A 72,089-nucleotide genomic window follows, 5' to 3' on the forward strand; every position below is an offset into this window, starting at 1 on the left:
TGTACAAAAGTGCCGAATCTAAAGACTACTATAATTAAAATCTAATTTATTCTTCAAATAATAATAATAATAATAATAACGGATTAATATGAAATATACCTATAATTAAGTTGTCATTATTGTCACGTGAATTCATGAAAACTGTGAATTCAAAGTCACATGCTTTCACTAATTTCTAAGAGATGAGACCATTTACTTTATTAATTTACTTCTATGCTCCCACATTCCTTTATTCCCCTCTCTGTTTAACTGGTAAATTTCTGACAAACTTCTTCACACGATTTTTTTAAATGTCTTATTTATCAATGTTATCAACTAATTATTGTTCTTAGTTTATACAAATTTAGGACCAAAATTTTATATTGGAATCCTAGTTTTAAAAAAACAGTGGAAAAAAATCTCTTAAGATGGATTTGGGAGATGAAAGAGATTTCCTTTTCCAAAGTTAATTTGGGACACTCATCAGAAATAAAAATGTCACGTCCCTTTCATTATTTTAAACTCATTTGGATAATAATGATTTTATGGACTATTTTTTAATATATTAAAATTAGTCAAATTATTTAAAAATCTAACAAAATGTTAATGTCTATCTATATCTATCACTAATCGATAATGACATTTTGCTACATTTAAAAATATTTCTAACATTTTTGTCATTTACAATAATTATTCTAACTTTATATATATATATATAATGAGAATAAAAGCTTCTATTTAATGGGTATGCTCTCATAGTTGTATTAATTCTCCATCCATATACTCTCTCTTTTTTTTCTCTCTCTTTTGAAGTCTCAATTTCGTCTAAGCACTCTTTAATATATTTGATAGCTATTTATTTAAATTTTTTTGGAAATTTTAACGGTAGTTGGTACGAAATTCTTACAAACCATAATGATGAGACAAATTGATAAGCTCCTAATATGCTGGATTTATGTAAAGTTAGGGATCCATTTAGGATCTTTGTAAATACTCACGAATAAGACTAATTTATCGAACGATTCCAATCAAAGAGCTTAGTTAGAAGAATGAATAACTCTTAGATCAAACTTAAAATCTATGATGATCACTCTTAGATTCTAAAACAATCACTCTAGAATTAGCTTCATCAAAATTAAAGGGATTGAAAAAACACAAAATTTTAATGCCATTAATCTGAGTTTTTAAGAGAATTACAATTCATTTTAAAGACCAAATGGATGTTCATGAATTCATGAACTCAAAAGGCATTTGGAAGGTAGTAAACGAAAATTGTAGAAAACAAGATTTAGGAAATTGAAACTCAATTGCACATTACTTGAGAAGTCAAAATCTAAAACTAAAAATGTAGAATTACTTCAATGGTCTTAATTATCTTCTTTAGAAGGCGGCAAGTTTGAGGTACACATTTGGCAATGTTTGACATTACGAATTCTAATGCAATCAGTGTATGTTTGACAACACTTAGCTTCACAATTTATGCAGAGTTTTCTTATCCTCTGTGCTATCTTTCAAAATATACGACTTTTCTTATGCCATCTTCATTTCATTCTCTTCTAGAGTCATTGAACTAACATTATACATAAACTTGGGCAAAAAAACTCTCTCTTCTTATTCATTAGCTAGCCTTTGAAGATATAATATGGAAGTCTTTTAAATCTTTATCTTGCTTAAATTTTTGACAATGCCTACAAATATATATAATGGATCAGTGGTTGGATTCACATCATAAACATCTTTCCTTTTAATTTCTATCGTCTCTTGGTTGTTAAAAAATGGTTAAATACATGCAATAGAGTACGTTTATAATTAGCCATTTTTAAAAACCATTTTAATCCGCTCTAATTTGTTTGAATTTCCTTCTCTTTATTTGTAATGTAGTATGCTTCTTTTAAAAAAAAATAACATGAAATGAATGAAAAATAATATCATGTTTATTTAAAAAGAATCATACTACATTTTCTAATAATTAAACCGAGGAAATTAGTTTTAATAACATAATTGCTTGCCCAAAAATGTAGATACCCCTTTTCTGTCTGTATCTATTTGTTGAATCAAATTACTGTGGTCCTTTTTTTTATTTTTTTATTTTTTAGTTTTCACATCATCATCTAATAATATAAGGGAAAATTGCATAAACCACCACTGAATTATTAGGTTTGTTACCATCACACCCCTTACCTTTTAATTTGATCAATGAACCCTCTCTAATGTACTAAGTGTTACAATCAAACCCTTTAACCAATTAAAGTTAAACTAGGGAAGGTCAAACCTGTCTATTCACAAATATTCAAAAGAAAACAAAATATATGCTAAAAATTAGAAGGGTTCGATGACCGCTCAAGGACGGCGGTAGTGTCGACCACTTGGAGAAGCTTCAGGTTCCTGATGGATTTGGCCGGAAAAATCATTAAAAAGTTGGATAAAAATTAGGAAGATCGAGAAGTCAGAGCACCCATTGCTGAGATAAAGAGACAAAATTATAAAAATCCAAAACAGATGAAAAAAATGGGAAGAGAAGTGAGAAAGAGTCCAGAATATCAAATAGTTTAATTTTTAAATAATTTTTTAAAACATGGGATTGTTAAAATGGTTTTCTTGACTTTGGTCGCCAAATCTCGCAAGTGAACAACACCGCATGACCTTGATCATCATCTCCCTAGGAAAAAAGGAATCAAAAGAGATAGAAAGATGAAGATGGATGGAGAGAGAAATTGGTACGATAAAATTCAAAGAGGGGAAAGGTCACGAAATGACGATCAGCAGAGTGGCGTGGGTGAACATTGGAAAGTGGCGTTGAGTTGTTGTGGTTGTTGACTATCGAGAGAGAAGAGAGAACGGGGAGGAGGAGCTTATTAGCATCGAAAGATGGTTGGACGGAAGACGGCCGAACACCAATGCGAACTGACAAAAGCTGGCTGACAACTGGTTGGTGCTAGCTGTGGCGTGGCCTGTGTGAGAGAGATGATGAACGAGAAAGAGGGCATGAGTGGCCTGCATTATGGTTTCATCTAACTTCGCTGCCAATGCTTAGAGGTCTTTTTTTGCTTCTTTTCAAGTAATTTTCTTTTTGTTTTTCCTTGTATAGATATGTAAATTGACAACTTTGTCCTTCCTTAATTTTATTTCAAGTTATCAACTAACATAAGGGTTTGATTGCAACTATTAGTAAACTAGAGGGGGTTGAATGATCAAATTAAAGGTTAAGGGGTGTGATTGTGACAAATCTTATAATTCAGGGGCGGTTTGTGCAATTTTTTCTAAATATACAAAAATCAAATAATATGGTATTCTCCACCCACTACAAAATACAAGTTTTTTCCGATGCAAAATATATAGTATCGAAAAGGTAAAAAATTTGTCAACAAAGACTCTTCCGACGAAAAAATACGTTGGAAAGATTTGTCTCAAGTGACTTGGTTGATAGACCCTTTATTGATACCAAAACACATGGCATCAATAGATTTCTATCTTTGTCGATGCCAAAACTCCTAGCGTGTCAAGTATTTTCTTAGATAATTATCAATAAAAAGTATTACGAAACTCACTCATTTATAGAAATTTTAATTTGACTAACTATTCCTCAAATTTAGATCATCATTATCATGGCAAACACAAGGATATCTCAATGTAACATATTTTCTTATATTTAAAATTAGAAGTTGAAATCTATATACCTATTTGTTGTATTAAACACAAGGGTCATGGATGAATAATTTCTCAATTCGGAAATGGAATTGAAATTCACAGGTGGCATTTTTTGTACTTTCCTATGAAATTTATTTGAATTTGAATAGAAGCTTAAATGGACCCATTTATTATATTGAAAATGACAAGTTTTTAATTGTCAAGGAAAATATTAATTACACTAAATTAAAAAAATATATATTTTTTAAAGCATAAAATTACTAAAAAATTATTTTCAAATATAATAAAATGTCACAGTTTATCAATAATAGACACCAATAGATATTTATCAATGTTTATCAACGATAAATTATAGTAATTTATCATTGTCTTTCACTGATAGATAATGACATTTTGCTATATTTGTAAATATTTTGATTCATTTTTTATATTCGAAAACAACCCTAAATAAAAAATTATTATTCCTATTTAATATGTCCTATCATTTTCGAAACTATCTAATAGGTCAGTAAATTTTAATTTTATGTCTAATAGACATTTCAAATATATTCAACATTTAAAAAAAACAATATAAAACTTTCAATTAATTTTTCATTTAATAGGTTTTAACTTTTTTTAAAAAAAAAAATATCAAATAAGTTAAGGACATATTATACACAAAATTGAAAAGATAATCAACCAATCAAACATTTTATAAAGCTCAAAGAACATAAATAAACAAAAACAAACTAATTAAATATCTTGAAAATGTTAAAAAAACAAAAATAGTTCTAATTTCTGACTTTTTAAAAAAAGAAAAAAAAAAGAAAAAAAGAAAATACATATAATATAGGATTGGATTTTATTGGGAAGACATAATAGAGTTGAGTGAGCATAAAACTGTAAAGCTATGGAGAGAGAAAAGTGGTAGAGGAATCTGATAGCAACCTCACATCTTCAAAACTGCCAAATCTTTTCCCATAAAATATCCAAAACCACACATGGTTTTTGTTTTTTATTTGTCCTTTTCCCCCTTCTTATTATTTCCCTATCTACATGCCTTTATTACCTTTGCTTTCTATATTTTAAGCCAAAAAATGGAGAGGGTCTTCTATTGAGAAATATTCTTTTTTTTTTTTTTTAATTATAACTTTTTCCTTTCAATTAAATTACCAAAAGTATCATGATTATGTCTAATAATTTTGAAAACTTTTCATTCCAATAAACATTGTTTTTAAAAAAAAAAAAAAAAATTTAATGTGACTTGTTTCTTTTAGTATAACTATAATAGGGATGAATTAATAACCTCTAGTTTTAAGAGATTGACTGCATGTCAATTACCGTCAAGTTAAGTTTACTTTTATCATTAATGTGACATGTTAATTGAACTAACCAATGATGATTTAAATGATGTGTCACGACGTTACCAATAGTTACACAGGAAAATAAATTAACTAAATAAAATAACGGTGGAATGAGAAAAATAATATTGCTTTAAAATGTAATTTAGTTGCTCACCTATCAAATTCTTTATCTCGTGCATTCTATATCAATAATTAAATTCTTTGGTCCACTCGCTTTCTTTATTTTATCCCATACCCTACTTTCATGTCCTATGTACCAAATACTAATATTTAGTTCGATTAGTTTGTCAAAAACTTACTAGATAATAAAAAGTTAATTTTTAAGGTAATTATGATGGATAGAATTTTTAGAGATAATAATTAAATTTATAATAACATTTTTAAAAATTTGTAAATATAGATTCCTATTAATAATATAGTTCATTATTGATAGACTTCGAGATGTGAATTTTGTAAATTCTTTTACATTGTGCTATATCCACTAATAATCTTGACATGATTGCTACTTTTGCAAATGCTAAAGGATCTAATTTAACATTTCATTTTTATATCAATTTAATACCAGTGCTATTAATTTAACTTGTGAATATTAATGTTATGTACATTAGTAGTTATAAGCTTGTTGTTTTTAATAATAATAATAAAAAAAATATTAATCACTCTAGCCTTTCATTATCACCTATCTAATTTACGTTTGTCTTTATCATGTAATACATAATTAACATGCCACCTCATTATTTAGTTAATATAAACTACCATTCTAGTTCATAAGATGCAATCAAAACTTTTTCAAATTAAGAACCATAACTTTAATTATAACCTCCTAATCTTTGTGTAGTATAATAAAGGTACGGATAAAATTTTAAATTTTGTTAGATGATATAATATTAAATTTAATTTCATCTATTAACTTACGTTTTAGATTAATCGATGATTTAATAAATTTGTTGATTAAAAAAATTCATATACTAAATAATTATCTTAGTTTTGATGTTCTTATTGGTCATACATTTGTCAGGAGATATATCATCAAAATTGATGAATAAATTAAAGGTTAAAATTTTCATTATGCATGTTGGTTGAATAAAGAATAAAAAATAAAAAATAAAAATCCAGTGGTAGCTAACAAAGTTTAAAACTTGATTTCAATAAACATATTGAGGTTATAATTTTACAAAAATTTCGATGAAAATAAAGATAAAATGTTGATTTCGATGGATATTTCTCAACAAATTATAAAAATAATAGATTCAAAAGATTAAATTAAATTTATAAATAAATATTTTATGATTTTTAAACAAGTTAGTATGTCTTTTATTTATATTATATTTACATTAATGACTTTTTGTTACTTATTTTTTATATTTTATGAACTTTTTTACGATATATTAAAAATATCGATTCATCTCTCATATTGATATCAAACCCATAAAAACGTAGAAATATCGATGAAAATATAGACACATTGATAGCTAATAAAGTTAAAGGCGAGCAATTTATTATTTTACACCACTCCGTGGCTTTTAACGAGTGGAAATGATAAAATAAATAAAGAAAATAAAACAAAAAATAGTGGAATGTTAAAACTTAAAAAGCTAAAGATTCTGTGAAGCGAAAAAAAGGGAAGAAATAGAAAACTAATTTCTTCACGGTCAATAATTTATACAATGGAAAAGGAGTATTTATATTTAGGTCATCGGTTTCTCTATAGTGTTTTTGTGCGGTTTTGATATGGATAAGGGTGGGCCCCATAAGATTCTCTCTTTCCATCTGTTTGTGGGCCCCAATCTCATAGCCCCAATCATATATCACACCATGAAATGATAGCCATCACCAGCCTCTCAATCGTATCATGTTGATGGAATTGCATCTGACGGCTGAGATTTGATGGACGTTGCGGTTTGGTGCGTCTGAATAATTGTACCCAATCATTTTTAGGGGCATTTTTAAATATAAAAAAAATATTTAAAAATATTTACTAGCAAAAAGTTCTAAAATTATAAAATACTTTTTAAATTATTTTTTTTATAAAATTTAAATATTTTTTTTTTTTTTCTATTTATAAGAATTCTCCTCATTTTTATTTTCCTTTGATTCCCAAAGAGGGATTATTTATTTATGGTTAGCCAGTTTAGAGCTCGCATCTTTTAGACTCCTCTCTTTGATGTTTTTAGGACGGTTAACCTAATTTATCGACAATAGGTTTTGAGTGCAATCTTAGGTCACGTTTACCAAATCGTAGTGAAAATTAGTGTAATCGAAAGAGATTCCACTGATAGATGAATCGTAAGACTTGAATCACAAACATAATTAGATTGCTTTTGATCGTGTATACAAAAAATTATAAATCTGTCACATTTTACTGTTACCATTATCATTGTCATTATTGTTCGACTCTAACGATTACAGTAACGATAATGGTAACAGTAAAAGTAACAATAAATATTAAAAATTCATAATTTTCATACTATTACGGTAACAATATCTATAACGGTAAAGATAATGGTAATGGTAAAGGTAGTAGATCTCACGTAAGTTTCAACTACAATTAGATTGAACACATTTTATTTCTCAATTAGATTACATGATTTGATTACAAATTTAAGGCGGACCCTGCATCTCATTACAATTACGGAAAACAGGTAAACAAAAATAAAAGGAATTAACTAAGGCCCATTTTTGCATTAACATTGATAGATTAGATTAACCGACCCTTCTAGAAATTTACCCAATGGTGGTTAGAGATGGTGAAAGCTAGGGGTGTACATAGTCCGGATTGGGCCGGGTTGGAAGATTTTTGTGGACCAATCCAAAAATTCGGGTTGGCTAATAATGAACCTTATTAATTCTTTTTTGGAGGGTCAACCTAACCCAACCTAATCCAAAATTTTCGGATTGGTCCAGGTTGGGTCACCGATTCTGTTTTTTTTTTTTTTTTTTTTTTAATTTGACTGTTTTTTTTAACTTTTATATATATATATATATATATTCGGGTCGAGTCGGGTTGACCCGACCCTGAAATGGGTAACCCCAGACCCAACCCAATTTAATATTTTTTAACATTTTTAACTCAACCCAACACAACCCTTGCAGTTTGGGTTGGGTAGTCCGGGTTGGTCGGGTTACCGGGTTTTTTGAACACCCCTAGTGAAAGCCAAAAATATGTGAACAAAGGAAAATGCCCTAAACCAGGTGGTCGAACAATTTTTGCGATGTGGGTCCACGTAATTAAGGAATGGTAATTAGATTAAAACCTCCATTATGAGATTGGTAGTAATTAAAAATTATGAGACCCACATCTCAGTCCCATTGTAGATTTTAATCAGGTGGATCTCTACAATCTTCCATTCCATTATTTTTTTAATACATTTATGGATAAATAAAGACACCCTCAATTCATTTCAACTATTTTATAGAATAATTTTTTTTTTTTACTCTAAGCTTGTCTCTTAGAGGAAGAAACTTTGTAGCAGAAAGAGGTTTGGTAAGAATATCTGCAATCTGAGCATAGGCTGAAAGATGTTGCACTCGAACTCGCTTCTAATGAACTAGATCCCTCACAAAATAAATGTCAATTTTAACATGTTTTGTATGAGTATGAATAATTGGATTGACACTTAAATGTACAACACATAGATTGGCACACGACCATATTATGGGAGATTGACATAACTGATATATAAATCAGTGAACAAAGAGTGTAACCAAATAGGTTCTGACGAAACAAGAGCTTGAAAGAGTACGTGAATACTCGCACCAGAAAATATCGTGTCCCAATTTTAATTTTACAGAACATTAATAATTCACAGGACATAAAATAAGATAAACTACAATCTATTAAGCATGCTTTTCAAACAATTGGAGAGGAAGAAGGGATCAAAAGATCACTTACCCTTGAAGACTTAGTTCTTCACAAATCCATTCCAATCATGAACAATTCGAATCCTTCCCTCAAACTCGCAACACAACAATGGAACTCCAAAAACCCGGATGCTACCATGAGTTTTTCCTCGTTATTCCTAAGGTAGAGAACCGTTGAGAGGTGTGGACTTCAACGATTAATTTTGGGTGAAGGGAGAATAATTTTTTTAGAGAGAAAATGTGCAGAGAACTTCACCAAGAGTAATAGAATCTCTAAGAAGAAGAAGAGATAAGTCCTCTTTTTAGAATGGTGAAAAAAAAAAGCTTCATGTTAATTGTGAGAGATTAAAGGGGGAGAGGGGAGTTATTTAACTCCCTCTCAATTATTTGAATTCAAAATTCAAATAATAACTAACCACTTAATTAAAATATATAATTATATTAAAACAATTTTAATATAATTAAAATATACTATACATTATATCTCATATAACATGTAACTTATTGTTTATTATATCACATATAATATTACCTATAGTTTATTAATCTCTCAAATAACCTATAGAATTAATATGAATTCATATTAATTTAACCTATAGTTATTATATGAATCACATTCAAATAATTAATATTTGATTCATATTCAAATATTTATTTCTCTAAAAAAAAATTATATTATAATGTATCATATACATTATATTGCTTATGAACAATTCAAATTAATCCAAAATTAATTTGATTCTCATTAATCCCAACTTAGCTAACGAGGGAACCTTATGAATTTATAGATTGAAGCTCCAATGGTACTTGATTAATTAATTAAATTCTTTATTTAAATTAATTAATTAATTAATCAATTTTCATTAACTACCGATCGCTCCACTAAGGACCGACAGTTGCACTCTTCGTATATATATATATATATATATATATATATTTCAGTGTCCATTGGATATAACCAATCAACGGCACGTTGACCCTTCATAAATTGCTCGTAAGTACAACTGAACCAAAATTATCGTTTTGTCCCTGTAGTTACATCTGCTCCTTAAGTACTACTGATCCCTCTAATGAATAATTAGTTATAGTTCAACTATAACCAAACCTCTCTCGGGCCAGGAGAGGGTGTGACGTCACACTGTCAAGCCCCAAAATCAGCCCTTAAGGGAGCAATTTATCTACTTTCCCTAATAGTAGGGGAGGGGTGAAATCCTTCTTGTGTAGCTGCATTCCCAGCTCCACAATCAGACGAATCCCCAAAATGGTAGACTTATTGAGTCGGCGAAACTGGTCATTCTCGCCCATGTAGATCAAAGGACCGCTTTCACAGGTAGGAGTTCACAACTCACTCAAGATGTAAGTCGAATCGAGTAACGGTGTTATATAGAGGGACTATTCATTTCATGGTCCGATCTTATACAAACTCTTTGTACAGAGCATCCCGCTCACGTGTCTCCACATGAATAGTTAGGATAAGATCATTTGTAGCATATTACAACAATTGTAACAACTACAAAGTGTGTCATATTCGTAGTGTCACCAGGATAAGGTACCTAGTCTTATCCATCTACTATAGATCGTTTAGGTTATCACTTAAAAATGATTCATTTATATGTCTCCATATACATGTTTAAGTTACAGAAGATAACCTTGGATATTAGTTTATTGATTTTTGTGGGTTAATGCAACTAAATTTCAAATAAAATACCTCTTATTTTATTAGATAAATAAAATATTTATATAATACAATTACAAACTATAAGACCATGAGATTTGGAGCATCAACTACAATAGAGCTAACTTTTGTACTCAACATTTGTGCTAAATCTCGATATTACAAATTGTTTCTTTGAGGCCCATTGAATCAGATTTCCTCCAAAAAAGACACATACTCCTAAGTTGATTTTCTGTCATCTAAGTATGAAGCCCAGTCAACATCAGCAAAGCCATGAATATTAAGATCTTTTGATTTCTTAAACATCGGACCATGATTAAGAGTCCCTGCCCAACTATCTAAGAATTCATTTTACAACTTGCCAAAGAAATTGATTTGGAGAATGCACGAACTGACATATTTGTTTATACAATATACAATTTCTAATCTGGTTAGAATTGCATACTATAAAGCTTCCACTATGCTCCTATACAATCAAACATCATCAGATCTTTCACCTTGATATGCAGATAGAATAAATCCATTAACCATAGGAGTAAATATTGATCTAGCATCTTCCATATTTGCCTTATATAAAAGATTTGATACATACTTCTTTTGTGAAAGAAACATACCTCCATCAGCGGAGTATGAAACTTCAATCCCCAAGAAGTAGTTTAGTAGACCAAGATCTTTAAGGGAGAATTAATTATTTAAATCAACAATCTGCTTCTCATTCATCTGTGATGAGCTACCAGTGATGTTATTATCATCAACATATACTAGAATATAACAAACTATTTCATTTTTATGATAAACCAGAAGAGATGAATCAACATTTGAGTTAACAAACCGCAGTTAATGTAAAAATAAAGTCAATCTATCAAACCAAGCTCGTGGAGCTTGTTTCAGACCATATAATACTTTTTTCAATTTACAAACCATTATAAGAGCTAAAACGTCTATCATACCTGGTAGTTGAGCTATATATATTTCATCTTCTAGCAAACCATGAAGAAAGACATTATTAACATCCATATGTCTCGATTTCCAGCCATGATATAAAGCAAGTATAACAAAGATTCAAATGGTTATAGGTTTTACAACAGGGCTAAAAGTTTCAGTGTAATCAACATATGCAGTTTGATTATGACCTTGGACTACCAACCTTGCTTTGTATAAAACTATAGATCCTACATCCAATCACCTTTTCATAAGTTGGCTGTGGCTCTAACTCCCACATTTTATTTGCTAAAAGAGCATTGTACTCTTCTGTCATAGCTTTCACCCAATATGGACATTTTAGAGCTTCTTTAATATTAGGAGGCTCCATCTTAAGATATTCAACCGTCAATACTTCGGGTTTAAAAATACCATTATTTCTTCTTTTAACCATTGGATGATTATTGATAACATGAGATGCATTGAACAAAGGTGCAACATTAAATGAACTCTCATGATTAGTGGGATCAGAGTAATTTTGAGATGAAGATTGAAGTGAATTATGGACTGGTGCAACATTGCTAGGTTATGAAGTATTCAAAAGAGAAGTATCGAGTGGAGAAAAGGATGGATCTGATAAAGAAGAAGCTAAAGAACTGATGGACAATTGATTTGTACAGTGATTTATAGAGTGTACAACTTCTGTTGAGGATGGATGTGATTGGTCATTTTTTATAGGACATAAGGCTGAGGTATTAGGTTGAATGGAGGGATGGCTGGTAGACTTGTAAAATTGGTAGGTAGCTGAAAGATGGTGAGCTATTTGAAGATGGCTGTGCAAACTGGAAAAAGGACATTGAAAGAAAATTTTTCTCAACGAAGAGGACATGTCTGCACACATATAAATGACCAGACTAAGAGAGGCATTTGTATCCATTATGAATGGAACTATACCCTAGAAAAATACAAGGGGTTGATCTTGTGCCAAGTTTCTGTTTTTTATAGGCTCTCAATGAAGGATAACATAGACAACCAAATGTTTTTAAAAATGAATAGTTTGGTTTGATCCCAAAAATATTTTTCCAAGGGAGATATCTTTTGATATGGAAGAAAGTCTATTTATCAAATAAACCGCAGTAGAAAAAGCATCATCCTAAAATTTAAGATGTAAAGAAGAATGAGATAATAGAGTTAAGTTCATTTCAACTATGTGTCTATGTTTTCTCTTGACAATGTTATTTTGTTGGGAAGTATGTGGACAAAACATCCTATGTTCAATACCATTAGATTTCAAATAGGGAGTAAATGAATGAAATTCATCCCCTCCATCGATTTGAAAACGTAGTATGGGATGTCCTAAAAGTTTTTCTACCGTTTGTTTAAAAGATAGAAAAGCAATAAATGCTTCATTTTTAGTTGTAAGGAAATAAATCTAGGTATATCTTAAAAAGACATCAACAAAACTTATCTAATATTAAAACCATTTCTAGAGACTTGATAACATGGTCCCCAAAAATCAATTACAATAATTTGTAAGGGAGCTGAATATATGGTTTAGGATTTTGAAACAGGAAGATTATGGCTTTTGACAAGAGCACAAGCATGACAAACAAAAAACTTCCTTTTACTTGAATATGAAATATTACAAGTAAAAACTTGTTGAACAGTATTGAAATTTGGATGACCTAACCTATTCTACCATATATCAACTATAGAAAACATAGACAACGGGCTTGTATTACCTTGAGTATATGATGTATGAAAGACTTGTGAATGACCCTTTAAGGATGAGCTTGGTTTGGATGAAGATTCCTAGGACTTTGCTTTTTCCAATGCAAAACAATAGAGTTCATTAACAAGATTGTCTCGGAGTAGAATTTGTTCATGAAGATCCTTCATAAAGAAAAAATTGGAATAAAATTCAAAGAAAATAGAATTATTTTTTGGCAAATTGGCTTACATTTATAAGATTTTTGGTGATTTTAGGTACATAGAGCGGACTTTTAAGCTGAAAGATAGTTTTTTGATAAGTAGAAGATTGAAGAAATGAAGAACTTATATGAGAGACATTCAAACCTGCACCCAAGATATTCAGATCCATAGGTCAAATTGGATACATCATTTGTGACATGGTTCGTGGTCTCTGAATCTGAAACCACTGATTTTCTCTGTCGAAGTCATTTTGTATCAGTACTATCTTTATGGAAGATGAATTCATATCCTGACCTTGAGGATGAGAAGAAAATCCTTGCCCATGTTGATTGAAATTTGGTCTTGAAAACCATTTCTCAAGTTGATCAAGATATCATTTCAAAATTGTATGCCCAAATTTACCACAAACTTGGCATTGAGGCTTCCCATTATTATTCCAAAACTTCTTGCTTTGCTTGTTCCCTTGATTCTTACCTCTTTTATTTGTATCATTATTGTTCGACGAAGAAGAAGAATAAGAAGGTTGCTTCGATTGACTCTGAGTGGTTAGATTCACAGAGGGTATGAAGCCATAAAGATTTACAAAACTGTCTTTTGATTTGATTTTCTTGGGCAAGAAGTTGAGAATAAACTCTTACATGAGTATTCATATTTTTCAGTGATTACCAATAATGTTGAGTTATATTCTGGTCCCAATCTGACCAAAATATACATTATACGATCTTTGTGAGATACTTTCCTTCCAGTAGATTTCAAGGAATCAACCAAATTCTTAATTTTCTGAAAATGTTCTTCTAGTTTCATATTGCCCTTTTTCATCGCTTCCAGTTTTCCTTTCATATCAAGAACTCGAGCCATATTACGATAGGAGATTCTTGCATTAAGTACAGTCCACACCTCTTTTGATGAATTGCAGTTAAGCATTGCGGCAAGAAGATCCTTGACATTGCTCCAAGAAGCCAGAAAACGATTAAGCTATCTTGCTTAACCCAATAGTCACATTCCGGATTTACAATTCTTGTTGAAGAAGATTCTGATTAACTGATGATGAATTTTAATGGCATTATACTCTCTTGATCAATGAATTTCTCGATACCATATCCTTGCAAAGTAGTAGTGATTTGTAGTGTCCACGAAAGGAAATTTCCTTCATCTAACTTCACAATATTGATTTTGTTTTCAGGGTTGATTACCTTGAGAGGAATTGAAGAGGAAATCATTGTTGATGATTGAACCCTAGATGGAGAATCCATGTTTGGCAAAGAAAAAAAAATTCCAAAATTTATGTCACTAGACCTTTGAGCTCTGATACCACAATATTATTCAAAATGTAACAAAGAATGATCACAAATGATGTTGAATTTTATTGATGAAAGTGATCAAGTACAATGCCTTTATTATAGAAGATACATTGTGTAAAAATAAATAAACAGAATGCACAACTGATTAACAAACAATTTAACTAAGAGATTAATCAATTGATAACAAATTTAAATATACAAAAACCAGCTTAATAAGCTCTCTTAATAATATGAACTAGGTAGGTTGTTACAATTATTCTCTTAAATTTTTAATTTGATCAATTAACTCTTGTATTTTAAAATTTCCAAATTAAATAATAATAATAAAATATTTAAAATTTTAAATTATAAAGTAGGAGCCAAGTTTTGATGCAGAATAAAAGATTAAGATCGATACTATAAATTGGCGAGTTCAACATCAATATTGATTATAATTGAAATTTCAATTTTACCAATATATTACTAATAGAGGAGGGCTATAACTTGATCAAATTAAGAGTTTAAGAGTGTAACGGTAATAAATCCAAGTAGGAGTGATTTGTATGGTTTATAGAATTTTTTTTTTCTTTTGTAAAAAATATAAAATTCATTTATTATAGAAAATAAAAAAGAAAGGTAGAGTGATTTGGAAGGGTAAAGTTCATTGAATGTGTAAGATTTGAGTGTCACGTGAGTGGCAGGCCTTTTATTTTAAACAATGTTTGGTTGCGTACCGGCCGTGGGTTTGCCCTTTATCATTCTTTCACATGCAGATACAAACAATGAAAATGCAGCGGATGATGGTAGGATGGAAGAAGAAGCCAAATCCAATACATTTCCCCAACTCATTTCCTTCATTTATAAATATACATATATATATATATATATATACATACATACATATATATATATATATTAATCTATATCATTCTTCCGACTAACTTAGATACATCTCGATCAATCTTATATTGATTTACTATATTTGGATATTAAAAAAACTAGCGTGATATTAAACCCTAAGTAGTAGGTAGGTGGCCACCGTAAATTAAACTCATTTCTGCTATTTTTTTAGGATACCCTATTACTTTATTTTTTTACCACGAGAATAACTTATGATGGTTAATTTATCAATATACTTTCCTAAAATACTACTTTGCTTCCTTTATTTTAGCCTGTGTACTTTTAAATGTTGTTTTTGGTCTTTATACATTTAACTTTAATTTATTTTAGTTTTTATACTTTCAAAATCGTTCACTTTGGTTATTGTACTTTCAACTTTAATTCATGTTGGTCCTTAAAATTTTAAAAGGTGGCCCTTTTATTACTATAAAAGTACAAAGATCATAAAGAACATTTTGAAAGTATAGAGACTAAAATGAATCAAAATTAAAAGTATACGAATTAAGATAAACATTTTGTATGTATTAATTATTTTAAACCTTTATTTTATTTTATTGTCCTTTCTTTCTAGTTGAAGTTTAAACATTTTGGTTGGTATTATTTTTATCGGGCTCCTTGTATATATAGTAAAATGAGGCTAAAATATTGTAGAAGATGGTTAAAACTTAAAACTAGTTGCATTGATTAGCTTTGAGAATGCGTTGGTTTCATCTTAGGTTTAGATTTGAATTTGGTTAGATTGAAAGTTCTGATTTAATTTTTATAGGATGATAACGATGTATCCTAGATTATTTTGATATATATATATTAAAAAATAATAAACAATAAAGTCAAAAAAATCTCAAATACTCCAATTTTAACTACTATTAAATGTAATTGTTTTAAATGTCAAAACTATTGGAAATATTTTCAAATATAAAAAAATGTCGTTGTCTATTACACATCTATCAATGTCTATCATTGTCTATCACTAATACTAATAAATATCTATATGTATCTATCACTGATAAACAGTGACATTTTGTTATATTTATAAATAAATTGATTCATTTTTCTATATTGGAAAACAATCCAACTATCAAACTGACTTTTTTTCTCTAAAATAAAATTACTATCAAATTGAGTTTACATTTTTAATATTTACACTTTATATTAGATGTCATTCTCATTCCTAGGTTTTTTCTCTTGTTTTCTTTCTTTATTTTTATATGATGATTATTTTTATTCTTTACTTTCTTTATAATAGTATTCGAGTCAAAATAATGAAATTTCGATTTGAAAACAGTAAATTGAATTTTGAATATGTACTATTCAGATTGTTTTTGTTATTTTGTAATATTCAGTTTTATATATCAGTAAACTCTCCGTCTAACTAAGTGCATATTTGAGAGTTATATTAGTACTACCCTCTATGTAGTCTATGTATAGGGGAGCATACTTGACAGGAGATAGACACAGATGATAGAAAGGTCCTCCACTTCGATTCCTATCCCGTTAGTATCTAATGTAATAGGTAGAATTACAGGGATAACTAGTACTTGACAGACACGATGTAGTTGAAGTGGTCATGCTAAATGTCGAATATGACCATTAATACAATTCATTAGTTAATCATACCAAGTTGATTATGTAGTTGATATCGATAAGCTTTAGCACCTAATCACATTTTAATACTTCCACCAAGCATATGTTGGATATATCGTAGTAGTGGTAGATCTTCAAGTCCCATAGTAATTTCAAGAGAAGTATATCCTTATTTACTAACTTGAATACTTCCATCACCGTCGATAATTCCAACTAGCCACTTATAGAAGGATTTAGGATACTTACTATAGTTGCCTTAACTTTCTCATTAGCCCTTAGAGACTCAAAACTCCTAGATCGAACTTGTTCGCTTACCTGATTGCTTTCTAAACAAAAAATTTTACCTATCAGTGGGAGAGGGGAAAGGCTTGGAGAAGAGAATACCACTACAAGAGAGAGTCTTTCGAGTGTAAAAAGTAATCTGCTGAATCCGAATTTAATAAGCGAAAGGATATTTTGATTTTCTGATATTCCGATTTTCTCTTACCCTCCGATGAATGAACTCAAGCTTAAGTGTTATCGGTCTATGAATTGATACAGATTCATTAAATAACATATATAGAATGAGGGACTGATACCGAAGGAACTCGAACAAGAACAAACAATTGAAAAGAAATAACAACTATTTAATTAACTATGGAGTACAAATAGATTGAATGAAACATTTCATTTATTTTATTCTATTCATCTTTAGTTATAGTCGATTTGAGGTATGGTCACTTCATTGGCCCAAATTCGAAGTTTTTTTGTGAAAGTTTCAACCTTGTTAACTATGACAATAGTCGCGACTATAAACAAACTCGCGACTATGACAGGGTGGTACGCTTCGCTCTCTCGGGACCCTTTCTCTAATCAAAATACTAAAAGCCCCTACTAAAAGGCGAGCATTAGAATGAGAAAGGATTGTAGAATCGTGAGGTTGAACGACACATTCGAAAACTAAAGCGCACACTCGAAAGTGCTTCAAAAGGTGTCAGCAGGTGTGCGAAGCCGGAGCCTGCCATGTTCGCGCGTTGGGCCGAGTGTTCGCCCACTTCAAATTCTTCGCCTTTAGATAACAAAAAAAAAAAAAGGTGTTTGCCGCTTAGGTCGTCAAACTACGACGAGAGTTTCGCCTTTTGGCCACACCAATCGCGTCAATTTCTAAACTTTTTCTGGAAATGCTATATATTCAAGATAAAAGATCTTGAACTTCCAATAGGAGAGAAGAAGAATAAAAAGTAACCTGCAAAAGGAAACATAAAGAGTTGTTGGAATAGATTATCTTCTTTTTTTGAGCTACCATATTAGAAAAATCTTCATGTTAGACATTGTCTAGATGTGATATGCATTGAAGAAAATGTTTGCATGAGTATATTGGGTACTCTTCTTGATATTCCCTAAAAAAGTAAGAATGGATTGAATGTTAGACATGATTTAGTCTATTTGAAAATTCGACCAGAGCTTGCAACTATTAGTGAGGATAACATAATCTTCATTCTTTCTGCTTGTTACACTCTTACAAGAGAAGAAAAACGTTGTATTTAAAAGATAATGTCATAAATGAAGGTTCCTTAAGGTTATTCTTCCAATGTTAAAAATCTTGTGTCAATAACAAATTTAAAACTTAATGGTTTAAAATCTCATGATTGTTATGTGCTCTTACAACAATTGTTTTCTATTGCGATAAGATCTGTGCTTCTAAAACATGTTCGGTATGCAATAACTCGGTTGTGTATATTTTTCAATATTATATGAAATAAAGTCGTAGATGTGCAAACAATTGGAAAAGTTGCAAGAAGATATTGTGGTGAGTTGTAAGAAGATATTGTGGTGACCCTGTGTTCACTTGAGAAATATTTTCCTCCATTTTTCACCATCATGATGTCTCACAGTACACATTGTTAGAGAGTCAAGCTTTGTAAGCCTATTTATCTACGATAGATGTATCCCTTTGAAAGATTCGTGAAAGTTCTCAAAAACTATGTGAGAAATAGACATCATTCAGATGGTTGTAATGCTAAAAGTTACATAGTAGCAGAAGCTGTTGAATTTTGTTCAGACTTTTTATTTGGAGTGGATCCTATTGGGCTCCACACTGACCAATTAGATGACTGTATAGACAATTCAAGCGCTAGTAGACCATTGTCTATCGGAGTTTCTTTCAAACCTGAACATGATCTTCTATACCAAACTCATCAATATGTTTTGGAAAATATAATTGATGTGCAACTATATATAGTGGCAAAAACAATGCAAGTGTCCAATCCCTCTTCCTTTTGTAATTAGATATAATAGTTATATCATTAATGGATGTCGCTATCGCACAAAGTCTTATGATAAGGATCGAAGTGTACAAAATAGAGGAGTTGATTTAGTGGCAAAAACAATGCAAGTGTCCAGTTCAAAAGATAAAAATCCAGTCATTGGAAATATGTCTTTTTATAGAGTAATACAAAACATACGAGAACTTAACTATAATACGTTAAATGTTGCACTGTTTAAATATGATTGGGTTGAGAACAATAGTGGTGTGAAATGGATGACCTTGGTTTTGTGTTAGTTGATTTAAATAGAATAGACCACAAGTCTGATTCTTTTATACTAGCAACCCAAGCAAGGCAAGTGTTCTATGTTGCGGACCCAAGTGACATTAGATGGTCAATTATGCTTACTCTACCATGGAGAGAATTTGAAGATCAATATAATCATGACGAACTTGGAAATACCATATTACACTGTCAAGGAAGACCCAGTGATATGCCAAATATTGATGGAAGTAATGTTTTGGATGAGAATACATATGTATGATCAGACTGTTAAGGCATATAGATTCCTAAATAATATTTTGTGGGTGGGTTCTTAAATTATAATATTACATGTTACATTTGATTTTGGGCTTATTGTTATCTACATATATTATATTTGATTAATATGTATATATTATTTTTTAATCTTTGTTTGACAGGATCTTATATCACATAGAGCACAAGGCAAGAAACGAAGACTTAGAGGTTGGTGGAGATAATGTTGGTCAACACAATGAAACAAAGACTAAAAAGAAAAGAAAGTGGGAACCCACCATTATGTTCGATGTGACACGAGTTAGAAGTGTGGGATAGAGGAAACTAATGGAATCCAATGACAATGGAGCACCTATTGGCAAAAATGGAGCCAAGTTAAACTCCTTTATTGGGTCGTACGTGCATTACCATGTCTCCATTACATATGCAATGTGGAAACATGTGTCTGTTGAATTGGATGATAAGATATATAACACAGTTGAGGTATGTATGTTTATGTTTTTTGAAAACATTGTTTGTAATTGAGGTATGTATGTCTCATTAATGCTCTAGTCTATAGGCTACCTTTATAATCGATAGTAGATCTAGAAAGGTCAATCTTAAAACAACAGAGAAAACATTTCGTTAGTTTAAGCATTGGTTGACGACAAGACATATCATGCCATTCAAGAATGAACCTCAACTTCTAAAACAACCACCAGAAATGTATTCCTACATTGATAACAAAAAACATCGGAAAGAATTTGTTAGATCTAGATTAAGTGACGAGTTTGAGATATCAATATTTAGTAATATTTATTAAGAACCTTTTTAATTTTTATGATAATTGTTACATTTGTGTAGAGAAAAAGAATCATTCAACAAGAGCGTCGATCTAAGAATAAGTGTATCTATTGACTTCCAAGAAAAGGTTATGCTAATCTTCACGAGGAAATGATAATAATATATTAGTTTAAACTTTTATGAGTCTTAAAGGTTATGCTAATCTAACTTTGTGTACGTTGAAATGTAGAAAAAAGTATCTTCACAGGAAGGTGATTTTGACCGAGTTATCATGTGGAAGAAAGCTCGAGTAGATAAGAATGGAAAATACAACAATAAACATGTCCAAGAAGTTTTCAACCAAATTGTAAGATGTGCATTACATTTTATATTCATGGAAATTTTATATACACATTTATGAAGTTATATATATGTAGGTTATTCCTAGTGTGTGTGCAACATAAATTATTTTAGTTTATGTATTACTGCAATGTTCTTTACAAGTTGGAACCACTGAATGTGAATACTATGTAATGAGATACACGAGAGATATTATCACCAAACGGAGCAAATTAGTCATAAATTCAATGTGTTGTTAATTAATACCTATTTGCATTATTATCAATAGTTCAAATATATAACAATTGACAAAACAGGTATTGACTTCAATATTTGGGTTTTATATTAGATTGATACGAGTGACTCGTACACCAATTTGAATTGGACGAGGTGCGAGTAGAGCTAGCTAAATTTTTGGGTTCCCACATGTGATGGTGATGATCTACATTTTTTGGATATTAACATTCAATTTTTTGAAGATATGGGTTAGACATATTATTGTTGATATTGAATATAGGGGTAGAATGTTCATATGGTAATTTTGAAAATGTGTGTGTTTTGATCATATGGGATACCTAGATCTATAGTTGGTATAATTTTTGGAATTGTAGATATTTGGGTTTGTTTCTTGGGATTTTAGTTTATACTGGGATTGAACATTCGTTTTGAAATTGTTCATATTATAGTCGGGTTGATATTCTTCTATATAACTTACAAATTAGCTAGATTGTTCATATATGGACTTTGTTATGAATTTTGTAAACATTTTATGTTGTAAGTATATATATGACGACAACTATGTTCAAGGTTATATATGCACTTTTGTTAGCTAGGTTGGTGGAAATGATCAATATATGCATTTTTATATGTGTTATTTGTTTACTTGGTTAATGAAATTATCATCCTTTATATCATTGTTCGACTTCAAAACGGGAAATTATATAGATAATTTCTAATAGTACAATTTTTTTTTTTTTTAAAAAAAAAAACTTGACAAGTAAGACGTGCCAAGTATTCCTTAAGCTTGCCAGTTTTTGGGTATCAAGAATAAATAACATTTGACAATTTCAAACCATCAAGTTATGAAAAACTTGATCCATAATAAATGTCAAGAAATTAGATACTTGACACTTAAAATAAGTCAGGAGTTCCCGTATACTTGACGGTTATAATGTATCAAGTAAATTGCAGCTTGACGCTTTTAACCAGTAAAAAAATTTCTCTTATTCTTGACACTAGATTAGTTGACGTTTTTATAAATGTCAAGTAACATTAATACTTGACTGCGAAAAAATGTCAAGTAATACAATTTTTGTATTAATGATATTTTAATTATACGTTTTAGAATAAAACATGTCCAACATAGTGTTTGTAAGTCAAAAACTAAAAACAAAAAATCAAATGGTCATACTTTAATTATTCAAAACCCTTTTTTTTAGAACTTGTTTAATATTTTAAGCATTAGATAGAAAATATGAAAACCATAACAAAGGAATGGTAAAAAAACAAACATAATTTTCAAAAATCAAATGATTATCAAACAGGCTTAAGATATCCATGCTTTCATCAAGATACTTATTTAAATCTTGGTTATTATTCAATAGTTCCACTAAAAGAATTTGAATTATTAATACATAATATTAAGGTCTAAATACTACTTTGTTCATTGTATTTTTTGTTCTGATTCATTTTGATCCCTATAATTAAAAATATCTATTTTGGTCCTTATATTTTAAAAATATTCATTTTAGTCCTTGTATTATTAACTTTGGTTCATTTTGGGCTTTATATTTTTTAAAAATGACAATTTTAGTCTATTCATTTTCATTTTTATTTTATTTTTAAGCAATCAAAAATTTTCATTTTTGAAAATTTAAAAATCAAAATAAATTAAAGTTAAAAGTATAAAAACTAAAATAAATATTTTAAAAATATAAGAATTAAAATAAATTAAAATTAAAAAAAATAGAGACAGAAAATAAAGTAACCAAAATAATCAAAGTTAAAAAGAGATGGACCAAACAATTATTGAAACCTAATAATATTAATGTATATATGAGCTGCATGAGAAAAGTGAGTAAGAAAATCTGTATTGTTTGGTTAATAACAAAATTCTTTCCTGTTAATCCAATTCTTTTTTCAGCAGTGAAATGTACGAATAAAAATTCCAGCTTTTTGTCTTTTCTCCACTTCAATTAATAATATCCCAATATTATTATAAAATTACTGAATTATAAGCTTTTAAAAAAAATTAAAAATAAAATAAAATAAAATTCTTGATCATCAAAGCAAATTTTCTTTTTTGCCCCTACCCTCTAAACATTTAAAAGCCTTACAGCTTGCGTTCTTTACCGACACACGCCGCCCTTGTTCTGCCGCTAAATTTTCCCTCTCGCCGGAGTTTGAAGCTTTCCGGCCGCCGTCTCCGCCGCCGTTGCTTATGTTGCTGAGTTGACTTAGTTGTTCTTTTCTTGCTGTTAATGGCAATGTCGTCTTTGTCGAAGCGTTCGTCTCTCAGTCCGCCTCAGCCGGCCGTGGCAGCGAATCACGATCTCAAGCAACGGGTTATTGCCTGTCTCAACAAGCTTGAAGACCGCGATACTCTTGCTATGGCGGCAAATGAGTTGGAATCCATTGCTAAGGCTCTTACCTATGATTCATTCTCGTCGTTTCTCTCTTGCATTCATAATACTGATGCATCGTCGAAATCGCCGGTGAGGAAGCAGTGTGTGTACCTTCTCGGTATTCTTTCTCAGTCTCATGGAGATGCTTTGTCTCCTTTTGTGTCGAAGATGATTTCTACTGTTGTTCGTCGCCTCCGTGATTCGGACTCTACAATCCGATCTGCTTGCGTTGACGCTACGGCTTTAATGTCGTCGCAAATTACGAAGCCGCCATTCTCTGTTTTTTTGAAGCCGTTGATGGAGACACTTACGCTTGAGCAGGATATCAATTCGCAGATTGGTTCAGCTCTGTGTCTCGCAGCTGCGGTTGAGGCTGCACCTGACCCAGATGTGTCACAGCTGAGGAAGAATTTGACTAGGTTGGGGAAATTGGCGAAGAACGAGGGATTTAAGGCGAAGGCTGCGTTGCTGGTGCTGATTGGGAGTATTATTGCTGTCGGTGGTGCGACGAGTCGAAGCGTAATGGACTGGCTGGTGCCGTGCATTGTTGAATTCTTGAGCAATGACGATTGGGCAGTGAGGAAGGCGGCCGCAGAAACTCTCGGGAGGGTGGCCGTCGTTGAAAGGGATTTGACGGCCGACTATAAAGCATCGTGTATCAGTACTTTGGATAGTCGGAGATTTGATAAGGTAATATGTCATTCCTTTTTGGACGCTTGGAAAATCGAGGATAAGAATAGGAGATCAAAACGAAAACGTAAAACTCGGGGACGCAGATTTTATAGTTGAAAATCAATGGGTAGTTATGCGTCAATTTTGTCTTTAGCTTTTTCTGCTTGAACAATTTTGTGTTGACTGCGTACAATATTACAGATCAAGGTCGTTCGGGAGACAATGAACCAAACTTTGGAGTTATGGAAAGAGATTCCCGACGCTTCCGGAGACGTCTCAACTGGTAATTTCTTCTACCATTGCGTTAGTTTGATTATCAATCTGATAAATGGCGATTGAACATCAATTTTGAATAAGTCATTGTTCATACTTGTTCATCCTTTAAAGAATGTTGAGAATTGGATGCTTTAGGTCAATTATGACGTGAAAGGAAGAACTAATCCCCCTGGTCCAAAAATCCTTGGATCCAGTTTTGTAAGCTTAATGTGAATTAGTTGTCAATATGGTGACTGTTCAATTCAATGGTTAATGGTCCCAATTCATCTTTCAAGTTGTTGAGCGGATTTTTCTTAAATCAAATATCACATTTTGATGTTTTTTTTTTTCCGGTTCTTCCATGGGTCAGATAATGGCAATGGTGGATGCTTTCCTCCCGCTTCCACATGCCCACCTGAACAAAGTTTAAGAACGCCGTTGAAGAAAACAGTCCCCACTAGCACACCCATATCTACTAATAAAAAGATCAGTCCAAAGAACACAGATAAGAATTCAAGTACACCCATATCTAAGCTGCAACGCCTGAAATCTTCCAATTGGAGAGTTGAAATTGCAGTATCAAACTCCCCTTCCCCCTCTTCAAAATTTGCTTCTGAGAACAATGCTGGTGGTGGTGGTTCTGAAAACATAGATTTCCAAGAGAATGGAAATTCCCTTTTCACTGCAAAACGAGTCCTTTATAATAATGTGGGTGATGAGAAAGTTAACAAGTCCAACAATTTGAGATCTGGGTCTCGCGTAGTTCCGTTTGAGGAGCACGAGAACATTCAGGAGCATGAGAGTAGAGATTCGGATGTTACTGTTGGCAGCTCAAGTGAAGAAAATTTTGGGAGCCACAAAGAATTTGAAGATATCTCCCTGATTCGTGACCAACTTCGTCAGATTGAGAACCAACAATCTAGCCTTCTAAACCTTCTACAGGTATGCATGTCTTTTCTGACTATGTTATACATACCATATATTCTGTTGCATGTTATTCCTTTTTGGCTCCTGTTGCTTAACTTTTTATCCTTAAAGTTCCACATGCACAATGGCGTAACGGACTTTTCCATAAGAGTTTAACATAATTATCATATTCATGGCCACAGATGCCTAACTAGACACTTTTCTTTCTTAGAAAAAACCTACTACTTCTGCATCGAATTTCATTGTGAATTATGAATTTTGTTCTCCCACATTTTAAGTTGGTCTTGGACTTCTCAACTAAATGTCTTTATCTAAATTGAAGGTTAGATTGTCGGCCACATTTGGCGAGTACAGGTCATGTTTGGCGGTGGTGGTGGTGGTTGGGGGGAATTACTCTGGATTTAAGTATGAGTATACTTTGACTTTGAATTTCCGTAAATGTAAGATGCATAAATGGTCGTTTCACACTACAAAACTGGGAAATGTGTAGATTGTATTTTGGTCATTAGAGAAGTGACTCTATTTGCAAGGCAAATACAATGCATTCAAACTGTATCTCAGTAATTGTACATCCATATTCTACCCTTTTCGATTGATTAGAATTGTAGTTTCTCGATCAAGTTCTGATTTGAAATTTCTTTCTTTCAAATGAAATCTAGAGCTTTATTGGGAGTTCTCAGAGTGGGATGAATTCATTGGAGAAACGAGTACATGGACTGGAGATGGCATTAGATGAAATATCTTACGACTTGGGTTTGTCAAGTGGAAGAGTACCTAATACCAATTTTGCTGAAAACTCATGTTGCAAGCTGCCAGGTGCAGAGTTTCTTAGTTCCAAGTTCTGGAGGAGAGCAGAAGGGCGGTATTCAAGTTCAAAGTTCTGTTCTACAGCACAAGTCTCATCACCTAATGATCTGCATCACACGCTCGATAGAGATTCCGTTACAGAAGCATTTAAGCGGAACAACCAAAGATTCCGAACAGAAAGAAGGGGAGGATTAGTTACAAATCCGTTGGCTGAAGTTGATGGTGAACTTAAAGAAAACTTGGGGCAGTATCCAAAAAGATTACTGAAGACTGTGATCCAAGAAAATGACAATGTGCATATTTACAGTGCAAGTGGGACTGATTAAGTTCCTTCAATTCCTTCAGACATAGCCGTAAACCTCATCAACAGGTAATTGACTATCTAGATTCTTTGCAACTGTTGAATGTTAAATTATTGAGCTCCAAATATAATCTGTTTTGTGCACATTTGCTATTCATAACGCCCTTGACTGGAGAAGCTAATACACTTCAAATGGTGTTTATTTTAACATCATGAACTCACTTCACTGCAGAGTCTGAACTGAAATTACCCCTTTTTGAAGGCTTGTTTTTTCCTAAAGAGAGGGAGCAGGGTGGTCCTGAGAAGGGCGAAAGCAATGAATGGCCAAGTTATTATGGACGGATCTTGCGAAATATGACTTCTCAGAGTTGGCATTAACCTCAAGATCAGGTAGGTCTGTTTTGGGGTTATTTGTGTCTCATACATGCATGCTTTACAAAGGTCTTTTTCGATTGTAATGGTTGATGCCAGAGCCTGTCTTCTTTGCCACGTGAAAACTGACAGAGTGCAATCCTTCTTACAGTTTACTCCATCTTTTTATTTTTCTTCTTATCTTGGGGCTTTCTGTCACTTCTCTGTCTCTTCCAAGGTAGGAGAAAGACCTAATGGTTTTGTATGGATTGGCCAGTGAATAACATAAAATCAGGCATACCTCTTTTAGATTCTTGAATCACTCAGCCCAACAAATTGAATTGAGTCCACGTTTATCTCAGTAAAAAAAAATTGTAATAAATGAATGGTAATTTGAAAAGCGGGTCACATATGATTATATTTGGTGTTGTTTACTTGTGTTCTATATCCGTACGGATACATTGAGTTTACTTTCAAATCTGTAATAAAAAGACGCAAATTGATTGACAAGCAAAGTGTATTTAATCTAATTGCATTTGAAAATTACGTCATATCGTTATAGTTATTGTTACGATTACTGTTGTCATTATCGTTATTGTTACTATTCCAGATGAAAAATTATAAATTTTCACATATTTATCATTACCCGTTTGACACTTAGAGGTGATGTTAATCGTAGATGTGACAAAATTCATAATTCTACGTATACGTGATCAAAAGCAATCTAATTACATTTGCGATTCAGGCTCATTATAATAAATCCACCAATGAAATTTCATTATGATTATACTAATTTTTATTACGGTTTGATAAACGTAGCCTAAATTGAGTCACGTTTATCTAAAAAACGTAATAAATCAATGTTAATTTGAAAAGTGGATCCTATATCATTATGTTTGGTGTTGTTTACTTCTGTTTTATACCTATAATTAGGTCTGGGGCAACTTCAAATCTGTAATTGAAAATTGTAATTCGATTAAGGAGCAAAAAATGATTAATCCGATTACGTTTGAAAACTACATTATCGTTATTGATATAGTTAGTGTTACTGTTACAGTATGAGGAGTATAAATTTATCACATAGTGTGTCAGATTCATAATTTTAAATATGCATATGATTACGTTTATAATTGTGACATATTACGATTGATCTGTTAAACGTGGTCGGAGTCTAAAAGACCAAAAGGGGAAAAATTAAAGCCACTTTTGGTCAATCTTGAAGCAAAAGTAGGTCAGACCATCTAACACCTATATTAATTAATAGCTTGCAGAATTGGCGGAAAGTTCGATATTATAAATTCCTTTTCACATTATCAAATGATGAAGCATGCCCTAGTTTTTATGTATATTTTGGTGAGTGAAGAGAAAATATTAATTGGGCATATGAATTCATACAATAAAGGATACATCAATTTTGTGTAAATATGTTAATGGTCAAATACATGAACCTGTAGTTAATGGATTTCATATGTGATACGATGGTGAAGTATAACATATTAGTATTTAGGTTAAATTATAAAAAATATTTTTGAACTTTGTTCTTCATTTAAAAAATACTTATTTTCTTTGAAAAGTAGTAATATTGTTCTTGCCTTTTTATAATCTATTAGAATGTTGGATCCATGGTGTAAAATATCCATCGAAATCTTGATAGGGAAAATTTTCATTTTTTTTCTCCTGTTAAAATTAATCTACAACAGATGTTAAAGCTGTTGAACACCCACATTTAGATGAAATTTTGAGATTTCAAGAAACTTTTTTGTTTTATTTTCACTTCGAAACTTTCATTTCGAAAGAAATTGAAAAAAACTTAAAAACGAAAAAAAGAAAAAAACTATATATTTTTAATCTCATTTAAACTTTTTCCATTAATTTTTCACATCATTTCACCTTAGATATGATATGCAAGTCTTAAAAGAATATGAATATTTTATTTAAAAATACAAAGTTTAGGAGTTTTTTTTTTTCAAAAAAAAAAAAATAATAATAACAATTTAGCCTAGTATTTATTTGTAGTGACTTTTGGGGGTATTTTTCTAATAGTATGGGTAGGACTAGGTTGATTCATTTGATGCCAAGTGAGAAGAAAAACAGTATTATTATACGTTTCTTCAAAATTCTTGTGAATAACAAATCTTATTCACTTGACTCTAGAATAGTATTACATGGTGCCTTATTATTGTTATTTGTGAAAGATTCATTAGGAAGAATTCAAGTCAGTGGAGTATTTAAATGTAAAGTATGAGTAAAATTGGTTTCATATACAATCCCATAGTATCAAAACCTAAAAGTTTTCTCAGCCCTAGACATAGGATTTCAAAATATCGACACGAAAAATTATTTGGAAAGGTTGTCACAATGTGGTTGACAGTATTGATAGAAACTGCAAAAGTCCTTTAAACCTATATCTAGTGGTAATTAAAGGACATGTCAATTTTTGTACCTATATCCAATGGTGATTAAAAGATGAAATATTGAGGTGGCATCATTGAATAACTTGTTTGTCGGTCATGCTTGTGTCGTTAACACGTCGATATTCATTATTGTTTCTTGTTGAAGTTTGTACATCTAAAATGAAACTTGTTTCATTTGTTCGAGTCAATATTATTGCTCTCGCTACCCGAATTCTAATTTTTTTTCTAATGCTAAAATGCATTGGAGAAGGCCAAAAGAACATAAAAGGGTTCAGTTGAATATCTATCACGGGAAAAACTTCATAAAGAAAAGGTTTCATTGGTGTTATATTGAGTAGTGCTAGCAGATCCTTTATCAACGCCAAAGATCTTGAATTTTCAATGACCTCTTTTAGAAAATTAGATTTTGTGACAGAAATTTCTTTTAAATAACTCCTTGTCACCTATAATGTGATTGGTATACCCATTATCCCCGACTAACTGTCATAAGAGTGAATGAGAGAAACAAGTAGTCATAAAAAGTTGATCCTCTTCTTGTTATATTGTAGCACGTGCTCCTCCTTGCTTCCCACAATGTTTGGATGCACTGCTGAAACCTACATTTCCAACATCCTTTATTGTAGTTTCTGAGCTACTACTGTCACTTCCCCTTTTCGTTTTTCTCTCTTCCACCTTCTTCCTAATGCATTCTAACTTTTAGTACCCCTCTAATGCTTCCTTGTTGTCTCATCAACCTCCTTTGCTCTTGTGTCTGTAAAACTCTAACTAATTCTATCACTTTGAGTTAATGTTGTTAGTATTGAATGAACCAGTGAAGGTCCTTGAGCGGAAGCATGGGATTAGACCAAATACCCAAAATTTACAAATCATAAATTTTACAGCAAAAACATACATATTAGACATTTAAAAGAAAAAAGCAGTATGCTTTAAAACATAAATTACATAATAGAAAATAGGTTTAAGAAATCTTACCCTTGAAGAACTCTTCTTCACGAGATTCCTTCTCCAAAATTTGTCACGAACAATCTCGAACCCTCTAACCATCTACGAGGATACCACCACAAAAGATTCTTCTGTATTCTTTGGATGAGAATCCAGTAGTTTTGTGGGCTCTGGCAATTTTGGAAAAGAGGGATTTTGAAAGTGTTGAGAGGAAGAGATGATATTCCAATTTTTCACAAAACTTTTCAGTGTCTCTCTCTTGTGAAAAACACACACCAGGAAGAAGAAGAACAACTTCACATTTCTTCCTCATTGTCACGTTTTAGAGAGAAAAGAGGGAAAGAGAGTTACAACTCCCTTCTAAAAAGATTTTTAAAATAAAATAAAATAAAATAATTTATTTTCATAAATCAATTTAATATATGATAACTACCTTATCATATAATATATATTTTAAACTATATGTTATATCAAATATAACACATAACCTATAGATTCTATATTATATCAAATATAATATAACCTATAGTTTTTATTCTTTCACCAATGACATTTAATATAAATCTCATTTATATTAAGTTTAATTATATGAATCAAATTCATATAATTAATATTTGAATCATATTTAAATATTTATTTCCTCTCAAATAAACTTTATATTATAATGTATCAAATACATTATAGCAATTATATCATATATATAATTAGATTAAATTAAATATATCACATAATTAATTCCCTCAATTAATCAATTAATTTGAACAACTCAAATTAATCCAAAATTTGATTCTCATTAATTCCCAATGAGCTATAGAGGGGACCTTATAGACTTGTAGCTTAAAGCTCTAATGGTACGTGAATAATTAATTAAATTATTCACCATCCATTAACTGTCGGGCACTCCACTAAAGACTGACAGCTGCACTTTTCGCATTACAGATATATTTCTATGTCCATTAGATATAACCAATCAACAATCAATAACCCTTCACAAATTGCTCGTAAGTACACTTTGACCAAAATTATCATTTTGCCCCTATAGCTACATCTAACTCCTTAAGTACCACTGATCTCTCTAATGAACAATGAATCATAGTTCAACTATGACTAAACCTCTCTCGGGCCAAAAGAGGATATGATGCCACATTGTTCAAGCCCCGGAATCAGCTCTCAATGGAGCAATTTATCTACTTGCCCCAACATTGTGGAATGAATGAAATCCTTTTTCTGTAGCTATGTTCCCAGTTCCCCAATCAGACAAATCCCCAAAATGGTAGGCTTGTTGAGTCGACGATCTGGCCTCTCTCACTCATACAAATCAAATGACCGCCTTCATATGGTCATCCTGGTTAAATGAAAGTCTCTATTATGAACACGTCATATAATGAAGCTAAATATTTCGTGGTTTGATCTTATACAAACTCCTTTGTATAGAATATCTCTGCTCACATGTTTTTGAAGGAACTCGTTTTAAAGAGATCCAAGAGCAGAAGTGGATCATCCAAACTCCATTTAGATTAAAAACACGAAATTACAGCAAACATATAATTTATGCATTCTAATCAAAATTATAACATGCTTTTTAAACAAGAAATAGGGTTCAAGAAATTATACCTTTGAAGAACGTTTCTTCGTGTAAACCCCTCGAACTATCAGGAACTCGAACACAACATCAAACTTGAAGACTCTCTTCAAGAACTTCACGAACCAAAACAAGATATAACTAGTAGAAATACAAGTTATTACAGCGCAAATAAGTAAAACAATAAGAGAAAGCGATGGTAAAATAAGCAATATCATATCTGAAAGCGCCAAACTGAAAGGAATTTCGATCACTAATGCTCATCGCATAAAAGTAGTTAATTTATCTATTTTGTGCATGTACAATGCAATGGCACATATGAAATTGCGATCCAAGGGCACAATGCGACAGTGCGCTTGAAATTGCGATCACAAGTCATGCGATCGTAAGAAGTTTCTCAAATGGTGATCGCATAAAGACCTCGCATCAAGGCGACAACATAATAAATCATGATGGCGGTCGATCGAATTTAGTTGACAAGCCGTTAAAAGTCACACTGTAGCAAGTACACTAAACTTTTGGTGACTTTTAAATGGCGCAACAGAATAGGGAAATTAATGTCGCCCATCATTGGAATCATTAGTAAGAAAAGCTACCTCACCTTGAAATCTATAAATACCGAATGCCACCAGAGAGAAAAGGATCAATTCATACACATACACATACATATACATAGAGGACGAAGAGAGCAAGGAGACGAGGCGAAGCTGAGAGAAATCGCTCCCAGATAGATCGAGAGACTTCCGGAAAACAATACAAAGGAGAGAGAGCCAACCCTTGCGAGAGCAAGAATTCACAACTAGAACAGAGTTGAAGTGATAAAGAGCAGTGTAAAAGGCCACGGGAAGCAAGTCATTGTTTAGCGGGCTTGTTATCTCTCAAATCCACTTGTCATTTTGTATTCAGTACTTTATTTGCAGAAAATGGAAACTTCATTTCGATTTATGTTCAATCTCTCCACATCATGCATGAGTAGCTAAATTTCTGAATGGGTTGAGAAGTACTTAACCAACATGACTTAAGATTTACATTTTATGCGATCATCTTGTCTTATGTATGCATCATTCACCTTTGGACGTACTTGAGAAAGTTGTCTAAAGATAGAATCTAGGCTTGAGAGAGTCGAATTAGAATCTAGGCTTGAGAGAGTCAGATTAGATCGCATAAGCAAGAGTAGAAATTTAGACATAAATTCTATCTGCTATTTACACATCGCATGCATCCTAGAAATAGGAATTACAGCATTCTGCATTGCGAAATGTAGTATTGATATTTATGTGTAGCATGATCGCATAACTTGTGCACAATCTTAGGAAATGTTAGCTAAACCCCTTCTCAACCTCTTCATCGCATACTTATTATAACTCTACACTTTCATCACTTTGCGTTCAACTCCATCGCATAGTGAAAATCTAAATCAAAACACTATCCACTTCTTTTTCACTATCGCATTAGAATCAAAGAGTTTGTCACATATCTACTTAGTAGTCCTTGTGTTCGACCCTGGACTTACCAGGAAACCTAAGAAGGCTTATATTTGGCTTTGTTAGGAAAATTTGCATGATCACCGCATAACACACATCATCGCATACTCACACCATCGCATCATAATTTTACGCATCACAAGACAACCATTAGGAACCTTCGGTATGCTCGGGGTGAGAACCCAAGAGTTGTGGGCTCTGACTATTTTAGTAAGGAGGGATTTTGAGTATGGAGGAGGAAGAAGATTGAAGAAGAACACTATCGTATAGGAAGTTTCTCAATTATGTAGTGTAAAAATGCCTATCGTATAGACTCTCTTTTTTCGTGTAATCTTGCTATGGAGAAAATAAAATCTTATTCCATTTATCTCATTTGCCATAAAAACTACTCAATCATGCACTAAGGTGGTTGGATAGAAAAATGAATTATTATTCAAAATAATAAATAATATAAATAAATATGATAACAAACTTATCATATTATATTTATAACATATAGTTTTAATATTGTATCGTATACAATATAAACTATAATTCTTTTTCTCTATTTTATGGCATTTAATATAAATCATATTTATATTAAATTTAACAACTATGAATCTCATTCATAGAAAATATATTTGAATCACATTCAAATATTTATTCCTCAAATTAAACTATAATGTATCAAATACATTATGTCAACTATATCATATATAATTGAATAAATTTAATTATACATATATAATTAAATTTCCTCTTATTAATTTAAATAATTTAAATTAACCCAAAAACTTATTCTCAACTAAATCATTTTAAGCTACCAAAGGGACCTTATGAACCTGTAGCTTGAAACTCCAATGGTACATGAATAATTAATTAAACTCTTTAATTACATTGTCCACCATCTGTTAACTATCAAGCACTCTACTAAATATTGACAGTTGCACTCTTCGCAGTATAGATATATTTTTGTGTTCATTGGATATAACCAATCAACTGTACGATGATCCTTCACAAATTGCTCGTAAGTACAGCTGAGCCAAATTAACGTTTTGCCCCTGTAGTTACATCTAACTCCTTAAGTACCACTGATTCCTCTAATGAACAATAGATCATAGTCCCACTATGACTAAACCCCTCTCGGGCCAGGAGAAGGCGTGGCGCCACATTGTTTAAGACCCGGAATCAGCCTTTAAGGAAGCAATTTATCTACTTACCCCTGTTTTAAGGAAGGAGTGAATTCCATCTTGTGTAGCTGAGTTCTCAGCTCCCCAATCAGACGAATCCCCAAAATTAAGCTTGTTGAGTCGAGATCTGACCACTCTCACCCATACAAATCAAAGAACTGCTCTCATAGACCGAAGTTCACAACGTACTCAGGATTAAGGTCATGTTACCCATGGTCATTCTAGTGAAATGAAAGTCTCTATTATGAATGGCGTTATATAATGAGACTAAACATTTCATGGTCCGATCTTATACAAAAAATTTTGTATAGAATAGCCCGCTCGTATGTCTAATACATGAATGATTAGGATCAAATCATTTGTAGTACTTTACAACATTTGTAACATCTATAAAGCGAGTCATGCTCGTAATTTTACCAGAATAAGGTACCCAACCTTATCCATATACTACAGATCATTTAGGTTATCACTTAAACGTGATCCACCTGTATGTCTCCACATACATGTTTAAGTTACAACGATAACCTTGGATGTTAGTTTATTGGTTTGTGGTTAATGCAACAAAATATCACATATTTCATAGACAAAGTGAATAAAATATCAAATATTATTAATCACATACAAGTTTGTTCATATAATGTTTATAAACTATAGAACCCTACGAGATTTAGGGCATCAACCCCAATAGTCTTCACATGAATGATCAGGATCAAATCATTTATAGCACTTTACAATACTTGTAACATCTACAAAGCAGGTCATACTCGTAGTGTCACCAGGATAAGATATCTAGCCTTATCCATCTACTACAAACCATTTATATTATCACTTAAACATGATCCACTTGTATGTCTCTACATACATGTTTAAGCTATAAAGATAATATTGGATGTTAGTTTATTGATTTGTGGTTAATGCAACTAATTTTGAAATAAAATATCACATATTTTATTATATAAATAAAATGTTTGTATATTACAATTACAAACTATGGGAGCCTACGAGATTTAGGGCATCAAACCCAACAAGTATTTTCTAAGGAAGCAATAGTTGCTTTGTACCCCTCAAATCCTTAGCAACAATTGCGCTTCTCCTTTCTTTTGCACATCCATCAAAACATAATATTTTATCTTAAAATGTTTGGTTCTTCCATGAAAAATTGGATTCAAAGAAATAAATAATGTAACTTGCTTATCCGCAAATGTCCTTACACTTTCTTCTTGCTTCAAATGTAAGTCATCTATCAATTTCTTCAACCAAACAACTTGGTTTACTGTTGCAACTGTTGCAATGAACTTAGCTTATGCAGTTGATTGAGCCACTATATCTTGTTTTCTTGAACACCATGAGAAACACCCACAGCAAAAAATGAAACAATACCTAGAGGTGTTCTTGCATCGAATGTCCTAGCCCAATCACTATTTAAGTGACCTTGCAACTCAAAACTATAAACTTTGCTAAATTTGATCCCAAAAGACAATGTTCCTTTCAAATATCTTAGAACCCTTTTTGTAGCAATCATGTGATTCTTACTTGGACAGTGAAGAAATCTAAATAAGACATTTACAATGTACATGATGTCAGATATAGTGGATGTGAGATACATGAGACATCTAACTAGACTTCTGTACACATTCTCATTTGTAGGTTTCTCTCTATTATTTTTCTGTAACTTCTCCTTCTGAATCATTGGAGTGTTTACACTCATACACTCCTCCATATTGAACCTTTTCAATACTTCTCTCATGTATTTTATCTGACAAAGAAACACTTCATTTTGTCTTTTTTTAATCTCCATACCCAGGAAGTAATGCATCATATCTAAACCAGTCATCTCAAATACTTTCATCATTTCTTGTTTGAACACCTCTATTTGAGCACCATCACTTCCTATCACTAGCAAGTCATCTACATAGAGAGATAGAATCACAATATCACCACTTGATTTCTTCACATAGAGTGGAATTTATTCAAACTCTTTACAAAACCTAAGTTCAACAAGTGATCATCCATCTTGTTGTACGTTGCCTTGAAAGCTTACTTCAAACCATAGAGAGCCTTTTTCAACAAATAAACCTTATGCTCTTTCCTTGATGTGATGAACACATCTGGTTGTTCAACGTAGATTTCTTCTTCTAACACTCCATTAAGGATTATTGACTTCACATCCAGTCGGTACATCTTTCAACCATGTTAAGCTGACGTTGCTAGTAGTAATATGAATATATACATCATTGCAACAGGTGCAAAAGTCTCAGAGAAATGAATTAAATGACACATTTTTATTTTGCATCTCACCTTCTCCAACATCTAAAGTGTAGATGATTATGCTTCTCATAGTTCTTGCATGCACTGCTTTTACTGAAACTTGCACTTCCATCATCAGTTACCGTAGTTTTTGAGCCATTGCTACCACTTCCTTTCCCCTTTCCACTTCTTCTCTCTTCCACCTTATCCCTTCCTACTTCATCAACCTCCTGTTCTTTTGTGCTTGCATAACACTAACTAATTCTTCATTTTGAGTTGAGAGAGGTCCTTAGTATTTTCTAAGAAAGCAATAGTTGTTTCATACCTCTTAGCCACTAAGACTAGAATCTTTTGAACCAATCTATTGTCAGATAAATCAATTTCTAATGCACTTACCTTATTGGAAATCTCAATCAACTTGTCTGAGTACTCTTTAATGGATTCAAAATTCTTCATTTGCATCCTCTGAAATTCCCTTACCAAGATCAACCACCTTCATGATCTTAATCCTTTCATCTCCTTCATACTCACCTTTGAGGAATTCTTAAAACTCTTTTGCTTACTTCAAGACCATGATTATGTTAAATATGGCATGAGACACTGCAACATATAGGTAAGCTCTGGCTTTTCCCTTTCCAGTGACCTCCTATCCTTGTAAGTCTTAATGTGGTTCATTGTTGGATTATTAGGAAGTAAAGCAACTTCATAATCCTGTTCAATTGCTTCCCAATAATCACAGCCCTCCATATGGGCTTGCATTCTGATCTGACGGAGCAATGCCACGTGGAGGTAGAAGGCCTACGGGTTGTGAACTTCTTTAGCCACGTTGGATAGTTTTAACCATCAAACACAGGTAGAGATAGTGAAGAAAGATTGTTTGATCCTAATTTCATCTCACTCAATTTTCACAAGTATATCACTCGGTTTTTCTCAGGAATATCTCACTCTCACTCACAAGCTCAAGAATTTGGGCCTGATACCACTATCGTTCTTATTAGAGAGAGAGAGGAGAATTGAGAAAGTGTATTTTTATTCAACCACTTCTCACTATAAATATCAATACTACATGCTAAAAATAACTCTGGTAATCTAATTCCACAAAACTAGCCACTCACTTTATATATAGATACATTAGAACTTTCCCAGAACTTGAACTTTGGACTAATTCAAAACTACATAAATAGGTTGTATCGATAGTATTATCAATATAAATGGATCATATCGATAGTGTTAAGTAAACCCCACCTAGATAAAAATTATAGATCTATCATTATTTCTAACTATTATAAACTAGATCGTATCAATAATGTTATCAATATACTGATGTACACAACCTAATAAAGACTCAAAAAGAAAAATAGAAAGAATTTACTGTACATTTCGAGTTTGTACAAAGAGATTTACTATAGTATAAGAATAACTTTTCAACTTCGTAATTTTGTACAACCAGATTGAATTTAACAGGGGAATAGAAAGAGATTCATTTAAAAATAAGATGCAAACAAGGAGAATTATAGTATGGGTAACTTTTCATCACCGCTCATGCTAAAACATAAAAACATAAAAAATGTAGTCATATCATACGTAATGGAGATAGTATAAGACATAATAATTCACAATTTCATTCTTTATTTCTTTCTGTTAAGAAATTAAAATGCATTATTAGGGATTCAAATGGATAGATGAACCAACATCCACATGATTGGACACGAATGAGTTGATTGAGCCATCCAAGCAACCAAGCCCAAGTATCTTGAATCAAGCACGATCGAAAAGTGACATTCCTCAGTGTCCTAAATTGTTTTTGAAGTTTCTAAAAACATTCTCTAGAGAAGCCAGAAAAGCAGTACAATGGTAAATCAATGTATAAGAATAAGAGAGTCTCGAGTTTGAATCCAATAATCAACATTGAAGATTCCAACCATAAATTTGAAATGGAAGAAAGACGAGACAGGAAACATATACAACTTTGATAGGATAAATAAACAGTTCAGTTGCTGCAGTTTCATTAGCCATTGGGATATCTCAAACATAAATAATACTACAAGCGTTCGAAAAATCAGCTCTCTACTTTGAAAAGGTAAAATTACAGAGCACAAGAAAGGTTATTACCGCTTGCTCGTGTTCGTTCTTAAAAAAAATATACAAGATAATAGGCCTCTGATGCCTTCTGTCATTTTTTTTTTTTTTTCTTGATGAATCAAATCTTCAGCACCATTTAACAGAGCAGCATCAGCACAAACTCGGAAACAAAAGAATGGTGAAAGCTTAAACAAAGAGTGATCCTTTAGAGTCAAATTCACAGTAACACGGCAGATAGAAGAGGAATTACAAGCAGTCGACGGACAAAGAGAGTTTACAAAAAATAATCGGGGGTCTTGCGTGTGGTATCTGGTTCGATTTGCCTAGGTGCAGGGTCAAACTGAAGAAAATTTTGATCCATATTCTCCCCAATCTCGAGGATTGCAGCCATATTCCCACAACGATAACAATAGTTTGGAGCACTAAAAACAGTCACCACGTTCTTGTCCTATAAAGAGGAATATACAAAAAAGAAATAATAGTGTACCAACATCCTTTCCAAAAACAGAAAATAATAATGCAAAACAATCAACCGGGATCACGCACCTGACACCAATTGTATCCCTCCATTACAAGCTGGTGAGCTCTTGATATCAGCGTTAGCCCATTCGTGTGGTTGAATTGAGTGGCAATATCCTGCCCAAAAGTATATCCAGCACCACGCGGAGATATTCCCCAACCACAGCGGTCATCAGGATCGGACCATAAGAGATCACACATTGGTCCTTCATGTGGAACCTATAATATATTCCGGAAGAAAACAATACACGGGTTAGGAAGAAAGAAACATCTCATGATTTGCCCAATACTGCGGTATCCAATTTTTAAAAAATTAAATACAAAAAGTAGACCACGAGGCATCTGTCTTAAACTAATAAAGAAACTATGATTATATAAGTTCACTCCAGCACATCAAATTAACCAAGCAAAAAGAAGTCAAAATCAAGTAAAATTCTTTCATACTCCAAAAATAAGTAAATTGGACTTCATTCTAGACCAAACACTTCAACATCTCCATGAGAAAACCATTGAGAAAAAATGAAAGAACACAAGGGGTATATAAAAAGAAAGCCCACACTGAAAGAGGCAAAGCAACTCTAAAACAAAAAGGGGCTCCAATCAAGCAAAAGATCTATTAGATAATTACAAAAGGCCTTAGACAAGCCCAAAGATTTGTACAATTGGCTCTTTCAAAATTAACAGAGATGTGATCACAGTTTCCACAGAATAGTTGTTGCATAAAATACTCCCACAAATTTCCTTTCCATTTATAGGATCCCTTCCAAAGTTCCCTCTTCCATCGACATTAGATTTCCTTTGGGAAGGCTTGAAGGGATAAATAAGGACGGAGGCAGCCAGTCAGTTAGTTGGAAGACGGATATGGCCCCACAGATTTATGGAAGTCTGGGGGTAGGAAATTTGAGAAGAAATTCTGCTTTGCTCTTAAAATGGTTACAGAGATCTGCTCAAAATAAAACAGACTTGTGGGAAAATATTATAAGAACCTAATATGAGCAAACTTATAGCAGCAGGCTTCCAAATTTAATTAAGTAGTCCAAGTACAGCCCCTGGTAACGCATCAGATTACAAGGTAGGAAATGGGGAAAAGAATTCAGAAGATAATTGGGCCACAACAAAACTTTTTGGTCAGGAGTTCCCTCCATTTATGCAATAGCTAACTCCAAAAGACTATCTGCAATTGTTGGTCTGCTGCTGGTGAAGCTTGGGACACTTAGAAGAAGTCTCCTTGACAGAGATCCGGAAGAATGGGGAAGTCTCATCACAATTTAGAGGGGAAAAGGTCAATCAAAGAGGAAGAGAAGTTTGCTGGCTTCCAGAGAATTCAGTTTTCTTTCCAAGTCGGCCTCCAAATTATTACATGGGAACACCACTTATTTGAATCAATTTCTCACCAAGTTCTCATAAAAAAACTTCCTCACAAAGTCAGATAATGGAAGGAAAAGCCCAAAGAAGGTGAAATTATTCATTTGGTCCATAGCACATTGCAGCCTAAACATGATGGATAGAGTTCAATGAAAACACCGAGAGCTGGCTCTCTTGAAACATGTGCTTCCTCTGCGGAAAAACCTCTAAGAACAGCAACCACCTTTTTCTTCACTGTCAATTCACCTAGAAGAGTCGGATGTTCCTCATTAATTTTTTTGTTATGGCTTGGTGCCCTCCAAAATGTACTGAAGATGGCCTTTTCAAATTGCTGTCTGGCAGGTGGTTTACAAAGAAGACCATGATTTTGTAGCACAACGTTAGTAGAAGTCTCCTTTGATTGATTTGGAAAGAAAGGAACAACATAGTGTTCTCAAATAAGTCTTCTTCAAGGATTTTTTTTTTTTTTTTTGGATGCAGTTTACAGCCTTTACTTGGAGTGCCTTACACACTTCTTATAACAGAGCATTTTCTGATTAGTTTAGATTGGAAGACTTGCTTTGTCAACCCTCCGAATTAGGCCTCCCTCTATCCATAAGGCCTTGGCTGTATGTTCTTCTCCTTTGAATATATTTTGCTATGTTTCTCACCAGAAAAGAATATAGTACCCCCACGAAAATAACCGACAATAGGGTTCTTCTAATGCCAAAATCCAGATGAATACATGTACATAGAGGAGATCCAAGAATTAGATGAATAGTACTGGTTTCAAGAATTCCTGTTCTTCTTTTAACACTAAGCAAGTAAATTTTGCATTTGACTCAAATATTTTGCAAAACCAATCCACAAACAGCTATATTATATATCTTTTATCAGCCATTGTTTAAAATAGAACTATAGAAGTAAACATTCTGTTAATATATCAGTGGTTTCTGAAAGCATACTAGAGCATAATGGCTCCGTAGAGCTTGAGCACAAAGGGTTAAAAGAAAACAGGTTGTTTTACAATGAGGCGCCAAATAAAACAACATACATGGTTTTTTGTACATGAAAAAAAACATAGCATTAAGAATACAACGATAATTAAAAATATATATCTTAGAGAAATTAGAGCGTAATTGCAGATAGAAATCAACCTCTTTCAAAAGTATTTACTTGTTTATTTAGAAACTTATAAAAATAAAATTAAATAAAATAAGGCTTGACGCACCAAGCCACAGGTGGAAGTGAGCCTCAACAATTGAAGCGAGGCGCTCTTGTATTGCTTTCTAAAAAAGCATGCCTTTTAAGTTTTAAATATTATCACTTTATAGCCCGATGGTAGTCAGCCTTTGACTTGGAAGTATTTAAAATTAACCACATGCTTATTAAATTACATTAATACCTCTTGAATTCGGTCCAAAGCTCTGATGTTATCCAAGGTATCCAAAGATGGCGAAAGTCCTCCATGCAAACAAAAAACCTAGACAAGGATAATTATAAACTATTAGAACCCGTCTAACAATCCAAATAAGGAATTTATGACATGAGAAACACAGACCTGGCTCTCAATTAGAGCTGTAAGAGGTAAATAATCAAAGAGGTCGGTAAAGTGCTTCCAGACATTTGCATTTCCATATTTTCTCAAACACTCGTCATAGAATCCATAACTGAAACAAAACAAAATCAAATAATAAAAACAGATAAAGATGATTGGAGTAACCAAAAATTTCTCGTGCTTGCCACACTTGATAATTAGTAGCACATATAAAATGAAAGAATAACAATTTGCCACCTTCTCAAATATGTGAATTTTCAGAAGCTTTTTTTTTAGTTTCACGTGCACGTGTGAATCCAGTAGAAAAAGGTTTTTTTTTTTTTCAAGAAAGCATAACTTTTCATTGATATAATGAAAAAAGACTAATGCTCAAGGATACGATAACCTTCAAGAGGAAAGAGAAAATGCGAGAAAACTAAATGAGAAGAAATACTAATGAGATACAATGAACCCTGTAGAAAAAGGTGTTAAACACATTCCTAGAGCAGCTGAGAGGAAGGGTTGTTAATGCAAGCAAAAAGCATTCAGCTTCACAACCAAAATATATTTTGCAGATGTCAAATGACAAAACTTTGTTCCAACAAGAAACCCTAGCATACCACCATTGTCTTTTAATAGAGTGGGCACACAGACCAGTTTCCAAGTATTTCCACTATCTCACAAGACAACCACAGCCCCAGATCCTACGATACTTAGATGTCTGAAAACTCAAAGGATTTTAATATCCTAGATATGTGGACGCTGTGGGGTTTGAACCTTAGCATCAAATTTGAGTACTTCCTAATTTGAACTTTAATATCCCAATTTGAATACCACCAAATTTTAATATTCTGGTTCTCAATCCATAGCACTCCATATCTTTGTATGCGTTAACAGAAACACGTGATAACTTACACTAACACTTAACCTTAAAAACAGATTGTATATGAAAATTACTGTGACACGAAAATTAATACTTAAAAAAAATCAACGGAAACCGGGTGGAATCCTACAGAGAAATTCAGTATAATAGAGGAACAGGCTCCCAGTTGTCATTATTGAATGAGGCCAGCCTAATCTCCAAAAATCTTTTGTAATTGTCCTTCAGACTTCGTTAAGACTGAAGCCCTTCTTTATTTTATTAGGCTTTTTGTTCTTTATTGTTGGACGATTGTTTATTGGCTCCCTTTTGTGTTCTTTCCTTTCTTAAAATGAAAGCTTAGTGTTTTCCCTAGAAAAACAACTCTCCTAGGAGATCAATTGTTTGGGGCCTGGACAAAGCAGGGTGTTACTCCTGCAAACATTTGGATGCCTTTTGGTGCAAGCAAAAAATCCCTTAAAAGTTCGAAGATATCCTCACATCCATCTCTCCAAATTGATACAGCCTTTGCAAGCAGATTTTGGGGGACCAGGACCACCATTTTTATTGTCCATACTGAATCAAGCTATTGAAGGCTTTTGAGTTTCAGGTCCATATAATGCAATTAAAACAGGGAGAGCAAGCCATGACCATTTAAAATGGGGAACTGTTATAAACTTATAAAAAAGCATTACAAACAGAAAAGTACAAGTCGAAATAAGAGAACAACACAGTTTTAGGAAAAAAATATATATATAGGAAAAAATATATATAAGTCCATTGGTGGAAGCATAGAGTAAATACAGTATGTCGATGAATACAAAAAACATAATGATATGTTACAAGTACAAAAAACTTCAGTTCAAATAATGGAAGAAAGTAGAGGAATATAAATCATCTTACACTTGAGTTATTTGCCTGCTCTCATGATTTCCCCTCAATATTGTAATTCTATCTCTATAACGAACTTTTAGAGCCACTAGAAGTGTAACAGTCTCCACAGAATAGTATCCACGGTCTGCACCAATGATATATTGATTCATGACAATGAGAAAACAATACAAGTCATTGCACATGAGAGAGTTTTCAACATATCAATCAAAATATCAACTATCTACCGGATCAATCAATAGAAGACAATGAAGAATACATTTCTTCAAAGGGAAACAAACTCTACTGAAAACCAAGGAACTTATTTGACGGTTATCTTTCCATTTTTTATTTTAAATGGAAAATAAGCAATACATTGACATGGAAAAGAAATATTACAAGAAATAAGAGATCTTTTTTATATCTGTGAGTATCCAAGCCAACTTACGCACACCTTGACTAATTTCACAAGACAACCTGTCTAATCATACAACATTTGAATATCAAGGAAATTCATACGATATTAAATCTTTGGTAGGTGGCCACTATAGATCGAACTCATTCCCTCTTAGCCCTTTATCAAACTCAATGCCCTTTATTTACCAAAAGGCCAACCCATGATGGTTAAGAAAGAAGAGATACAAAGCCTCCAATAAAAACAATTAAAAATTTTATACAACTAAAATCCCAACGAGGGTATGATTATACAAAAAGGTGGGAAGAAAAAAATTATAATCTACAGATTTAATATTCTTGATTAATAGGAAATAAAGAAAAAGAAAAAAATGATATGGTTAAAATACCATTTTGGTCCCTATATTTTAGGATTTGTTCGATTGTAGTCATTGTACTTACATATGTTCAATCTTAGTCTCTATACTTTCAATAAATCTTAAATTTAATCCTTCAAAGTTAGATTTTATCGAATTTGGTTAATTAATAAATTTTATCGAATTCGGTTTATGTCTCAAGTCCTTTTGTGGTTTTTTGTTTATGCTATGTTTTGTTGTATGCTTTTGTATCTCAGAGCACTGATCTCTTTCACTCTCTTAATGAAAAATTTTGTATTTTTTCTAAAAACAATAATAATTTTCATGCAAAATTATACACAAGTTTTCCAAAATTTATAGTCAAAAGACGCATAGATAATAATAATAAAAAAATCAATAATAAACTAGCATTAGAGACTAAATTTAAGATTTATTGAAAGTACATAAATTAAGATTGGACATTGAAAGTATTCGAACTAAAATTGAACAAGTCCCAAAGTCTAGAGACCAAAATGATATTTTAACCAAAAAAAAAGTATATCTATCCTATATTATATCCCAACTTCATGCTTGTCTTAACCGTTATACTTTACTTTTTTTCAAGCCTCATGAACAAACGTAGAGCTGAACTCCATATTTCCTCAAACCTTTGATAGACATCTAATCCCCAATTTAACAACTTGTATGCATCCACAAGCAAAAACGTAAATGGAAAAAAAAATCAATGCCTCGAAATCTTGAGATTTTGGATTTACAAAGATCGTCTACAGAGGGATGGACATGATGGTGTTGAGTGAAGTGGAAGATGAAAATGAGGGAGGGGGAAAGTTTCCTTTGTCAGACATTATTGGAAATATTGTTTAAATGACCCACTAAACTATACTCAGTAAATAAGGTCTGACTAGTCCTACATCTTGTTCAACTACTATGGGGTGCTTGACCTAAGTAAAATTATGTAGATATTTATAAGCCAGATCCTACGCACATCTTTTTCATGCTCCATCTTATCCTTTTACTAGGAAAACCTTTTATTTATATGAGAAATATAGTACAACAACAGGGGAGGTAGGCAAGGCACCACCCAATCCCAAGACAATAAGGATCAATGCTTCCGTGTGACATTTACAAAGTTCAAGACTACTACTTATACACGTTCAAAGCAGTCTCCCAATGTTTTTTCAGTGTAGGAAAACATGAACAAGTAAATTAAGAGATTCTAATTTGTGTTGGCCAATACAAAAGACAAGTTCAAAGATGGCCAATTGTTGCTATGAGTAGAAACCAACACGCCACCCAAAACTGAGGGTTAACACCATGGTTTCAAAGTGCTTCTCACAAGATACGATTCAATGCAAATAAGTTCCAAACCTACCTATTGTAACTCAAGAACTCTACTCAACCAGAGACCATTCAAGCAATGAATTCTAATGTGATGTCAAATCTTAATAGGTACCCCCATTATAAAATTTCTTCTAAAACAACATTCGGTATGATAACTTCCTCCTAATCCAACAACATTCTACAATATTTGACATCACCAAACTTTCAAGATTTCATGAAGAGTTGGTGACCAACTAAAAAGCACAAATATGGATACAAGCCACGGATGTGACATGACACAGACACTGTGACACGCCATATTTTAAACATTTAGGACACAATAAGACAAGCAAACGTTTATTAAAATATACATTTTAAAATATATATCACTTTTGTACCAAAAGAAAATACAAAGTAAATGGGTTGATGCATTTATATGCTTAAAATTTAGACTTCACAATCAAAATTTATTATTATTGTCATATATGAATCTTTTTAGTCTACTCAACAAGTGTTCTATGCATGTCCAATACATTTGTTGGACTAATAAGTGTTTGATACGTGTCTAACAAATGTCCAAGTGTCCGACATGTGTTGGAGTCGGATGCGTTTGCCCATATAAAGTGTTCGTGCTTCTTAGGTGACCAACAAAGGCTTATAAACAAAAGATCTCAAAGACATCTAGGATAGTGTTATACATTTGACAACTACACCAATTAATCACAAAAAAATTTTACTTAACCAAAGCAAATCTTATGGCAAACTTTCCAAGTGTAACCAAACTTTCATGGGAAAAAATGAAAGAATAAATACTACAATACAACTGATATTTGAACACATGTATCAACATTTTTCCCAAAAGAACACAAGGAACAATTTCATAGGTTAAACAAACCCCGAGATTATACAAACCTATCAAATTGGCTAAAGGAGTGTTTAAACTATAGTTATTGGCAGGAGAATAACATTTCCATCGAGTGAAGGCAACAAGAGGAGTCTCAAAGAAGTTATAAAGGTATTAACTTCCTTCTCTATGATTTTTCTTCATTTAAGCTCCTTTTCCTTCATTATTTTGTCGATAATAGTATACCAATCATTTTCTTTTCCCTTTCCTTTCAACCCTATTTGTACCAATTTTATACACAATAAGTTCTGCAGTTAACAGTTTGCACGAAATATTTACAGATACTCTTCGATAGAATATTTTTGTATGAGTCTGGGTGTATGTACATATTACTTGTGCATATACACTCGTCAAACTAAACCTCCACTAAGACTATATCCATCAAATTAACAGTCAAGAATCTAAGACAAACAAGGTGAACAAACTTAATGACGAAGATGTTAATAAATGGTCATTTCGCTAATCCGAATTGAAATCTGACTTATCTATGAGTTATAAAATCGAACAAATTAAGGACCAGAAGTAAAGCCCAAAATCAACCATGTACGGTGATTAACTTAACCTCCGCATGTCTATATCCCCAACATGTATTAGATTAGTAATCAGATTTTTTTTTAAAAAAAAAAAAAGTTTTAAACTAAATACCATAAATCTAGAATCCATATCATGGATTGATAAGTTACCGAGACCAAATAATATTAATAATAATAATAATAATAATAACAACAATAATTCATAAGAAGCGTTTTCATGGGAAAGTAGTCCGCTACAGAAAGATAGTATAAAGTTGAAATGACCTAATAAGCACATTGAGTGTGAAAAACTCACCAACATAATCACCCATGAAGAGATAATTAGTGTCAGGAGCATTCCCTCCTATCCGAAACAGTTCGACGAGATCATAAAACTGGCCGTGAATATCCCCACAAACGGTGACCGGGCACTTAACCGGCTGAACGTTCCATTCCTCAACCAATATCGTCCTTGCCTGATCACAAAGCGTCTTAACCTCGGGCTCGGACAGAGGCTTACACTCCATCAGATGCTCGATCTGACGGTCCAGATCCGCGTGAGACGGCATCGTCTTTAGAAACTCTTCAGATCCGCAATTAGAGATGGAAGATTGTGAAGGGAGTGGATCGAGAAGCTACCGATCTCTCCACGCTCCGGGAGAGAAATAGAGAGAGAGAAAAGAGAGAATCCGTCGTTTTGTCAATCGGAGTCCAAAACCATGAGAATCAATGGCAGGAAATAGGTCGAGCTAGGAGAATCGAGGAAGAACAAAGCAGATGAAGATGGTTCCAAGTGCGAAAGCTTGGATCATCTGTTAGCTCGTTGGGAATTTGAGTTTCTCTTTTTTTTCTCTTGAATTTTCTCGGGAAAATTCGTAAAATGGAAATGCAAATTATATTTATGTGTAGGGGAAAATTGAAAGAGGGAAAGGGAGATTTGCCGGATGGGAGACCTCCAAATTGAAACTCGAATGCAAATGAAATGAAATTCCATTTCTATTCTCTCTCTCTCTCTCTCTCTTAATTTATTCATTTTAATTCTACTTTCAATATTTGTATCTTTATTATAAATTCTCTTCCATACCAACGTAAGCTATCTCAATTTACATAAATATATCTAAAATGAATATAGCTCAATTAATATAGGTTTGTACCATTAATTTCGAGATTTTGAAATTCGATTATCTCATATTATATATTATTAAAAAAAATTAACATAAAATATGTATTATTGATTAAGAGATTAAAGGTTCAAATTCTTACCCTATTAAATTGAGTTTTGATTCTCTCACTTCACATTTTAATGTCAACAAGAGCGCAGCTCAACTGGCATAGTATTCATATTATTGACCTCGAGATTTGAAGTTCGATTTTCCCACCTCACACTTTAATTACAATACCTTTAAAAAAAAACTTGAAATTTGTTCAATTTTAATCTTATATTTTCAAATATTCAATTTTAACTTCTTTAATATCATTCAATCTTTAATTTAGTCCATATTATTATTATTATTTTATTAAGTTTTTTAAAAGAATTCTATCATCTAGCGTTTTCACTATCAACTTTAAACATGTAGTCATACATATACACACACATATATTATTGCATGAGAATTATTATTATTATTATTCAATTATCCTAAAATTTAACTTTGAAGTACTAAAAATTAAATATTTGAAAATATATTAATTAAAATTGAATAAATCTTCAAAATATGGAGATTAAAATAATATTTTAACCTAAAAAACTAACTAATAACAATTAATAAAAATCTAATGAAAAAGATAGATATTAAAGTAATTTTTCTCTATTGATAAAATAAAAAAAATAAAGGTAAAATTATCAAAAGTGCTTCAAATAAGTGCAAAAGTTGAAAGAAGACATTAGACATAATTTACAATATAGCATTGATGTAATATATAAAAATTGATTAGGTAAATGATTATAATCATTTGAACTAATATAAATGGTTAAAATGGTTTTAATTTTTCTTTTTTTAAAAAAAATAATTTTTCTTATAGATATAAAAATATTATTTTTTTAAAAAGAAAAAGAACGGCCATATCAATTTCGATCTCTATTATAGAAGATTTCTTTTTAAACAAATTTAATGTTTAATCATTTTTCTTGGAACAAATTTCAAATTTGAAGGAGAATTATGATTGAATTTTGTACCTTAATTAATTTGGTTATTAGTTAAAACTTTTTTTAGTATAACAATTGTGAAAATAGAGAATTGAACTTCCGACCTCTTGAATAGAAGTGTTTATCAATATCACTAAGCTAAGTTCACTTTGATGATTAATAATTATATGATGATCATATGAAATTAGAAGTTGTTGGTTAAAATTAAATGACAACGAAAATTCAGATTTTTTAAAAAAAAATTTGAGAATTAAAAAGAAAATTCAGATTACGTTTTATATTATTTTTATTTTTAATGATTGTTTCGTCAAAGAGTGGAATATGGAAAGAAGCGAAATTTTTTGTTTTCCCGGTGGCTCCGCCGAGTCAAAACCAAACAAGATCATGCCACGTGTTCCTCAATGTTCAATTGAACATTTTTGCCTATGTAGTATTATTTTATTTTTACATATTGAAAGTTCCGAAATAATATTCGGATCCTATCTTTATGTTGGTGTCAAATTTGATTTACTCTTCAATTTTCACTTAAAACTTTTAATTTAATTAAATTTCACCTTTTTTTAAGTCAAGTGAAGATTCGAAAATGAATTCAGTTCATGGCATAAATATATGTTAATGACGAAGACAATAAATATAGAGAGGGTTTCCAACCTTTTATCTCATAGTAAAATATATATATATTTCTAAAGTTAGATTATACCGGACTAACAAATTAAATTGGACTCTAGATTTAGATACATGTTGCAATTTCTATCATCTATAAAAAATGGAGTTATTTTTTATCAACAAATAATTATTTCGTATATTATTGATAAAGGCTATTTCTATGTTGATTATTGATAGATGTATATCGCTTATCAACTATATTTATGTTTATTGTTGATGAATAATTTATATGTTTATTATCGTTAGACCTATGTTAATAGGTGATTTTTTTTTAATTACTATGAGTATTTTTATGTATATTAATAACCATTTTTACATGTTTGGTAAATTTTTATTTTTTTTATTTTTTTGTCTACTACGGATTGAAAATATTTTCATATTTAAAATTGATAGATCAGTTATACATCTTTAATACGTATATATCACTTATATGTGTATAAATGTTCATGGTATATTAATGATAGATTGTTATTAGTAATTTATTGTTTTTAATATTAAGTTATCATTGGTTTACTATTTTTAATCTTTTCATATATTATATCAATGGTAGACCAAAATGAGAAAAAAAACTGTAAAAGAAAACGTCATTGATATTCCCTTTTTAATTTGATTCATATGGTATATCAACCATAGAAATAATAGTATATAAATAGGGCTAACTATCACAAATTAAAAATAAAAGTTAAATATCGTCAGTATATCCTTTTTTTTCCCTTATTGGTAATAAGGGTGTGTATATATGTATTCAACTATGAGTTGAGATATGAACTCAACTTAGTATTTGGGGGCCAATTTTATATATCACTGATATTTTATACTTATGTCCACCAACTTAGTGACATTGTGCTAAGTCTTCTTCACCACTAATGCTCCCGTTGCTACTCCAGCCACCACCTCCGGCTAACTCTGACGGCTATTAATTGAAACGCACCTAAAAAAGTGTTATTTGTTTGTATTTAGAATAGTTTTTACATGATTTTATTATATTTGGTGTTGTAGGCTAGTGTTTTTAGGAATTTAGTAAAAGATCGAGATTCATATTTGCTCAAGAAAGTCAAAACCGATCAAAACATGAAAAAAAAGGATGAAAAAGATGAAAGTTGTTCAAACAGAGGGGTACTGCGGCGTTGCACGACGCTATGCACAGTGCCTTTTACCGAGAGCAACCATTCGAAGAGCGTTGCAGCGCTGCACTAAAAAGAGCATTGCAGTACTATAAGAGTTTTCACAGTGCTGTTAAAGAGCGTCACCATGCTAGTGCTGCAAATTAAGGGGGAAAAGTGTTCTTTTGGAAATTATTGTATTTATTAGTCCTAGGGTTTTTGACAATTAAATTCATCCATCCACAGAAAAAAATAGAGTTTTAGAGAGTGTTTTGGCTGCAAAATAGTGTTAGAGAGAGGGAGAATCATTTAGAGATCGTTTGAGGTTCTGAGGTGCATCAAGGAGTTCTGGCATGTTCCATCGATGGAATTCATCACCAGAGTAGTGTTTTCTTATTTCTCTTTATTTTTCATTCTTTTCATGGTTGTTGCAATGTATGAGTACATGTTTATAGCAACGATGAGTGGCTAAATATTGCAGTTTTAGGATGTTGATGAACTTTGTTATGGATTTAAGTTAAGCTTTGTATTTTCTACGGATGTTGTGGATTTGAATGTTTTCTAATATTTGTGCTTCTTATATTGATTGATCATTGATGCATGTTAAATTAAATATTCAGTTAAAAAGTTTGTATGTTTAATTGGACCTATAATATTAAACCATTATCTAATTTCTCATGAAAATAGTTAGATTGGTAATGAAAGGGGATCATGATTATTCTTAATGCCATGCTTCTTAATTTGGTTTCAAACAATTAGTAATCAATTATGTTTGCATGAGAAAAAATTGTTTTCTTTAATTTAAAAAATAAATCATTCATCTAGTTTGGCTTCTAGACTTAAGCATATAATTAACACAATAATCCATGGAAACCTTTGCATGACTTAATGAAGCAATAGAGAAAATCAACAGCCTTGAATATCTTTGTCTCTTAAATTTCAAATCTTGTCTTTACTTTATTTTCTTTCATTTAAAAATCAAACAATTCATCTAGTTTTCATCTCTTAAATGAAATCAAAATAATTATAGAATAGCTAAGCATAATCCAAACATTGATCTTTAATCTCTTGACCGTTTTACTATATTACACTTAAATGTGTACTTGCGTTACACCAACTTTTTGGCATCAACAACGGTGGCCAACTCTGGCATCTGACCACCACCGTGAATGGTAAACTCTAGCGACCTCCAACTACTATTATTTTAAATTATTGGTTCATTCTTTATAGTAATTTGACATTAATAAAAATACTTTATAACAAAACAAACAAATTAGTATATAAAAATACTTTTGAGAAATAGTTGCCAAACATATGAATGTTTTGATTTTAAATAGTTTTTATCAAAGGTATTTAAATGAAAATGATTTTTTGAAAAACATATTTTTCCAAATTGATCCAAACAAAATAGAAAGCCTGTATCATGGCAAAAAGATAAGTACGAACTGTAGTTTGAGAGGTGGAAAAAAGGTGTGGAACATATCTATTGGATAGACGTTTATCTATTTATTTATTTATTTTTTTTTTTTTTGTGTAAGTGGACTTGACCACTTGTTGGTGCATATCATACATAGTTTTTTTGGTATCATATAATTGGGTCGGAGAATATTGTCTTTGTTACATATTTTTTATACCAACCATGTAAGATGACTATTAATAGGGTTATTATAGTATAATTACATTTTGAGAATAGTTCACTTATAATATAAATCTAAATTTGTTTTGTTCTAATGAATTCAATATAATTTTGTCCAACTCAACTAGAAACGTCGCATGTACAAATTTGTAAAAATGATTACTTAAGTTAAAAAAAATGAAATGCATGATCCAAACATAAATCCTAAATCTCATTCCTAGAACTCCCAACAATACATGTGTACTTTAAAAAAAACAATAAAATAAAATGCAATCCATATTTTATTAAAAAAAATTATGTAAAATTATTGAATAAAAAAAGGTTTCCAAACAAAAATAATCATCACAAAAATAGATTATTTACATCAAAAAATATCACACGATATATTTTTGACATATGAACTTAACTCAATGCCCCAAATAGCTCCATATACTTTTATTCTATATATCTAATAGTAAAGGAAATATGTAAATAATTATTGATAAATAACAAATATATATACTATACTATTACTACCATATAAGAAAGGAGTATGCAAACAATTACTAATAGAAAACAAAATTTAAATACACAAATTTATCTTTTCTACTTCATTGATATCATATAAATCAATGATAGACCTCATAACACACGAGTAGAAAAAAATCATGCATACAAATAATTACATAGATCATGACTTATATTCCATTTTAAATTCTATTGGTATGATGTATCAATATAGACTTAAAAACAAATGAACATCAAAATAATCAAAGATAGAATAAACAAAAATTAAATATATAATTGCTACAACTTTTTTATATTTTCTTGATAATGTATATCCATAATGAACCTTAAATAAAATAAATATGGATAAGCAATTACCTCTTAGTAAATGAAGTAAAATAATATATGATTCTTATATATTATATTTATATTCTATTGATATGATTTACCAATAATAAACGAGCATGTAAACAATTAGTGATAGGCACATATCACTAATAGATCTCAATCAAGTTAAAATTGAATCATATTTGTAAATAATTTTTTTCCTTTATTTAAAAAAAATGTTTACAATAATTTTAAATTGGACTAGATTTACTAATACTCGTATTAAATCGTTATATGTAGAATTGCCTTTATTTTTAATTCAACAAACTAAAATCCAAATATATGAATGAATATCAACATAATGAATGCATTCAAATTTCTCTTTATAGCATAGCATTCCTCTCCAAGATAAAGTTCTAGTTTCACCTCTATTGGTTGATACACCATGGGCCAAAGGGATATTCCCTCATTTTAAAAAAAAATTAAACTATACATATTTAAAATATATCTACTATATATTATTACTACCACATATTTTTCTTATTAATGCTTATTTTGAGATCAGAAGATTTATTTGACAAGAAATATAATGCATTGAGAAACAAATATTTGATAAGTAAGCTAAAATAATGAGGTTATGTGGAACCATTCTGTGATATTTATAGAAGACAATCATAATGTTTTAAAAGTTAATAGTTTGGTTTCATTAATAAAAATTTAATTTATTTCATAAAATTTGAAGTGAAATCTCACGAACAAACATTTCAAGTCCATCATTGATTATGAACATTTTTTGAGTAAATAAGTTTTTTTTTTCTTTTTTGTGGGTACTAGTACTATTATGCCCTCGGGTTGAGTGCTTATTTATTTATTTATTATTATTTTAGTTCAACATATATATAGGGATCCAAATCTTTAATACATATATATTTTAACTAGTTAAATTATGAGTATATCGATGAATTGAATAGTAAATATGCTCATACTTCTTCAAACGATAAGTCTAGGATCCTATTTTATATGCTCTGTTTATGAAGTTTGATTTTTCTTTGGCAGGGTTTTAGAAATTTCATAGGATGATTTATTTTATATAATCTCTTTATTATATTTGGTGATGGATGAACTTGGCTGCTAATATTTTTTAAGTTTAGAGAGTCATGGGAAATATAAGCAGTTGAGAGTTGTTTTTTCTTTTCTTTTCTTTTCTTTTTTTTTTTTTTTAAAAAAAAATTTGTCTTTTAATTTTTTTCTTAAAGAAAAGTTTTAGGAGTTGTTCTTCTTTATTTTATTTTATTTTATTCTTAACCATAAAGTAGTTGAAGAATTGGGTCAAAGAAAGTACAAAAAGAATAACTCCACCGTTGAATAACGACTATACGTGGGATTTTTTATTAAACCATTTTTTGATTGCTTACTTTTATATTTATAAATAACATCCATAATATTATATTATAAGTCAGTAAACTGATTTAGACATATTTTGGATTAAAGAGTTATAAGTTTGAATTCCTTACTCCACACCTCACATATCATTCAACTTAAACAAAAAAAAAAAGAAAAAGAAAAGACATCAATAATGATGTATACTAAAGTAAATATTGAATTTACTTCTCACTTTTTTTTTTTATAGATAAGAAAAGTTACAAAAATGGCGTTTTTGTTATAAAATATATGTTTTGATCTCTGACTTTTTGTTCTAATATTCTTTAATTTAGTTCTTCATTTAAAAAGTGTATATTTAATTTCTTAGGGGGTGTTCGGCTCAACAACATGAGTTGAGTTGAGTAGGTATAATATACCAACTCATTGTTTGACCCACAAACTTTAAATGTTAGTGAAGTTGATTTAGTATATTTTACTCAACTTTAAATGTTAGTGAAGTTGATTTAATATATTTTACTAACTCACCACAACTCTCTCTTCTTCCCATGCTCTCAATGGTTCCACCCATCGGCCACTGTCACATTTCGAGAACTAACTCTGGGCTCCGACAACCACCTCCGGTGACAACTCTGACGACCAACCTCGGACTCCGACGACAATTCCAACGACTAACTCCGAGCTCCAAAAACCACCTTCGATGATAACTCCAACAACCAACTCTGAGCTTCGACAACCTTCGCGCGACCAACTCTGACAACCAATTTTGGCCTCCGACTACCACCTCTGGTGACCCAACTTCGACGACGACCTTTGCGCTACCAACTTCGACGATCAATTGACTCCGACAACAAACTCCAACAACCACCTTCATAGGCTCTGACAACCACCTCCGACTACAAACTCCGATGAAAATCACCTTCGACGATCACCTTTGAGTGAGCAACTCCGACGACCAACTCGAGGCTTCGACAACCAACTTCGATGATAAACTTCAACAACCAACTTTAATACTACCTTCATGCGACTAACTTCGAACTCCGGCTATAATCTCCAGTGAAAATCATATTCGATGATCAACTTCGACGACCACTTTCGTTTGACCAACTCCGGGATTCGAAAACCACCTCCGATGACAAATTTCGACAAGCAACTCCAATACACCTTCATATGACCAACTTTAGGCTCCGACAACCGCCTCCGACTATAAACTTCAACAAAAATCATCTTCGATAATCAACTTTGACAACCATTTCTAACTACTATAAGATCGATGACTGTTAAAGTATGTTGTAGGGTTGTTGATTATATAAAAAATAGTATTTTGTCTACATTAAGTGCAATATTTATACGTAATGAATTCACATATCAAACGAGTGTTAAGAATATTTAGACAAAAAGTATGTTTCTAGTTGAAAAGTATGTAACATATAATAAAAAAAGAAAAATATAAAATGAAAATTATTTTCCTAAAACATTTTCCAGCAAGAATTAGTGAAAAATAGAAATTTGTTCTCTGACGATCCTTCAAATTTAGAGGAAATGAAAGTGAAACTATTGAAGAAATGTGGTGATATTCCATTGGTTGTTACGCTGATGAGGAATATTTAATTAAAAAAATTCATGACACAGTAAAAATATAGAGCAATAATAGGAAGAAGAAGAAAAAGAAGAAGATGATAATAAAATTCCTGGAGAAAAATTAGCTAGAATCAAAAGTTTTGATTTCGCTTTAGTTTATCATTTTATTTCTACAAGAAATGTAATGGGTTAATTGTTCTTCATAACCCAAAAAAGAAAGAAGAAAGAAAGAGAAGTTTTAAAAATTAAAAGAAAAAAATTGTAATCCATATTTTATTCTTCGGTTACCATAACCGAATGCAGCTGCTCCCACTAACGCACGTTCGAGAGAAATTTCAGGCCAATTATCATATAATTAACCAATTTAATAATTAATGAATATAATCATATTACATTCTTTCCCTATAGTTTGATATCACATATCTACTATAGTAATTTCTCCTCCACATGATATAAATCATATTTATATCCAATTTCCTCCAAAATAATGTATTTCATACATTTAGTCAATTATATCATATATAATTAACCAGTCCAATTATATCATATATAATCGAACTCCCTCTTGTCAATTTGAACATTTCAAATTAACCCAAACACTGATTCTCGACTTTATCCAAACTACCCAGGGGACCTAATGGACCTGTGGCTCGAAGCTCCAACGGTCCGTGAATAGCTGACTAAACTCTTTAGCCACGAGATCCACCATCCATTAACTGTCAGACATTCCACTAAAGACTAATAGCTGAACTCTTCTTACCACAGATATATTTCTGTGTCCATCGGATATAACAAATCATGAGTACGATGACCCTTCACAGATGCTCGTAAGTACAGCTGTGCCAATTTATCGTTTTAACCCTGTAGTTACATCTCACTCCTTAAGTACCACCGATTCCTCTAATGAACAATACAACATAGTCCAACTATGTGTAAACACCTTTCGGGCCAAGAGAAGGTGTGTGGTGCCACATCGTTCAAGCCCTGGAATCAGCCCTTAAAGGAACTATCTATCTATTTACCCTTGCCTCGGGGAAGGAGTGAATTCCATCTTGTGTAGCTGAGTTCCCAGCTCCCAAATTCTCAAAATGGTAAGTTTGAATCGGCGACCTGGCCACTCGCACCCATACAAATCAAAGGACTGCCCTCAATGGCAGGAGTTCCCAACTCACTCAGGATTTAGGTCATGTTACTTATGGTCATTCTAGTGAAGTGAAGTCTCTGTCATGAATGGTGTTATATAACGAGACATTAACACTTCGTGGTCAGGTTTTATACAAACTTTTTATACAGGATTCCCCCGCTCGCATATCCCCAACACGAATGATCAGGATCAGATCATCTGTGACAAGTCACAACACTTGTGACCATTCCACAAAGCGAGCCACATCCGTAGCATTACCAGGATAAGGTTTCCCTCCTATATCCATATACTACAGACCATTTTGGTTATCACTCAAGACATGATCCACTTGTATGTTACCACATACATGCTTAAGTTACATATAGATAACCAGGGATTTTATGTTTATTGTTTTGTGGTAAAGCAAATAAAACACAACTGAGCATAAAACAAGATGTGAAGTAAATATCATATATTATACAATACAAGCGTTCGTACAAACTGTTTACAAACTAAGGACACGAGACTTTAGGGCATCAACCCCAACACTATCAAATAATTTTGAAAATCTCAGATTTTATGTACTCTCCACCTCGATCTAATCGAAGTGTCTTAATTATTTTACCTAACAAGTTTTCATACACTTTGAACTTTTCAAATGTTTTAGATTGATGATATTAGGTAAATATAACTGTACTTTGAATAATCATTAATAAAATCAATGAAATATTCATACCCTTCTCGTGCCTTGACATTCATCGGACCATATAAATCTGAATGTGCAAGCTTTAAGGGTTCTTTGGCTTTAAGACCTTTTCTTATAAAAGATCTTTTGGTCATCCCATCTTCAAGACAAGACTCACATGTACTGTAAAAATGGCTATCTTCTAACTGATTTAGATGACCAACTTTAACTATTTTCTTAATCCTATTAAGATTTATGTGACCAACTCTTTAATTGCCAAAGATAAGTACTTGAAGAAACTTTTGCCTTTTGTTTTTCAGCCGTTTTAAATATCTGAATATTTGAAATGAGCTTTGCTTTGTTCAATTTTAACATAAAAGTTGTTTTATAGTAGAACATACAAAAAAAATTCTTTTGCTAATGATCACTTCATTTATGTTAAAAGATACTTTTATACAAATTTTCTTTCAAAATATAGATACAAGACTTTTCATTACATAAACAAGATGTACATTATCAAATAATGGATCTATCTTTTGAAAACAACTTCAGGAACTCCCACTGGTTTTTCTAAGATAGCCTCCTTATTCACAACCTTGAGAGTTATCTCTTCATCTGCAAGCATTCTTCATAAACTAATTTCCTTGTTTTTATTTTTCCACTTTCTTTTCCGCAAGGTACTTCGGGAAGTTTCTCTTCCAGTACCCGTCTTCATTGTAGTAGAAACACTTTCCTTTGTCTACAACTTTAACCTTGTCTTTGCGGTCAGTAGAAGCCTTCCTTTTCCCTTTACTCTTTTTCATCTGAACACTTTTGTTCTTGAAAGAAGAAGAGTCAAACCTTATTTTAGAGGATGGTCCTTTTTTATCTACAGTGGCAACATTTACCTCTGCTTTCTATCCTTAAGTTTTTAAGAGGGATTGATCTGATAAGTATGTAGCTCATTGAGAAGAGTGGTCAAGTTATATTCTATCTTGTTCATTATCACATTTGTGCAGAACTGTAAGAAGCTCTTCGAAAGAGACTCTAAAATAAAATTAATCTGACTTTACTCGTCTATGATAGCTTCGTTTTTGCTATATTGAAATGGACCATCATGTTTAGGACATGTTCTCTAACAGAGGTTTTTTCTTTCATACGAAAGTTATAAACGAACTTGATGGCATCGTGTCTAAGGGAGAAGGACGACTATCTAAACATTCCCCACAGAGATTCCATAATGTCTTGTCTTTTACGGTATACATGTGATCATGTTTCTTCGCAAAACATCAGATATGCTTGCAAGAATATAGGCTCGAGCATTTTCATTTTCCCTTATCCACTTGTCATATGCTTCCCAAATAGTTCGTTTTTGTTTGAGCCAAGGTTAGGAGTACATTCCTTAGTTAAAACAAACCTCAGATCATCTATTACCAGTATTATATTCAGGTTTGATTTTCATGTAGCATAATTATCCCCATTAAGTTTCTCAGAAGCCAGTGATGGCTGGAAATTGGAAGTCAATTTTACTCGACAACCAACTTCCCTTGGACGCTGTATGCGATGCATATTCCTAAGATATGCGTTGATAGTCATGCGTTGGAATGAAAAATGCATTAATCGAATGTACGTGATGACCATGCGTTCTACCATAAGTTTTCTTGCGTTCATGCTAAGTATAACATGGATGCAAGTTTCTTGGGTAATCCGAGATTGAACACAGGGACTTGTAGCTATATGTTTATGGTGATGTGCATGTGGTGGTTTAAATAAAAAAAATGGAGGGGATGTTGCTAAGTTAATCTTACTTCTACTCCTATCTAACAGACAACGCAATGAGAATATGCATGAAAGATAGAGATGCGACAAACCTTGACATGAAATAAATGTATGGGAAATAGATAAAATGCAGTGATGTTTTCATTGCAACCCATAAGAGTGACCGCAAGGGCAACCCTAGTCAACGCAAACTAATGCGATCATGCAACACTCATACAATAATAAACCACCTCTTGGTGCGAATGCTACGGCTTCTAATGCTAGAACGCATGCGATGTATGTGCAGAGGTGTCTATAAGGCCTACACATAAGCCTCTAATACTTTTCTATACGATGATACACAAACAAGGCAACCACATATCATCATTCCTATTCCTAGGGTGCATGCGATGCAGTGTTGACAAACAGAGCTTATCTCTAAGTTCCTATCTCTTGCTTATGCCGATCTAATCTCGCTCTTTCGAGTCTAGATTCTAACTTAGCTCTCTCGAGTCATTAGGTTCTTTCTTTAGACTCTCTCTCGAGTAGCTCTGAAGGGGTGTTGGGCACAACATAAGACAAGACAAATGCATGAACTTGGTTGACGCAAGATTGTTACTATCCCTAGTGAACAACGCATACCTTGCTTAATGCGTCCAACCACTTACCCTCCTAGGCAGTTGATTGTTGCTGACTTCACTCATAGACAAGCAATGCGTTAGCTTATAGATAGGCGTTGCAAAAGCTTCACACTAAGCAATTAAGGTTACTCACACACTCGCGCAACGCACACCTCTCGGTGGGTTGCTACATGCTTCATATTCCTAATCCACATGACTAAGTATGCAATACTCAAGTAATCCCATTAAGTGCTGCAATGAAAGTAAAGATGGTAAACAAAGATGATGGAGATGGGATCGAAGGAACAGAGAAATGCATTGAAAACAGATTGTATTAATTCCTTAATTCAAAATGTCATACAATACAATATAGGAAAAGAAAGAAAAAAGAAATGACCGGCTGGAAGCAAAGCTTTGCTTTCAGCAGATGTGTGTCAAGGCTATCGGTGGTGCCATGGATGGACGAAGAAGCTGACTCTCTCGAGATCTAGCTCCAGTCGAAGGCTCCGGTCGTCACTCGGAATGGATGAAGGAGGTGAAGAACTCTCAGCCATCTTCTCACGTGTTTTGTCTGGATCGGGGGGAAAATCCTCTTGTTGCCAGGCTCTTTACACTGTTTCTACTCGTGCTCTAAAGATATTCTCGCTCTCGCGAGAGTCGACCCGCTCTCTGCTCTTACGCCCCAAGGTTCTCTCTCGAGTTTCCTTGGGCGACCTTTAGCGCACCACTCTTCTCTTGCTCCACTGTAAAATGGAAAAGAAAACAATGAACAGAAGCAATTGATAACTCGTCAACCGATTAACTCCTTTTCTGAAGAATGCACTTGGTATTTATATGACATCAATGGTGAAAGGCAACTTCTCTCTCCCGGTTGTATAGATAGGACAACTTTAATTCCTGATTGACGCGCCGAATAATTATCACTAATAAAACTGAATGTACTTCGTGACCGTTATCGGCTGTCAACTTAATTTGGATCTGACTGTCATCAGCTTTCTGTCTCATCGCTCTTAATTATCCTTTCACTTGGATGCACCCACCATGTTGCGCTGACCAAGTTGCAGCGATTCTTTTTGGGCGAATGTTTGCAAACAAGATCAACGCAAAGCCTTGCGGTGAAGTTGCACTCGACCAATGAATTCCTATGATCGCAATTTTTGCATTGCATTAACGCATATTCTGTACAAAAATATAAAGATCAACTGTTCTAATGCGTTGGACGCATGCGATCATAATATTATAGATTTTAAGCTTAATGGACGTAATTTAATCATATTTCATCAACGAAATCCAACATTGTTTAAGAACTTAGTACTATGATAAAGTGCATTTCTGCCCGTTATCACACCCTCAAATTTAAATAATGCTTGTCCTCAAGCATAAGCTAAAGATTCCTTTAGCAAGTCCACCGCAAAATTCTTTTCCTAGATTTCTCAAGGATACTTCATTCAAGTCCTATATACCAGAATTTTCTTAAGTCTTATTTAAGTCTCTTCCTAAAATATTTCCAAGACTTAGGGATTGCAAGCTTAGCTTTCAAAAGGACTTTACTAAATTCTGGAACATCGCATGATTTATTTCAAAAAGAAAATTTTCCTCCGGGGTGTCAACTGATTCATCCTTGCACAAAAATTTTCTTTATTGCTATTTTTTTTCTGACCTTGCGCTAATCCGAGTGCCTTGCCTTCGTTTTGGCTTACCCCCGCGGGTGTCATGTGGACATCCAACTACAAGCAATGCACTCTTTCTCAGACTAAACTCATATCGATTTGGCATTGGAGTTGCGGTCATTGATTTATGCGTTGATCCTGGTGACTTACTTTCGTTTTGGCTTGCCCCTACGTGTGTCATGTGGACATCCAACTACGGGTAAGTGCCTTTCACAACTTAACTCTTATCAACATGGGTTTCTCATTGCGTTGACAGTGGAGTTTTTATTCTAAATATAAATATAAATATATATATATATATATATATATATATATATATATATATATTATAGCAAGGTCGAAAATAAATACCTCACCCCCAAATTTAAAATGCTGCAATGTCCTCATTGCCAAAAGAAATTAAAATAAGTCATGCGATGGTCATAAAATGTGTTATAAAGAGAGTTTGAAAGAAAGCTATCAAACCCCTAACTTCTAGAAATATAGTGACTATCTTAAGATTAAGTTGACTCTAATATATGCGGAAGAGATAGAAGCATAATTGTCATCATTGAAATTATACTTGGCAAAGAAACAGAATGCGGTAAACTATTAAATTTATCTATGTCAAATGATTGAGGTGATTAAAGAGGATGCAATGCTAAAACTTTGAAGACTAAAATGCAATGTGATAGCGTAAAATTGGAAATAAAGATAAAGAAGAGTACACCCCCAAATTTTTGCGTTGTCGCCCGCATTGTATTGACGCATCCATCTTTGCGGCGATCTCTCTTCTTTGGGTTGCGGTGATGGAATAAGATAAGTGCTTATTCGTGTAACATCTCTGCAATCCAGCGCCTCGATCGTTGTAAGAAAAACAAAGACAGGGTCAAATTATTTTTTAAAAAATAAAAATCATTATCGCAAATTTTTTTTTTGTAGAATAACGATAGTGATAGTAAAATAAGGATAAATCAGAACTGAAAAGATAGTGAAAATTCCAAGTAGTGGAGAAAAGTGTTGAAGACTTGAGGTTTCCCAAAACTTGTGTCCCTGATAAGTTGCGATCATTTGATAACGCAGGGACCACCTACTTCCTTCTTCATTTAAAGTCTCTTAGTTCCACTGAGTCGACTTGGCGATGCCAGTCTTCTTCATGGTATGCCTTTACTCGCTGCCCATTGACTTTGAATATGTTGGTTCCGTCGTCATTTGATAATTTCACCGTGCCATGCGGAAGTACTTGTCGAATTATGAACGGTCTGGACCAACATGACTTTAGCTTTCCCGGGAAGAGTCGCAAACATGAATTGAAAAGCAAGACTTTTTGCCCGGCTTGGAGGTTCTTACCGCATATGTGTTGATTGTGCCAGCGCTTGGTGTGCTCTTTATAAATCTTTACATTTTCATATGCATTGTTCCTCCATTCTACTAGCTCGACCAGTTGCATTTTTCGCACTTCCCCTACCTTCTTCAAATCAAAATTCAGCTTCTTTACCACCCATAATGCCTTATATTCTAGCTCCAAAGAAAAGTGACACGCCTTACCAAATACCAGCGCATAGGGGGATGTACCTATGGGTGTTTTAAATGCGGTTTGGTATGCCCACAACACATCGTCAAGCTTTGTTGTCCAGTCTTTCTTTGAAGGCTTTACTACCTTCTCAAGTATCAATTTAATTTCTCGATTGGACACTTCAGCTTGACCATTTGCTTGCGAATGGTATGCGGTGGCTACTTTGTGGAGGATATTGTACTTGCACAGCAACTCCTTGATATTGTGATTGACAAAATGTGATCCTTCATCACTTATGATGGCACAGGGAGTGCAAAAACGAGTGAAAATATTTTTCTTCAGGAACTGGGAGACTATTGTCGCATCACTTGTGGCGTATGCTGTTGCCTCTACCCACTTGGAGACATAGTTGATGGCTAATAAAATATAGTGCTTACCGTTCGAAAGAGGGAACGGTCCCATGAAATCAATCCCCCATACGTCAAATAGTTCCAGCTCCAAGATAGTGTTCAATGGCATTGCATTCTTCCATGAAATGTTGGCTGTGCGTTGACACCGATCATATTTCATTGCGTAGTCAGCCGCATCCTTGAATAATGAAGGTTAAAAGAATCCACTTTGCAAAACTTTGACTGTAGTGCGTTGCCCTCCAAAGTGCCCACCATATGGCGAATCGTGGCACTGTGACAATATGCGTTGTTGAGCAGCATCTGCTACGCATAATCGAATGATTTGGTCTGCACCTCTTACAGATTCGGCTCATCCCAATAATAGTGTCTGCATTCATTCTTGAGCTTCTTCTATTGATGATAGGTGTAATCTTCAGGAAATTGTTCACAAACCAAATAATTAATGATGTCCACATACCAGGAAAATTCTTCTATGTGGAACAACTACTCGTCCGGGAACATAGCACTCACCTCAGATTCATTGCGGTCAATCTCAGGATTTTCCAATTTGGACAAGTGATCCGCAACTTGATTCTCTGTCCCCTTCTGATCAATTATCTCGATATCAAATTTAAGGAGGAGAACCCATTTGATCAACCTCGGCTTTGCGTCTTTTTTTGTCATTAAATATTTGATTGCCGAGTGATCAGTGTGAATAAATACCTTGGTTCCCAACAGATATGCCCTGAATTTCTCCAATGCAAAAATCACAGCCATGAGTTCTTTCTCAGTGGTGGTATAATTTTTTTTAGCAGGGTTTAGAGTTTTACTTGCATATGCGATGGGGTGCAAAATAGTTTTCTTCTTTTGCGCTAATGCAGCCCCCATCGCATACTCGCTTGTGTCGCATATGATTTCAAATGGCATTGTCCAATTCGGTGCAATCATTATGGGCGCGGTAATTAGCGCATCTTTTAATACTCTGAATGCATTGAGGCAGTTGTTGTCAAACTCAAATTTCCTATCCGTCTCTAACAACGCATTCAGTGGTTATGCTATCTTAGAAAAGTCTTTGACGAATCGTCTGTAAAATCCAGCGTGCCCCAAGAAGCTTCACAACCTTCACGCTGGTTGGAGGTGGGAGTTTTTCAATGGCTTCAATCTTTGCTTTGTCCACCTCCAACCCTTCCCGAGAGATTTTGTGTCCCAACACTATACCCTCTTTCACCATGAAGTGACATTTTTCTCAGTTGAGCACCAGGTTCGTCTCTTCACATCTCTTCAGAATTTTCTCCAAATTGGCTAGGCAGACTTTGTAAGTGTTCCCATATACGGAGAAGTCATCCATAAATATTTCCACTGAGTCCTTGAGATAATCTGAAAAGATCACCATCATACACCCCTGGAACGTGCTCGGCGCATTGCAGAGACCAAATGGCATGCGGTGAAAAGCGAATGTCCCATATGGATAGGTGAATGTGGTCTTGTCTTGATCTTTAAGAGCTATCATGATTTGATTATATCCGGCATACCCATCCAAAAAGCAGTAAAAATCATTCCCTACTAGTCGGTTTAACATTTGATCGATGAATGGTAGAGGGAACTGATCTTTCTTTATGGTCGCATTCAACTTGCGGTAGTCCATGCATATGCGCCATCCAGTGATGGTCCTTGCGGTATTAATTCATTGTTCTCATTTGGGACTACCGTCATTCCACCCTTCTTCGGCACACATTGCATGGGGCTGACCCACATGCTATCTGCTATGGGATAGATAATGCCCGCATCCAGCCACTTGATAATCTTCTTTTTGACGACCTTCTTCATCGCAGGGTTAAGTCTGCATTGATGTTCAATTTTTGCTTTCTGGTTGTCTTTAAAACGAATGTGGTGCATGTAGTACGTGGGGCTAATTCCTTTAATGTCAATAAGCGTCCAGCCAATTGCTTGCACATGTTTCTTGAGAATGCTCATCAATGCATTCTCTTGATCTTCACTGAGCGCAGAGGCAGCTTCTCATTCTGCCCCAGAAATGCGTACTTCAAATGGGTTGGTAGGGTTTTTAGTTCCAGTGTTAGTGGTTCCACGAGGGAAGGTTGCGTTGTTTTTCTTTCTTCTTTTGGCTCTTCTTCTTGCATTGTGATCATTTCTTCTTCTTTGTTTATTTTTACTACGATCGCATTGCAGACAGCTACGGATGCGTTGGCATCCTCTTCTTCACACTCTTCATCATACTTTTCTTCTTTAATCAAATTCAAGTCATCATCAGAATCTTGCAGGTCTTCTTCATCAGGAAATTTCATGGCACGAATTATATTAAATTTGAGCTTCTATCCATTTATACTCAAAGTGATTTCTCCCTTGTGCACATTAATTTGAGCATGACCCGTTGATAAGAAAGGTCACCCCAAAATGATGGGCACATCTTTGTCGGCCTCATAGTCTAGATGATGAAGTTAGCTGGCAAAATAAATTTATCAATCGTGATCAGCACATCCTTCACCTTACCTTCTAGATGAACTAGGGATCTATCAGCCAATTGGAGAGTCACTGATGTGGGCACAAGTTGCCCCACATTTAGTTGTCTAAAAATCGACAACGACATCAAATTTATGTTGGCCTCTAAGTCACACAGGGCTTGCCCAATATAGAGTCCTCCTATGGAGCAAGGAATAGTGAAGCTCCCAAGATCGCTCATCTTCGGTGGGATAATGGATTTGGAACTTTGCGTTAATGCCACCGTGGCAAATTTTCCAGTACCTCTCTTCTTAGTTACCATGTCCTTCAGAAACTTGGCATAGGCAGGCATTTCCTCAATTGCTTCACTGAAAGGAATGTTAACATGTAATTGCTTTAACATAGATAAAAAGCATTGGTACTGTACCTCTTCATTTTTCTTCTTCCTTAGCCTTTGAGGGAAAGTTGGTAATTGAACTTTCACGGTTCCTATTTCATTTGACTTTGAGGTCGACACAACCTTAGGTTCCACTACTTCATTTTCTCTTTCTTCTTCTTGCGTTACCGCAATCTTAGGCTCCGTTACGATGGAAGTTGTTCTACTATGCTCCTTCTTTTCCCCCTCCATAGTCTTTCCACTACGCAATATTACAACCTGACATTGCTCCTTACCTGATCCCCTTGGGTTGCGTGGAAGTTTGGTAGAACTTGGCAACGCCCCTTGCGGTCTACTTTTCAGCTCACTTGCAATCTAACCCATTTGCAATTCGAGGTTGCGGATAGACGTAGCCTGACTTTGAAGCATTGTCTCGTTTTTCTCTATATATTGCTTCAATAGGTTCTCCAGAGAAGAGGATTGCGGTGGTTGTTGTTAGCTACTTGCTTGATTTTTCTATTGACCGTTGTTATGTTGAAAGAATCATTGTGGCCCTTCTTTTTGCGCCACAGATTGAAAATTTTGTTGTTGATTCTTCTAGGCAATATTGGGGTGGTTTCTCCACCCAGGGTTGTAAGTGTTTGAAAAGGGATTATTCTTTACAAAATATACAGAATGTGGATTTTACGGGCAATCTTCCATCGCATGCCCATCACCGCAAGTCGTACACCTTGTGGTGTTTTGACTTATTGCGTTGATTTACCCACCTTGTGGTGTTGGGCTGCTGATCCCCATTCCTCGAATCAAATTCATCATTGCGGTCATTTGGTTTTTTAATGAAACAATATCTTCGTTGTTTGTGTCAGAATCTTTAAGTCTCAATCTATGGTCACTCTCCCTTCAATCTTCATGGTTTTTGGAGATGCGGTCCAGGATATTCTTCGCCTCATCATAAGTTTTGTCAAGCAGACCACCAGTGGCTGCCGCATTGGCAACGGTCTGCGAAGCGGGATTCAAACCGTGATAGAAAATTTCCATTTGAAGGCGGTCTGGTAGCCCATTATGCTGACAATCCCAGACCAACCTTTTAAACCTCGCCCAAGCATCGTTGAGCGATTCGTCCATATCTTGTTCAAAATTAATAATAAGCTTCCTTCGTCTTGCGTTCTCGGTAGGTGGAAAATAATTTTTCATGAATTAATCCACTACCTGCTCCCAATAAGTAATCTCTCCTAGTTTGAGTGAATAAGCCCATTTCCTAGCCTGATCACAGAGAGAAAATGGGAACAATGTTAGTCGAACTTCTTCAGCAGAGATGTTCGGAAACACAAAAGTATTGCAGATTTCAATAAAACTTTGGAGGTGGGCATGCGGATCCTCGCCACGCCTTCCTTCGAATTGACCTGCAGTCTGGATCATCTGCAGCATCATCGATTTCATCTCAAATCTACTTTTGTCGAGGGCAGGCCTCATGATTCCCAGAGAGAAATCATAGAGGTTTGGCAATACATAGTCCCTAATGGGCTTATTGCGATCGTTTGCCAACAGAATCGGATTCGCCATGACATTGTTATCATTTGGTGCTCCACCTACAGGCTGCTCCGCCATCTCTTCTTTGTCTGATTGTGGTTGCTATTGGCGGACTCTTAGTCTCATTTGAAACATTCTCTCAATCTTCGGGTCGTAGTTCGCTAAAGATTGAGAGTTATGCAAAGAAACACAAAAATTACCGTTAACAAACTATTTTGCCGAAGTCCTCGAAAATGGGGCCAAAAAACTTGATGCGTTGTTTTATGTAATGGAAATATGGATGATATGCGTTGATGGATTTGCGTTGTGTACTCATGTTTCCCTAGCGGAATTCAAGTGTAAATTTCTCTGAGTTTCCTGGTAAGTCTAGGGTCGAACATAGAGACTTGTGAAAATAGTTGCGTTGGTGATTTTTATGAAGACTTGCGGTAACCAGTTAAATAAATAAATCGTTGGGTTTGTTGTTTGCATTGATGGAAAAAAATAACGAATGAGGCGGAGTTTGAAAAGAGTTGGTAAATGGGAGATACGATGAATATACAGTGAACGGGTTGAGAAAAGTTTCGGCTAACACTCCCTAGAATGCGTTCATGCTTTGTGATCATGCAAAATGCATACAATAGTAAACCACCTCTCGGCATGAATGCTACAGCTTCTAAGGCTAGAATGCATGCGATAAATATGCGATAAGTCTACAGGGTTTACACATAAACTTTTATCTCTATTTATGTGATGACAACATGACATTCACACAAATATGCGACCATATAATATCATTCCCATTCCTAGGATGCCTGCGATGCAAGTTGACAAACAGAGCTTATATCTATGTCCCCATCTCTTGTTTATGCAAGCCTAATCTTGCTCTTTTGAGTCTAGATTCTAACCTAGCTCTCTCGAGACATTAGGTTTTTTCTTTAGATTCTCTCTCGAGTAACTCTAAAGGGTATTTTGCACAGCATAAAACAAGACAATCGCAAGTAATGAACTTCCTAGGTCATGTTAGCTTAGTTCTTTTTATCCCATTCAACTAGTTTAGCTACTCATGCGTATTAAAAGAGTGAGCAAATATAGAAATAGAACTTCTATTGAATAGATATGAAGATGAAGTACAAAATAACAATGCAAGTATAGTAAAGAGCCTGATAGCAATTTCTTGCTACCAGGCGTTTACACTGTTTCTACTCGTGCTCTAAAGATATTCTCGCTCTTGTGAGAGTTGGCCCGCTCTCTGCTCTTACGCCCCAAGGTTCTCTCTCGAGTTGCCTTGGGTGATCTTCGACGCCACCACTCTTCTCTTGCTCCACCGTAAAATGGAAAAGAAAACTATGAATAGAAGCAACTGGTAACTCGTCAACCAATCAACCTCTTTTCTGAAGAATGCACTTGGTATTTATAGGGCATCAATGGTGAAAGGCGGATTCTCTCTCCCGGTTGTACAGATGAGACAACTTTAATTCCTTATTGACGCGCCGAATAATTATCACCGATAAAGCTGAATGTACTTCATGACCATTATCGACTGTTAACTTAATTTGGATCCGACTGTCATCAGCTTTTTGTCCCATCGCTCTTAATTATCCTTTCACCCGGATGCGCCCACCATGTTGCGCTGACCAAGTTGCGGCGATTCTTCTTGGGTGAATGTTTGCGAGCAAGATCAACACAAAGCCTTGTGGTGAAGTTGCGCTCGACCAATGAATTCTTATGATCATGAAACAAGACAAAAGTTGAGTTGAATATGGAACGTAACTGAAGTTGGATGCCCGCATGACACACGTGGGGGTAAGCCAAAATGAAGGGTGTAACCAAGTTCAACGCCACATTTGAATAAACCATCACAAATTTTTTAATATTTTGAATGAACGCAATCTCAAAAAGCTAAACAAAAAATTGCGGTGAATGAATAAAAGTTTTTTTAGCAAAGGCTTGCCGAATTTAACTTAGAAAAGATCTTTTTGAAGAAAAAGCCAAAGTGGAGGAGGCGGTGATGGTCAAAGGTGTGTGTAAATTATATTCGGAGAAGCTGGTCATCGCAAAGGAAAGCATGAAGGTGAGTTAGAATTTCTTGAGTATAACGCATGCTTGAGGACAAGCATTGTTTAAATTTAGGAGTGTGATAACGGGCAGAAATGCACGTTATCATAGTACTAAGTTCTTAAACAATGTTGGATTGCGTTGATGAAATATGATTAAATTGCGTCCATTAAGCATAAAATCTTGGGCGAATGTTTGCGAGCAAGATCAACGCAAAGCCTTGCGGTGAAATTGCGCTCGACCAATGAATTCCTATGATCGCAATTCCTCTTGGGTTTCTTCTCAATATTTCAAGTCAGCAGCCTAAAGAATGGATGTTCCTCTAAGGTGTAGTGGCTCTAGGATATCTCTTCCCACGGAAGTGTGTGTTGAGGAATGATTTCACCTTTGAATTCATTGGTCGAGCGCAATCTTTAACTTAATTAATAAATCATATTATATGCTTTAATCACATTAAAATGCACATCTCTCTTAATCTATAACTTTACTATGAATTATATTCACATTAATTTTAAAATATAGTATTTATATGAATCTTATTTAGATAAATAACATTTGAATCTTATTCAAATATTTATCTCTTACTTATCATATAGTTTCCATTATAAATCATATTTATAATTAATTATATATTATAGTGTATCACTATACATCATAATTTATATTAATCATATTAATTAAAACCTTAAATTCCTTTAAATAATATGAACAATTCAAATTATTCCAAAAACAATTACAAATTAGAAGCTCCAGTGATACGAGATTAATCAATTAAACTCTAGTTAGATTAATCAACATTAATTAATATTGGCCATTCAACTAAAAACTGATAGCTGCACTTTTCGCATTGTAGATACATTTTCATGTACATGGATATAACCAATCAACAGTAGTATACTTAATCTCAGTCACTTTTATAAATTTTCATTGATGGGGCCAAACTAAAAGGATATGAATGGATTTACAAAAGGGAGACGTGAAAGATAGAACTTGGAGATACAGATCTTCAAAGTAAGACTCTTGGCGTTAGGTGAAAACCAACGTTGGAACTATTGGATGAAAATGGGTTGTGAGTCAATTTTCTAATTAGTTTTTATAATAGAGTCTTTATGCATTATTTGATTTATTTTTGCATATGAGATATAT

General features: G+C 33.1%; 2 protein-coding genes and 1 long non-coding RNA gene across 5 annotated transcripts; 1 reads left to right on the top strand and 2 right to left on the bottom strand.

The window, feature by feature from the left end:
- Nucleotides 1-10,598: 10,598 nt before the first annotated feature.
- Nucleotides 10,599-13,875, bottom strand: LOC120076469 (uncharacterized). 2 transcript variants are annotated; one of them, XR_005481552.2, is made up of 3 exons: nucleotides 13,504-13,875; nucleotides 11,457-13,320; nucleotides 10,599-11,226 (listed from the first exon to the last, which is right to left on the bottom strand). It is a non-coding gene; the product is annotated as an uncharacterized LOC120076469 (long non-coding RNA). The 2 variants fall into 2 exon arrangements; XR_005481551.2 differs by having other exon boundaries at nucleotides 10,599-11,003; nucleotides 11,121-13,320.
- A 9,357-nt stretch (nucleotides 13,876-23,232) lies between these two features.
- LOC120076777 (TORTIFOLIA1-like protein 5) lies at nucleotides 23,233-27,362 on the top strand. Of its 2 annotated transcripts, none has more exons than XM_039030685.2 (5): nucleotides 23,233-24,321; nucleotides 24,505-24,586; nucleotides 24,929-25,500; nucleotides 26,145-26,662; nucleotides 26,826-27,362. In XM_039030685.2, exons 1-4 carry the CDS (start codon nucleotides 23,488-23,490, stop codon nucleotides 26,616-26,618), a joined length of 1,962 nt encoding a protein of 653 aa, XP_038886613.1. In that variant the 5' UTR covers nucleotides 23,233-23,487; the 3' UTR covers nucleotides 26,619-26,662; nucleotides 26,826-27,362. The 2 variants fall into 2 exon arrangements, with proteins under 2 accessions (XP_038886613.1, XP_038886614.1); XM_039030686.2 differs by having other exon boundaries at nucleotides 23,298-24,321; nucleotides 26,856-27,362.
- An 11,398-nt stretch (nucleotides 27,363-38,760) lies between these two features.
- On the bottom strand, nucleotides 38,761-48,541 carry LOC120075470 (serine/threonine-protein phosphatase PP2A catalytic subunit). Its single transcript, XM_039028886.2, has 6 exons — nucleotides 47,816-48,541; nucleotides 44,027-44,141; nucleotides 42,289-42,397; nucleotides 42,133-42,210; nucleotides 39,411-39,602; nucleotides 38,761-39,312 (listed from the first exon to the last, which is right to left on the bottom strand). The coding sequence occupies exons 1-6, from the start codon at nucleotides 48,066-48,068 to the stop codon at nucleotides 39,139-39,141; spliced, it is 921 nt and encodes a 306-aa protein (XP_038884814.1). The 5' UTR covers nucleotides 48,069-48,541; the 3' UTR covers nucleotides 38,761-39,138.
- Between the last annotated feature and the right edge of the window lie 23,548 nt (nucleotides 48,542-72,089).

The sequence above is a fragment of the Benincasa hispida genome, chromosome 4 (genome assembly GCF_027475165.1).
Source record: "Benincasa hispida cultivar pf3 chromosome 4, pf3_genome.v1.1, whole genome shotgun sequence".
In the NCBI taxonomy this organism is placed as follows: Eukaryota; Viridiplantae; Streptophyta; class Magnoliopsida; order Cucurbitales; family Cucurbitaceae; genus Benincasa; species Benincasa hispida.

Excerpts from the sequence above, each read along its gene's own strand:
- LOC120076777 (XM_039030685.2), top strand. The coding sequence starts at position 23,488 with ATGGCAATGTCGTCTTTGTCGAAGCGTTCGTCTCTCAGTCCGCCTCAG. Across the intron at positions 24,322-24,504 it reads ATAGTCGGAGATTTGATAAG|ATCAAGGTCGTTCGGGAGAC; the intron begins GTAATATGTCAT and ends ACAATATTACAG. Across the intron at positions 24,587-24,928 it reads TTCCGGAGACGTCTCAACTG|ATAATGGCAATGGTGGATGC; the intron begins GTAATTTCTTCT and ends TCCATGGGTCAG.
- LOC120075470 (XM_039028886.2), bottom strand. The coding sequence starts at position 48,068 with ATGCCGTCTCACGCGGATCTGGACCGTCAGATCGAGCATCTGATGGAG. Across the intron at positions 44,142-47,815 it reads CTTCATGGGTGATTATGTTG|ACCGTGGATACTATTCTGTG; the intron begins GTGAGTTTTTCA and ends TCATTGGTGCAG. Across the intron at positions 39,313-39,410 it reads AGGGATACAATTGGTGTCAG|GACAAGAACGTGGTGACTGT; the intron begins GTGCGTGATCCC and ends TCCTCTTTATAG.